Source organism: Copidosoma floridanum, unplaced genomic scaffold (assembly GCF_036245765.1).
Source record: "Copidosoma floridanum isolate Cflo_tuat_1 unplaced genomic scaffold, Cflo_Japanese_pri ptg000026l, whole genome shotgun sequence".
NCBI classification, from domain to species: Eukaryota; Metazoa; Arthropoda; class Insecta; order Hymenoptera; family Encyrtidae; genus Copidosoma; species Copidosoma floridanum.
This window is the reverse complement of record NW_028321903.1, coordinates 7,024,939-7,097,027: the sequence shown is the minus strand read 5'-3', so window position 1 is coordinate 7,097,027 and position 72,089 is coordinate 7,024,939.

The window sequence follows — 72,089 nt, the reverse complement described above, 5'->3', positions numbered from 1 at the left end:
AGGATGAAAAATTTACAAAAATTTACCATCGTGAGAGAGAATATTTATTCAAAAACGAATACGCCCAAAAAGCTCCCGAAATATTAAGAAATATTCATAGCTACCATACTTTGCAGTACAAAAATAAATGAACCAGGAAAAATTTGGTTAGTTTTTGACGTGGCTGTTAAAACTAAAAATACTTGTTTTAACGACTTTTTGATAACAGTACCAGACTTCTTTTAATTATTACCGGGAGTTTTAATGTGATTTTACCAGTCCAGTTACTTTATTAAAGCAGACCTAAAAGATATATTCCTGAAGATCAAAATTCACGAGAAAGCTCAAGATGCGCAACAATTCCTTTGGAAAGGAAAGAAAAGATTATAAATCATAGAGTATTAAATGTATTTTTAGTTTTAAAAGCCACGTCAAAGACTAACCAAATTTTCCCTGGTTTATTTATGTTTTATAGTGCAAAGTGTGACAGCTACGAATATTTTATAACGTTTCAGTAGCTTTTTCGTCGTATCTGTTTTTGAGTAAGCACTCCATCTTGTGATAGTACATTACTGTAAATTTTTCATCCTGATCAATTCTTTTCTCTGAAAGATAGAGTCTTCGTTTGGTGGCTGAATGACCTCTATGCTTTTTGGCACGAAATCTTAACCATGCATGGCCTTACATATCAAAAATAAAAATGCAAGCTTATTTTCATCAAGTTACCCATACGCACAAATAGTATTACCAAAAACAGTTACATGATTGACTACTTAGACAGCTGTAGGACAATAGAAAAAGCTAAAAGACAAGCAACTTGGCTAAAGGAAATTAATACACATGCAAATTGGGACATGCATGGTTAAGCAAATAATTTTAGTTGAATTTTAGGAGAAATAGACACTCAAATATCTTAGCCAATGATGTTTTAGATGAAGATCAAGAAATAGAGAAGACTTTTGGGCTAAACTAGTTAAATAAATCTGATAAACTAGCACTCAGAATTTCTAAAAATAAAATCTCTCCTGACGTCTTCAATCGATCGACAATAATATATTTACTAAACAACAATTTTTGAGCATTATACTGTTACTAGTTGATCTCTTAGGTTTTCTGTCGCCCTTTTCCTTAAATTGGAAAATTCTTATGCAGGAAAGATGAAAAAGAAGACAAAGTGGGATAAAAGATTACATCAAAAATAGTAAAAGCTTCAAAAACGATAGTTACTAGAATTAAGGGATATAAAATCAATTCCTATTAGTCGTTACTATCAATTTAAATAATTATAACCAAACAGTGATTAGTTGCATGCATTCTAGGACTTAAGCTAAAAAGCCTATGTATCTGTTGCTTATTGGTGTTTCTTGCTACAAAATAACTCTTATAATGTATCTTTCATAATTTCTAGAAAATGTGTAGCTCCAACCATAACTCAGAAGATTCTTTGGGTTCTTCATTGAATAAAAAAAGATAGATGTATTTTTAAGATTTGTGTATTGAATCACTTTGGCGTCATTCGTAGAAATATCACGATTTTTGAGTGACATTGGATAATATCAAAGGGAAACTTGGCTGACCCCCCCCCCTTCTTTCTTTTGCAGAAAAAGATATTATTAAAAGTATCAACACACAAACTCATGAAAGTAATTATGAACAATTCTCCAAGTATATTTTATGTGTGCATGCATTATAATGTACGTATAATAATTATAATTTCATTAGGAAGCAGCTGACTTCACTGCACATAAATAGAGCCTTTTAGTTTAGCGTTGTATTATTATATAAGGAACTTGTGTCCATCTACAGCATATCTTATTACATCCAAGGTGTATAATATATTATCGATGAATATGATAACTCGGTGAGAAAAAAAAAAATGTGAGCTACTCCGCATATACAAGAGTACGAGTATACATAGAAGTCGTGGCAGACGAGATGAATACAGTAAGGCTCTCCACCAAAAAGAGGCTGTATCAAGAGGAAAAGAGAGGGAGAAGGAGGTGGGCGGTGGTGTCAGAGGATTACTGAGCGTGCTGATAACTAGTGGCTCAGCAGATGTCAGTCGTGATAAAAACTTGCTTTGACAGAGAGAGAGAGAAGGTCCATACTTCTGTCCCGAGTCTGCCTCAGCCGTCTCTTTCTGTCCTATCATTGAGTCAAGTTGATTGTGTGGGTACGTGTACCTGTACTCACCTCTGTCAATCGACTCTCCTTTTCTCTTTCTTTTGTCAATCGTTTTTCTTATTCACCTCAGGAAGATCTATCACGTTCCATCCTTCTCTTTGTCTTCTTCGTTTTTTTTTTTTTTAAATTCTTCGGTTGATCGAAAAGTACTTCATCTACGTTAAGATGGAAGCCAAAAAAAATTAAATAAAGATTTTACTCTCCGAGTGCTCTGCATATGGGTAGTGCTTGGAAATGCCTACTTCGATCGGTAAAAATAACATTAAGTTTTATTTTCAAAGAGCAGTCTCTAAAAAAGAAAATACTTGTTACTGTGTTGGCCAATGCAGGACACTGTTTGGATTCGCGTCAACTTCTACACGTATCTGTAAATCAGCTTGATTTAAGGGCACTTACACCTTATATTTTTTTCTATCAGCAATTTGTCAGGTAAAATAAGATTCGGCCAATACAAAAACCTATCATTATGTGCATGAAAACATTGGCGCATGGCTCAGAAATTTTCTGACTGGTTATAGCATGGGTGGTTACGTGAGTATGTGTCAACGTTGGTTTCCCAAAAAAGATAGTTCCGAAAATAAAGTCCCTTGAAAGAAGGTAACACTGTTTTCATACTTGATACTAATTAAGAGCAAAATCAATGGAGAAAGAGGGTAATAACTTGTTTACTGCCTAGCACTGATGGTCAACTGCGAGTAGCAGACGTGCAAACTGCGAGTGAAAATTTCCTCAATCTACGAAAAAAATTGTATGTTTTATAGAAGTACAACACTGAGAATATCGTACGGTAAGGAGAATATTTTTTGATTGTTAATTAATGTAATGTACTCGTTTTCTAATTAATAATATACGTCAAATACTCCTTATCTTATTAAGACATCTCAATATAGTAAATAGTATACCTATGGTAATACAGATGTTCGTATACTTAACAGTTGAAAGACGAGGTACCTTCAGGGCTAAGTATTGGCTCAATGCACGACTTTGATGCCAAAAGTACGGAGCAAAAAAAAGGCAGTAGAAGGTTCTTTCCTCTTATGAACATAATCGAGAAGCATTTACACCAAAGAAAATTCTATCAATTATGGGGCAAGGGAAGAAAAAATGTTAATTAATATTCATTTATTTTCGCTAATACTAAAAACATAATGATTTAAAAAAAAATATTAGCATTATCCTTAACAATAAGTTGTTTACTTTTTAAAGAACCCTCAAAAATAATGAAGGACGAGAATACAAGTAAGAGTTCAGACGAGTCTGAGATTTTGTGCAAAATATACATATATAATATTACCAGTCTTGACAGTGTTGAATAAAAATTTATTGGCTGATTTATCTTCGTCTTAGTGTACTTTCTTTACCACGGAGACAATTTGATTTTGAGCTCATTTTTCCTGTATATTAAATAAGCTAAACTCCAAGCAATGCTATGTTACTATGCACATCTAAATAATATCGTCATTAGCATAGTAAAAACCGTCTTAGAATTAATTGTGATATTGATTACCAGAAAACATCAAAGATTACTTACGCTGTAAGGAGAACCATAACTTTACATGGATCTCAAGCCTACTGTTTTGTTGTCAATGCAATCTGACAGCACATCACTTATTGGTTGACTTAATTTAACCAAAGGCCGTTTTTACTCGCTCTGACGCTATAAAAACTTACCGTCAAGAATAAAAATCGCTCTTTTTACACATGTCACCTGTCCTCTAAGTCTTTAGTCTACTTTTGACTACTTCTGTGACTCGCGAGTATCTTGTACACTTAAGGCATAACGTGTTGGCTGAGGCAACTTGGGTGCAGTTCGAGAGTATAAATAATATCAAACTACGCTAAGGAGCGAGGTACAACGAAAGAGGCCCGCCAAAAGCGGTTTCGGCAATAGCAAAGTAAGCAAAAACCGCAACCCTTTACAGGCCACAAACTTATTCATGTAGTTTAGGGAACGACTGGAAATGACTTCACGAAGCATTAGAGAACTCCGAAGCAGCAGTAAGAACAGTCAGTGATAAATGTTATTTTCTCATCAGTAATATAGTTAATATCAAAATCTGTGAAGTAATCTTAATCGACTATATCTTAGAAAATACCTGTTTTTAATTGTTTTAATAAATCAATTTAGAATTTAACATTGATTGAAGTTATCCATATTATTTAAATAATTATTTTTACGCGACTAAAAAAAAACAAATAAAGTTAACAAGCTGAATCCTAAGAGACCCACAAATAACTTTAAAGCAAATTGGTTATGACCTATACTTTAAACAAGTCTGGTCATAACAAAAGCTAAACGGAATTCATAAATTTTGGATGTTTCTGTCAATTGTAACGTTCAATATGCACAATATTTAATTAATAAAACTTTTTTATTTATCTATTTTTTATTTATTTATTTATCTTTTTAACTATTCCTGTATGACCTTCGAATAAGCTAGTATGACATTAAACTAATTTTGCCTTTTTGTCTTCTAGGGATAGATAAGAACATACACCTAAACAAATTTTAACTGTAACGTAAAGGTAATGAAAATTTGTAGTGATTTCAGTTTTTCGTAGTGATAACGTCTCTTAATTTTGGTTGAACATCTAATAATTCTTCTTTTGATAAAGCTTGTACATCTGATAGTAGTATATTGTGTAATGATTTTTAATCTACGGTTTCACAAATAAAATGGATGTAATTATCTTTGGTGTGAATGAAACTTTTGCAAATACTTGAAAATAGTAATTTATTTGCTCGAGTTGATTAGTTATGAGTTAATTTAGATAGATTCTCCATAAGGCTTATATTTCTTGTTACCTTTTCACTACGAGCTGAGTTCCAATTTTTCTGTTTGGGTTTTAATGCTGCAGTATGGCTTACTAGCAGCAAAACATTTTGAGTGGAAGTTTTCTTGATTTCATAATCAGTTTTATTCTCAGTGTTCTCCGATTGAGAATGGTTTTCATCTCTTTCTTTACTACTATTTTGTTCTATAGGTGAAAAAGTTTTTTTGTATAGTTTATCATTAGAGTTTTCTAATTTATTTTTGGTAGGACCATTTCTGTGTGATTTAATTAGAGATTTCGCTCTAGTAGGATTTCAGTTTGCAATAAATTCGTTCATTGTTTCATTGATCTATTCATCTACTACAGTAGGAGAGATTGAATTTCGAGGTGACGATGAGAGTGAATTTATTTGTTCTTGATTCAAGTAACTGCTTTCATGACGCTCAGAAGGGGATGTAAATGAAGATTGCATTTCTTTTAAGAACGCTGTTACTTGGTTTTATAATTTTTCTGATTGTAACTATCTCACCATAATGAGTTTTGATTCTATTCTTCAATAGATCTTTCTTTATTGTAATTTTTATTACTGTAAGTATTATTTTTTTAATCCGATAGCTAGTTTTCATTTTTATTTTTATAGTTTACCTGATCTTGTACAGAGCATCAAAAAGTAAATTAAAATTGTTTTTTTATTGAAGTGAAATTTAAAGTTCCTTCATCATAAGAAGTAGAGTCTTCATCTTGTTAACATATTACAGACTTTTTATTAACGTCATTGGCTTAGGATGTAGAGGGTTTGATTGGAATATTAGTTGTCTTAGTAAATAAATCTACATTTAAAAAAAATATTTTTTCAATTTCACTGATTCCCAAATTTTCGTCACTTGAGTTTCCCATTATATTCTGAGGGGTCTCTTCTGAAAGTGCATTTATTAGGCTTGGAGTAAATGATCCTCTTAGTAATGGTATTAGTACGTCAGATTGTGGGTCACTAAACTGTAAAATAGATGCGGTGTCCGGTTCAGATGACGAGTCTTTTATTTGAGCTCTTGGTGTTTTTTTTTTTCGTCTCGCTCTTAACCTTTTCGCTATTGCGGGTGCATTTAATTCACCGTGTCCGTCTTCCATACTCCAAGGTACTTTTAGTAGTGTATCTCTAGGTATATTTTTTCTTACTCTAGGTGCTGATTGTATGCTTTCAATGGTATTGGAATGAGATTGATTGGTTTTTGTCGTATTTTAGCGAACTAACAAAGATTTAGTTTGCTTAGGTTTTATAGGTGGCAATTGAGCTTTTAATGATATTTCTTTGTTTGAAAAAATATCTTTATCACTTTTGTCTTTATTCCTTTCTATTGGATTTCTTGATAAGGTGTCCACGTCTGTATTGAGTGTACCAGGTTTGTTCTTATAAGTATAGCTATATTCTCGAAGTCTTGCTCTCCATTTATTTAGCCTACTCAAAGGATCTTTGATAGACTTAATCTAAGATAGTGGTTCAGGATCTTCGTAAACCGTGAATTTTCTGCCGTATGAGTAATGTTGAAAATATTAGACTGCTACGACTACTGCTCAGCACTCTTTTCTTGTTGTAAAATAATTTCTTTCAGCTTTATTTAGAGATTTTACATATACGCAATTGGGCGGTCTTTTCCTGGTTCTTCTTAGCATAACACTGCCTCAATAGCTGAATCAAATACGTCTGTTGTTAATATAAACGGCTTATTCAAATCGATGCCAGCTAATAAAGATGCTTTCCATAATATTTTCCTTAAGTCTTCAAAGCTTTTTTGCTAAGTTTCTGTCCACTCAGATTATTTTTCTTTTCTTAACAAGGACGTTAAAGGCTCTGCTATTTTTGCAAAATTTTTGACAAAACGACGGTAATAGTTCACTTATCCTAAAAATTGTCTAACAGATGTTTGATTTTTTGTTTTCGGAAATTGTTCAATAGCTTCTAATTTTTTTAAAATCTGGTTTAACTCTATAACTTCCTATTTTATGTCCTAAATAAAATAATTTGGGCACTAACGATCCACATTTGTCAAGTTGTCATTTCAGCTTTGATTTTGAAAGTTTTTTAAATAGATGAATAATTTTTGTCTTATAATCCATTCAAGTTTTTGAGCATACAATTATGTCATGAAGAAATATAAATAACTCCTTGCAATCCTGATAAAATTACGTCTATTAATTGCTGAAATGTTGCAGATACATTGCATAGTCCAAACGGCGTTTCTACATATTCATAATGACCGTTACGTGTGCTAAAAGCAAATTTGTGTCTATCTGCAGGGTCACCTTCTATGTGATGGAATCCCCTGGCTAAATCTAAAACGGAGAAATTATTTGAGCCTCCAATTTTCTCTAATATTTTATTAATGTTTGGTAGTGTATGATCATGAGGGATGATTTTTTGTTTATTTTCCAGTAATCTATTACTAACCTGTATCTTTTTGTTTCATCAGGTCCTTGTTTCTTGGGTACCATCCAGAAAGGACTACTGTGAGTGCTGTTTGTTTTTATGATTGTACTGTCTGCTAATAACTTTTCTATTTGAGTTTTCATTTCTTAGTGTGACAATAAAGGGTAGCGGTATTGTTTGGCTTATACAGAACGGTCATCTGTCGTAGGTATTTTATATGTCATAATAGAAGTACGAGGAGCCAGGTTGCCTGGAATGTAAAATAAGTGAGTGTAATTTTCTACAATCTTTCTTTTTTCTAAGAAACTAATTTTTAAGTGGTGAGGTCTTTTTAGCTTATCCGTTATAAATTCAATTCGAACTTTTATATGGTTTAAATCATTCTCTTTAAAGTCAGTGTCGAAAAAGTCTTCAGATTCTATGACATCAAAATGCTCAAGTTCTTATGCAAGTATTTTTTTCGTCAGCTCATCTCTTCTGTTTATAGCTATTGTATAACAGTGACCTTTTTTTAAATCTACTACCGCCTCGCCTTTATACACTCCGGGTACGTTAGTTATTCTACAAAGATAGGCATGTCCGGTGATTTTGTTTCTAGTCAGTTATTTATGAGCTACTTTTGTTCTGGCTGATAAATTATAACTCATGTTTTCATTTTCTTCAAATCCTTGAGAATTATAATAAATGGTATCGCGTGTGGGTATGGTTATTTTATCTGTATTGTGAAATGAAAAAATAAGTTTTTTAAAAGTTGATTCGAAAATTTGTTTATTTTTCAGCCTTAAGGGTTTTTCTTGTTTCTTCATTTAAATAATTAAATAAAGCATAGTTTACCAGATATTGAATTAATTTTATAGCTTTGATTTTATTATCTTGGTATAAAAAAGGTATAGATTCAATTTGTCTGCTTCCTACTATCAATGCATACAATCCATAAACGATTTTAGCGTTTTTTTGTGTGAAGAACAGATTTTCCAAATCCATACATTATTCATTGGCAATTCTGGACTCATAGCGGGAAATTCGTAATCTGTATCAAAAAAATTTACCGTGACGGTACCTAGAGTGTATATTTACTGTGGAGCTATCTCTTCCAATTCAATTGTTTGATCACAACTTATTTCTGTGCCGTTCTGTAATGCGTTAAAACTGATGATATTTACTTCAGCACCTGAATCTTACATGAAAATTTCCGAATCTTTCCAGAATGTCTCGCAACGTAACTTAACTGCTGATAAATTGTCTATTGTTCTTGCTCGAAAGGCTCTGTATATTTTATTGCCATTATTAATTTCAGACGCGTGATCGGATTCAAACTCGCAGTCGCGTCTAACCGGCGAGTCTCGTTATCGTTTTTTAGAGAGTTAGGGTGAGAGTCTCGGAATCGTTCTTGATTATTATTTTGATATTGTTTTTTGTTGTCGTACGGACATGGAGCTTGTTGATTGTAAGTACAGCCTTGAGTATAAGGATAGGGATAATACATTTGTGGGTAGTAAGAGGGATAAAGGGGTAGTGGTGGAGAATATGGAAATTCTAGAAAATTACGAGGGTAAAAATAGTGATTAGGTTGATTATTTTAAGGTGGTAGTGGTGTATGGCTTGGTGGTGGAGTACTTGATCATCGTTGAGGTGCGTAGCTAAGTGTGGGATGTTTAATTTTTCCATCATATTCGTCGAATTTGGGTTAAGTCATTTTGACATTACTTTTATCGTAAGCATGCAAGAAAGAATGTCTATTGTGGATTGATAGGTCATCAAAACTGACGTATTTTTTTTGGTAGTTGAACTAAGTAGAGACATAAACAGTAATTTCAGTAACGTTCGGTACCAAAGATTCAGGAGTTGTTGAAGTAGAGGTCGTGGTATGGCCTTGTAAACATACTTGACCTGATTGAATACGGGTGGGTAAGTGCGTTCAGTAAGTAAATCAGCTTCTAAAGCTTCGTGGATATCTTTAGGTTTTAAAAGTGCTACAGTTAGCTTCCTACGAGTCAGGTGAACCATTATTAAACGTTTGTAATGCTTATTTTTTAAGTTGTGGTTTTTGTTTTGTCTTGAGTTTGTCATCATTCAGTTCAGTCAAAAGGGCTGTTAAGGTAGTTTCTATAAAAGATATTATCCTATGATAAAAATCTCATACTATTTCGTTTTGTTTTGTTGTAGTATTTAATAGTTCTGCCATGTATTCATGGTACGATTTGGTTGGTGAAAATTCTTGTTTCAAATAATTTCTAAGCTGATCAATTGATGCAAAACTAGAACCTACTAAACTTTCTCGAGCTTTGCCTTTGAGTCTAGAAATAACTGTGCGAAGGTACGTAGGTTTTTGAGTGGCTGTTATAAGAGTTTGTCCATTTTCCTCATCTTGTAAAAAGTCTTTTAAGGGAGTCTAGTATCTGTCATAAGAATGTATGTTATGAGATACTTGATTTATGCACATTAATGAGTTAGTCGTACTTAATCCTTGTGAAACATTTAAAAACTGTTGTATAAGAGAGTCGTCCACTGACGAGTCTTCTCTACTATTTTCAGGTACTTCCTTTTTTTCTTATATATTTAAACATAATTTATTTAATTAACGTAAATATCTTTTTTTTTTTTTTAAACTGAGATTTGAAAAGGGATGCCAATTTATTATGACTGGACTTGTTTAAAGCATAGTCTTAACCAATGATTTTAATCAATGTTTAATATTTAATTCTTTTAATAAAACAATGCGAAACGTGTATTCTCTTAGATACAGTCCATTCAGATTACTTCATGGATTTTGGTATTACTTATATTACTGGTGAAAAACTAACATCTATCACTAATTGTTGTTACTGCTGCTTCGGAGTTTCCTCATGCTTCCTGCAGCAATTCCCAGTAATTACTTAAATTACACGAATGAGTTCGTGGTCTGTAAGGGGTGGCAGTTTTTGCCTTCTCTGTTATTGCCGGAACCACTTTCAGCGGGCCTCTTTCGTTGTACCTCGCTCCTTAGCGTATTCTGATGTTATTGATACTCTCTATCGGCACTCGAGTTGCCTCAGCCAACACGTTATGCCTTACGTGTATAAGGTACTTGCTAGTCGTGGGAGTAGTCAAAAGTTGACTAAAATTTTAAATGATAGGTGACAGATGTAAAAAGAGCGATTTTTCCTCTTGATGGTAAGTTTTTATATCGTCAGAGCGAGTAAAAGAGGCCTTTGATTAAATTAGGTCAACCAATGAGCGATACTTTTGCACATTGCGTTGACAGCAAAACAGTAGGCTTGCACGATGATGTTACGTGTTATGATTTTATATATTAGGAAATACCAATACAACAGTACTAATCGTATTTTTATGACGAGAACAATTAAGTTTTTGGGGTCAGTGATGTTAAAAGCTCGTATTAGCAATAGAAGTCCGCCAAATACAAGTTTAAGTGTGACAGTAAGTTAACAAATTTTGAAATTAATCGTTTTTGGAATTTTACAATCAATTTCGAATAAAATGAAATGTGTTGATTATAAATTTTAAAATCAGTATACGCTATTAAAAGTGGACAATTAATTTACAAGCAAATTGTTTATTCATATATATAACGTACAATTTTAATACATAAGTGCATTCTGACGAAGAGGCTGTCTGAATTATGGGTCAGCATGATATTAAACATGCACCTCAAAGCTATTACACACACGCATATAAGTGATGTATAAGCTCCTTTTGTCAATTAAGCTTGCTTTATATTGACAGTACATTTTATCTGAATTTGATGGGTAGATAGCTTTTTGTTATAATATAATTCATCTGTATCAACTCGGGATGTAACAGTCTAACACATCTTTTAAGATATGTAATCATTAACTGATAAAATAGCTAGAGTAGTCAGAGAGGCTGCCCAATTAAACAATAAAATAAACAGCTAGAAGAGGAAAAAGAATACAAAACTCTGAAAGAAGAAGAGATGACCAATCAGATTTAAATCCAAGACCTATTTTTTTAATGTTCTAAAAAGTCCCCAGGTTGAGAAAAAAATTTTTTTAAGTAGTTGATTCAAATCTAGCTGCAATAGAAGGTTACAGTGAATTTGAGACTTTGTCAAATAAAAAAGTAAAATCAAGTATGAGCCGAATTATAACGAACTATGAAAGCTTACATCATCATTAAATTTCTTAAATTTATACAACTTCATAAATAAAAGATAAATTTAATAAGTTTAAAGAAAAGTTAGAACAATACTCTACCAGAGATATCATAAAATAAGAAAATAAAAAGAATTTAAAAAAGTTAGGAGAAGCTGTAAATACATTAATTGAAAATACCAACACTACAAACAAGAATTTTTTGAGATTCAGTGTCAGGTTAATAAAAAAAAAAAAAAGATAGAAAATAAAAGAAACGAGAAACATGGCGAATAAAAACAAATTTTAACATACAAAAATGCCAGTTGGAAAAAAATCTCTTAATGTTAATACCGTTAGTGAAGAGATGCTCACATGAACGATTAAAGGACAAGGTTAGAGTAAGAGATATAATTATTAATTGAATGGATCTTGTTTATCGTTCAAATGGATTACGTATTCAGGACCCTAAACAACTAATTAGTAGAATTAAAGAATTTAAGGATGATAAAGAAAAAACATTGTTAGCCAGACTAAGAAGAAAAATTTACAATCCTAGATACTGCCCCCATAAAAAACCAGCTATAACATTATGGGATGAGTTTAATAAAAAAAGTCATCCCTACGGTAATATCCCAGAAATTCATAACTTTTTACTGTAAACGTAAGGGACGCATTTTTTTCAGCCGTACTTATAAATTAAGCAATCATCAAAAGTATACAGTTTTTATATAAAAAATCGACGACTGTATAACAAATATGTTAATATCCTACCGATGAATATATGAGGAGCACATTGCTCTTAACTGCCCATACTCAGAAGCTTATCTAGAAGAAATAAATGATAAAAAAATAATAACAATAAGCTCAATCATAATTTTGAGAAGTTTAAGTACATAAGACAAATTTAAAAGAATGTTATTAATTTGATTTTCTCATTAGTAATGGTATCAAAATAAACATTATATTATTTTGCCTTTTATCTAAACTAGTACTTAATTTTTAAGTAAAAAAAAATAATCATTTAAATTTGGTACTATATCGCATTATAATTTAGTGTTACAGTAACTTTGAAGTTATTTCAATCATTTTACTATTAAAACAAAAACTGTACTGTATTTAATACAAAAAAATTTTTAGCCAACTTTGGCAAAAAATAAATAAGTTATTATTTAAGTTCCTATGAACAGAAAATCTAAGATCTTTTTTTTATATAGTTGCACAATTAGAAATTTCTGAAGGTTTGTCCTAACATCAAGAAATATAATTAGAATTTCTTTAAGTAAGGCATCATTATACATCAAACCTGCATCTAACCTTTGCTTCTGCTAATGTGCTGCATGGCATTTAGTAATCTGAGAAGGAGACGTTTTTTGAGACTTAGCCCCAGATTAATGTAAGAAAAAGACAGAAAGTATAAAAGATAAAAAACAAAGTAAATAAAAACAAATCTTATGATAAACAAATGCCATTTAGAAAAAAAACCCTAATATTAATACCGTTAGTGAAGAGAAGCTTACTTAAACGATCAACGAAGAATTAGTAAAGATTCATTTATGCGAAATCATATTTAAAAATTAAATATATATTAACAGGTCAAATCACAATGTTGCCAGGAGACGTAATCATTAATGAACTAAAAAATTAAATAACGATTTTTTCGTTCATTATTTAAATTACAAACTAATAATTACATATCTGATCGTGCTTAGCAGCAATGCGTTCACACACGTCGTCTCCTCAACTTTCTTGTCCTGTTAAGGGGCAGTGTGTTTTTGCACGTTGTCTTTTTGTCGTTCTAGTTCTGCTAAGTGGCAGCGCGTTCACGTACGCCATAACGCTGGCATTCTGGTCCTGTTAAGTGTCAGTAAATTCGTGCAGGCTATCTCCTTGTTTACTCTCTGCTTCTTCTAAATAATAATGCATTTTCGTATGCTGTCTCCTCAATTTCCTGATCCTGTTAAGTGGCAGTGCATTTACGTCCACCAAATGCTCATCGTCGATCTCCTTATTTTTCTGATTTTTCTGAGTAACTGTGTATTTATGTATGCTGCGTTCTCCAACTGCAAGTCATATACCTGCAGCTGTATTTAGGTCGTATACACAACGTTATTTGTCTTCATTCTGCAAAAGTATCATAGTAGGATAAGTGCGCAAGTTTTATTCTTGCCCGTTTATGTGAAGGTGTAATGTATTTAATTGGATCTCCTACGTTATTTAGTTACATACCAGTCACATAATTACTTTTATTTATGCAACTTTTAGAAAAATGTTTTTGTTACTGTTAAGGTTTTAAATATTTTAAATAGAATTAAGGTATTGTACATATTGTAATCTTGAGTGGAAGCATTTAATTTAATCTCACATGGCGGGAAATGCTGGGCCAGTCAGTGGTCACGTGATACAGGAAACTAGATTCACAACGGCAGGGAAGTGCACCCCAAGCAGTAAAGGACCCGGAAATCTTCTCTAGGATCGACCCAGATCATAACAGCAGAGATGCGCTTCTTGAGCAGTGGAGGTCTGAGAGTGCTGGCAAGACATAGCTTATCGTAAGGGAAGTAGAGATTTCCTTAGTGGCAAGCCGTATTAGTTGACCTCATGTGAGCAAAGTTTTCTCTTGTAGGTTCAGTACAGCAATTATTATTATTATCTAGGACCTCAAAATTGCTTGTTATTTAATTCACTGTTTCTCGTTGTCGAATTATTGTTTGTTGTGATAAAATATTCATAGTGTGACAAAGAGTGTCTGAGAGTAGTCAAAAACATATCCCTTGTGAGATCTAAAAGCATGGGGTAACAACCGTAGAGGCTTGTGGCGGGCCGTCAGCTGTAAAACGATCATCTCTGCATATTTTAAGTTGTTGAATGTGAGACTGCATCTTCAAAAGTCAATTTATTTTCTACGAATTAAATAGATTCACTTATGAAATGTAGACTTTGTGATTTTTCATGGTTATAAGTTTAAATTATTTGACTCTATAAAGCTACTTATACCCCTACTACAATTTTAATTTTTTTTCATATGGTACAAACCCAAAGTTTGTGTGGGGGAAGGATATTCTGGATCAATAGAGCATATATTTTTAAGTAAAATGTATCAAAGTTTTTCTGTCTTGTATGCGTAGTAGGAAAAAAAAGATGCGTTTAAACGTAAACGACGAGCGTTGTCATGTTAAAAAGATGTTGTTGATTCTGGTTAAAAAAGACGCTTAGTTTGGAACTTATTTCGATGACAAAGAGTTACACTTTTTTTGTCAGCAATGAATTTTTCTTTATTTGATATTCGTTCAAACATGTTTTTTTATTTGCGTAAAGCTGATTTTGTCAGCTGAAAAAGTTATTGACAAGTATTAGTAGCCTGTGATATAAGATAATTTGTAATTAGTTAACTTGAAACTTCTAGATTTAGTAGGTATTAAGATTTTTCAAAACATAGAAACAAACTCTCGCACTTTAAATGCTCTAGCCTCTCTTCATATTCCTTACTATTACGGTTTGAAACTGCATTGATTTTATCTCATATTATTTTGCAGGTACAAACAAAAGTAGAAGACATAATTGCTACTTAAATTTACACTCGACATGCTAGTATTTTAATGTCATTTGGTTACTTATCGCTTACAAGATATAAATACAAGAAGTTTTGAACGCCATTTTGACAATATTTTAAAAGCTCTTCATTGTATAACTATTTTAATAGATATGTATGAGTTAGGTTACGTATAACATAAAAACAATATCTAGAATGAGAATTCTGACGTTTGAAAGATTTGCTACTTATTTAAGTTATCCTCTGTATATAAGGACTAAATGTATAATTGTTATTACTATATAGATAAGATTTCATTGCAAATACATGCACAAAAATAATTTTTCCTAATAAATATTTATTTTAAGTAGCACCCAGGACAAAGATAAATGATCGAAACATTTCTGTTTGAGAATATCAGCTGCTTTGCGATGGCAATGCATCAGCAAAGAATGCTGATCTTACATACATTTTTTTCCGATCTCCTTTTCTTTGAGTTGAACCCTAGTGAGTTGGCAGTAGTCAAAAAATGGGTGACAATTTTATCTGTTTCAGAAAAATTCTAAGATTAGAAGCCAACACACAATTGATATCAAAGATTATTTACGTTATCTGCGCTATCTCTCTGTGCACAATTGATTCTACATATTTCCTGATAATCCTTGCGCATATCTTATCTAGCTTTCTGCACATAATTGACAGCGCGCATTATGTGCTTTGTGCCAACGGTCAAAATTTTAATTTTGTGAATTTAAATTATTTTTATTAATTATTTAATAAAGAGATAAAAAAACTAAGATTTTATAAATCGGAAAGGAAAAGGGATCTTTAAACAACTAAATCAAAATATAACCAATTACAAACTAGGTAAAAACTGATAAAAATTTACCCTTTTTAGAGGGGGGGGGGGCAAGTGGTAGCTAAAAATCGAATGAACGATAGTCAAAAAGGGTTGTGCGAAATGATATTCGAAAGTTACCATATCATTAATCTATACGTATACCTTCCTATATTATATAGTCGTTCCCACTTTACCCTAAGATTTATTTCCCCACCCTTCCTTACGCTGCTCTTACCTTCCTTACGCTTCCCCACCCTTTTTCTTTCTTCCTTACGATGTATGTTTTTCTTTTTTTGTTAATTTTGAGCTCAATGTGACTGTAGAAAAATTTCTCACACTGCCCCACCCCTTTTCTACATTGCCCCATACTTTGTTCCTTGCCTCCCTTCTGCACTTCTTCTTTATCCGATACATTACACACGCATTCAAAATAATAGTACTTGTAACACGTTATAAGTTCTTTTTTCTCTTAAGATAATATTTTTAAATAATTATTTATAAATTCTTCTGAATAATATTATCTTAAAATATAACAGCATAAAAACCAATGAGTTTTTAAATAAAACATGTACATCTATATTTCAAAACAGCTTGATGAATTTATTTAGAAGCAATTATTTAATTGTCAACGTATTTTGTAAGGAAATTACGTATTTAACTTTTTATAAGACTAAGTGTATTTGTAGAGCAACTTCAACTAATAATTATCTTTCAAATAATGGGCACGTGATTTCGTTGATGACTTTTTCGTGTGTAAAGTAGTAATTTATTTTATGATAAACATTTTTATAACTGTTGATGCAGATGTCACAATTCTGGATTTTTAAAAATTTGAGCTCCTTTAATTCTTACGTTAGATTTTGTTTGTGTTTGATTATTTTTCGAAAAAGTGACATGTAGAACTTTTTTTTGTATTAGTTTTTTCACGTTCTTTTACGTAAGAGTAATCATTTAATCTTAAAATTTGATAATTATATTTAAAATCTTAATACTTAAAAATAGAAAAGCTTTTATTATTTTTAAGCTATAATACAATTTAAAAAAAAATTCTTATGTAAATAATACTTTTTTTAGGACATTGGTATTTGAAACGAAGATATGATAACAATGTCAGATTTTACAAAAATTTATGAGTAATAAAAAATTTTTTACAATAAAAGTTTTACTTAATACAATAAACGCAAATTAAGTAAAGTGCATAACATACCTCTGAGTCTCACAAAAGAGATGTAAAACCGTATTGTAGTCAGAGTTTTAAATTTAGTTGATTTTATACCTTGCGCATACACAAGTGACATAGTATACTCACGTAATACATTACACAATAAAATACAACGAAATATGAATCGGATGTAGTTCCTTGTGAGAGGCTTATGAACAGTTCATGTTTTCCTAATATTAAAAATGAAAATGGTCCTCAAATCATGTACATCAAGTAAGACTCCTTTTTTAACTGACTTAAACCAGAAACTCATAACAATTTTTGAATTCCTCTGTATCTTGTTGTCTATTAACATTAGTATTAAAGTAATGTATATTTAACACTTTAAAAAAAGGCGCTTTTTGTAATTTTGTTCTGTGTCTAAAATTTTTATTTTATAAAAATTAAAGTTATGTGTAAATTTAATGCTATGTTGTAATAGAACGGACGTATTCTTTCTTTTCTCTATGTCTTTTTTGTGTTCTGCCATTCCTAATTTTACAGCTCTCGATGTTTGACCGATATAACAGCAGTTGTAATTCGCACATGTTATGTGGTGAACGACATTATTTTTATGGAGTGGCTTGGTTACATCTTTTCCAAGTGACAAGATCGGATTCAATTTATTGTTTAAGCTATATTCAAGACCAATGTGAAGCTTCTTATAATAATATTTAATAAGACCGTGCAAGTGGAAAATATATGGTAATGATAACATTAGTCAATAATTATTATTATTTCTATAGTGACTGTCAATTATATTCATATTATTTAAGGTATTTAGTCTTTTGTTAAAAAATTTATCAATAAATCATTGAGAAAAGTTGTTAGCCAGTAAAAATTTATTCATTAATTTTAAATTGTCATTATTGAATTGAGTATCTGCTAATTTAATGAAAAAGTCTACTAATGTACTACGACTTCCCTTTCTTTGAGTACAACCCCGGTTAATTGGTGGTGGTTACAATCGGCTAAGAATATTATCTGCACCGAGGAAACTCTAAGATTAGGAACCAAGACACAAACAATGTTAGTGTTTATATGTCGGAGAGCGGGTTCATTGCCCTGTGTAAAAGAGCGAAGTTGCTCAGATTTCCGATTATATAAAATATTTAAAAATAATTATTATCAAGTTTCAAAATTTATCTATTCAATAATCAAATAATTTCTGCACAATATACAGCAATTATTTTTTCATTATTATTACTTTATTTCATTCTCATCGCTCCCTGAATATTCCCTTAAGTTAATTAATTTTATGTCTTTTTCTTAACTAATCCAATATCTTTCTAAATCTAATATCTTTTTTAATTCATTCCGGCCCTTTTTTGGGTACAGACAATATTCTCAGTTCATATAAACGATTTCATAAATATCTTAACAGCTATTATTCTAGTTTTTATCTTAAACTGTAAAAAAAAGAACTCGCAATCATACGTGGAGGGTAAGGTTAACTTAAATAAGTACAATCAATTTATTTTTAATGATCTTATATTTATTCAATCATATAATTCTAAGGAAATCGTATCTTTAATTTCTACATGTATTAATTATTTTTGAGTAATCGCGATTATTTACGTTACTAATGAAAAAAGAGAATATATAATATACTCGATAATTTAGAATTTACTTAAAATTTATCCACCTTTGTTTAATAGAAAATTTTACATAAACGACAATTGAAATTTTCCTTCCTCAATATCTCCGCTTAGAAACGTTATGTTAGACTAGCACGATTTTTTAGTAAAACCACGAAAGGTTAATGTTAGGTAACTACCTATCTTACCAAGTCACCTAGGGTTAGGTCGTTCTCAGGGCCCTTGGGTGTCTTGACCACTGCTCAAGTCGTCGACCCAGGAACTTCGCCTGAGAACGTGGTCGCTAACCCTAGTGCCTTGACTACTTGGGGATGCATCGTCTCCACGCTTAAAGCGGTCAAGCACCGAAAGTCCAAGTAGGAACTGGTTAGTGAAAGTGTTACCTGTAGGTGGTGTACAAACTTACTTTTTAGCTCTCGGCCTTCGTACTTGGTCTCTTTCTTTCCCTTTGTGCTCGTCGCGGCAATGTACCGGTGCACGGGAAAATTCCAGGTCTGGGTGAGCAGCGGATTTTCTGCGTCCCAGGCTCGCTGGAGAAGGACTCCTTTGCATTGCACGCCAGCGCCTTTTATGCCTGCATTGTTTCTTTTTTAGTAGCAGGTCTTCCCTTCTTTAGGTGAACGCGCTCTAGCGTTTTCTTAACGTACTAGACGCACATTCCTCACGCGTGGCGTTCAAATTTGAATTTTCGTGTTTGAAATAGGAATTTTTTTATAAAATAAAATATATGTATGTATAAAAAAAAATGTGTACCCTTGAATCGTCTATTGGATGGACTTCTTATTACAAGAAAATATAATAAATAGAAGAATATAAATATAAATGTAAGGCGTATATTATAAAATTTAGGGGATAGAAGTGCCCCCTTGCAGTACAAATGATAATTTCCAAATTAAAAAAACTGATTCTGTTGGTATTACATGTTTTAACAGTGAATTCTGATTTTGGACAACAGCGATTAAAAAAGTTTTTAGTATAATTGATATATTTAGTAAGCACACAAATAAAGATATTATCCCCATACCGTACATACAGAGGAACATCCAAATATAACTTCTGTAAGCATGAAATTTTAAGCAAACCCATTACAAGATCACACAGCACCAGATTACAGGGACTGCCCATTGGAGAGCCAAGAACTTGCTTATACAATTTTTTGTTGAAATGAAAAACAGTCAAATTCGAAGTTAAAGATACGTCTGCGTAAAATTTATTAAGAGAAAAATTAATTTTACCATTCAAGAATTTCTAAAAATGTTTTATTGCATTTATAATTACGGCTTTACTAGTATTAATTCATATACTTACTACATCTAGACTAATGAGAGTGTAACCAGGTGAAATGACAATATCTTTTCATTAATTTTTTAATTAATATCTATTTTTTATGTATGATTTTGGCAGTAGAATAATCTTGATAAAAAAATTATAAAGAAATTTAGAAAAACTATCAGTAGATGAATTCAGTATCAAGATAATGATATGGACAGGAAAGTCTTTTTGGAGTATTTTTATTAGTCCGTAGCATTCAAGTAAGTTTTTTTTATGAATATCTATATCGAACTTATTAAATTCATCAAAAATACCGTATTAATCCCACTTGCTTACAAAATTTTTTGTACCTTCAATTAATTGTGTTAAAGGATTATTTTCTAGCTGTCAATAACATTTATTATTACTTAATTATCCTTTTACTTTATTATTGTAAGCTTCTTTGTCAATGACAACAGTGACATTACTTTTGTCTGCCTTAGTCACAAAAATGTGTTTATTATTTGTAAGAAAGACTCGTGCTCGCTTTCAATAGTCTTAGAGAGTTCTATCATTTAAAAAAAATGAGTAGATACATTTTGTCTATTGTTACTTATCGTGTTAACTAGTCCTTTCCTAACAGTCTCAAATTCTCCAGAATATTTTAATGAATGTTCAATATTCTTAAAAAGTTTAAAATAATCACATTTATTGACATTCGAAACAAAATTAAATTTATCGCCCATTTCTAATATGCTTGAGACACAATCCGGTAGTGGTGTGTTAGAAAGATTACATAGCCAGTTTTTTTTTATTTCACTTATGCTTTCATGAATAACAAATTTAGTGCACCAAGCCGAGCCATGGTCACTTACACTTGTAGCTGGAAGTGTATCGTATACACCTTTACGCTTGGACTCGAAACGTCGTTTTGTTTCTTAATAAATACAAAATTTGACAGTACCAACATTGGACGTTGTTTTAATTACTCCAGAGTATTAAAAGTAATTTTCAGTACAAACATATTTGTCCTTTGTTTTCACATATAATATTTTTAGAGTTAATATTATACTAGAGTAATTTTGATATGCATCATTGAGTCTCACTAGGTAGTTTAAATATTATTCTTTAATTTCTCAATAACAATACTACTACATTCAATTTAAATTTTGTCTCATGAAGTCGTAAGCCCCCATGAATCACATTGAAAACCTTAACGTAAAAAATTAACTTTATATTTCTGTCGGATTAATCTGTTCCTTGTGCTGTTGCATTCTTTGTCTTATCAATACCGTAGTAAAATGAAGCAGATCCGTTTGTACTATCAAGGATTTTATTGTTTGATAATTAAGTGTTTGATAATTCATGTGATGTTAGACATAAGTTCTTCTTTTCTTTTTTATATGGTATTGTAAGCGAATCAGTTACCATCCCTTATATCTAATAAAACTAAAAAAATGTATGTCACTAACAGAGCTTTTATTGTTTTTAATTTAAAATTATTAAAGTGTTTTTATGCAAAAGAGTACGCATTATTTTTTCTATTCTAGCTGATTTGATGATATTTTTCAGAACTGGTAATAGTTGTAACACATCTTTGACTTATAATATTATTTTTCCTTAAAAATGTAAGTTATTATCACACAAGACTTTTAACGTGTAGTCCACTATTTCTAAAGCTTTCTTTGAACTATCAACACTTTATTCCTTATTAAAATAGCTACTTCTCTTAATTTTTTTGTCGGATTCACGTTCCAAAAACGCTGCGTCAATGTTATTCTAATCTAAAGGTAGTCAAAAAATTCTTGGACTTGTCATACCTCTTGGTAACAAAACAAAAGTAAATTAATACTGACCTCCACAGTTCTTAGAAAAACTTTGTAGGCCCCAACCAACCACCGCAACTTTCCAAAAAACCTACACGCCCCCCTGCCTTGCACAACTTTTAGAAAAACCCATTCACAGGGCCCTATTGACCCCCTACATAATTAAATAATTCTTTTCCTCGTTATAATAAGGTCATAATTTTTAAAAACCTTTCAATGTCTGACACAATAGTTAGAATTTTTTGTTAAAAATTTGTCACATTTTCTTCTTATCTCAAATAAAATGATTATGTAGAACTTAAATTAATATAACGTTTAGCAAATTTCCACACCATCCGTGGGGTCTTGCTAATGGCCTGCTGGTGGCTTTTTATAAGATTTTTAATTAGTATATTAATCATATTATTAAGAAAGTATAACTCTACTACATTATATGATTATACTAATACAATATGCAAGTAATAAGCCATTTAAATACGTGAGACTACTGTATTTATGCATGACGTACTCATGAAGTTAAACCATCGTAAGTACTGAACTCAATTTTTTTTATTTTTTTTAATTCATTTTTCAAGGTTTTGTTTTAGTGAACTAGATGAATGCAGTACTAATTTTCATAGAGCTTTGTTCTTCCTATGGGTCCCGCTACCCCCTTGTTACCTGAGAAATTGTGTATCCTTATACTCCTCTCATGTCTAAAGAACCTCGTTCTTAGCGTGGGTCCCATAACCCATTTATACCCCCTGGTTTGTTTCTTTCATTTTCTGTTCTTTTTTTCATTACTTCTTTTATTTTATTTCATATTTCATACCAATATTTTCTCATATTTCATTTGATAACTTTTTTCTTCATTTTTTGTATTTCCTTTATTTCATTTCTTTTCTTATTTTTCTATTTAATCTTTTTTTTTTCATTTCTTTTTTAATTTCAATTTTTCTTATTCCATGGTATTTTTTTAATGTTTTCTTTAATTTCACTCCATTATTTTTTCATATTTCATTTCATTATTAATTTTCCTTCAATTTTTTTTTAATGCTTTTCGTTTTTTTCATTCTTTAAAATTTTATTTCCTGTACTGTTATTTTATTTACTTTCTTATTTTTTTTTATTTTTTTATTATTTTTTAATGTCTGTTCTGATTTTGTTTTTTTGATTTTATTTTTCAGTTATTTTTCATATTATTGATTTAATAAATTACTTTATTAACATAATTATGTAACATTGCAACATTATTTTTCTGCCGAGTTCAAAATAAGCGCCCTTAAAAACCATTGGTTTGTTCTCCAACTCTTTTGTGAATGTTGATTTTAATAAATTATTTAATTATTAAATAATTAATTTATAACAGTAATTGTTAGCATTATTTTAATGCCAAAAAAACATTAGGCTTAAAAAAGTCGGTTGGTACTTTATGCATTAAATGCATAAAATACAAATATTTAATGTGTAATAACGCGCCTTATTTGATTTAATCTACAGAACCATATTCATGCTAATTAAATTTTTTGTTTTTTTAAATTTATTATTTAGAAAAAAAATTTTTTTTAAGAGGAAATGACTTCTAGTAAATGACTTCCGTTTCATAAGAATCCGTCGTTTTTCAAATTCCAGCCTCCCAAGCACGCGACATACAGAACTTCGTTTTAATAAATAATTAAATGAATAATTTATCATTAATTAATTTTATTATCAGTGAAAGCATATAAAAATGAAAAACAAGTTACGAGCCGCACAATAAGTACAAGAAACCGAAATTGTATAGTCAGCAGAGCTCGTAGCAGAGTGGGTAAGAAACTCGACTCGTATACCGGAGGTCGAGGGTTCAAATCTCTTTATTGGAAAGTGTAGGGGACTGATGGTGAGGGAGACGGGGTAAGGGGGGGTACTTGGGAGGAAGAGACTTTCAGTAAGCGACTTCCGTTTTATACAATCTGTCGTTTTGAAAATTCCAGCTCCCCCAGTACGCGACATAAGGAACTTCGTTCTAAAAAATTTGTTACAAATTACAAAATTACGAGTTTAAAGTTTTTACTTTAAAAAAAATATTTTTTATCTTACATCTCAATGATAATTTGTAACGGGGTGCGTGGGAAGAAAATAACACCGGAAACAGGACGGGACCTTATTACCTGCCAAGTGATATCTCGATCGGGTGGCTAGGCCCAAAAACCCTCGTCGTCACTCATCGTTCATCCCGCAGGTCAATTTACCTGCTTTCACGCTTCTGTTACCATGGAGGTGTAGTCGAGTACCTCGGCATTACGGCAACGATCCCGCAGAGCAGGCACACCAAGGACTAGAGACAATACTGAAAATTTAATTACGCGCAGAGGTACGGGGACACGGGACTCTTGGGTTAGGTACAATACACACATATACGGAACTAATAATGAAATGTATCCTTTCAACCTTTAATATGTGCTATTTTTTTTACTTTAACTAAGAATATTCGAGTATTAAATTATTAGTTCCGTATATGTGTGTATTATACGCAACCCAAGAATCCCGTGTCCCGTACTTCTGCGTGTAATTTAATTTTTAGTGTTGTCTCTAATCCTTGGTGTGTCTGCTCTGCGGGATCATTGCTGTAATCCCGAGGTACTTGACTACAGCTACATGGTGATAGAGGCATGAAAGCAGGTAAATTGACCTGTCGGATGAACGAGGAGTGATGACGAGGGTTTTGGGGCCTAGCCACCCTATCTAGATACAACTTAGCAGGTCATGAGGTCACGTCCTGTTTCCAGTGTTATTTTCTTCCCACGCACCCCGTTGCAAATCATGATATATATATATGTGTATACTATATACACACACACATATATATCTTTACGGGTATATAGCTGATCTACAAGACCGCTGTCTCTCTCGCACAAGTTGATCCCTACACGAGGGGCAGACCTTGTGAATCGAAGCAAAAAGGCACGCTCGAAAACTCCGTCCTCAACTGACTTGCTTTAACGCAGGCGCTGAAGGTGACGGATTATATTTAGGATCCCTTGGGATTATATAAGCCATCATTCTTGTATTTCTCATTAGTATTACGATCGCTTTCATTTTACAATTTAGCTAACAATGTGGCAAACTATCACGAATATTATTTGAAATTTTAACTTAAAAATTAATGTAAATATCATTGTTAGACTTATCAACCCAATTATAAGTTTCATGATCTATACAAAAGTTCATATTACTTTTGTCTGGTAAATGATTTAGAATTTAGTTCTTTAAACTAGGCGTACTTATTATAGGAAGTGAGAGTAACATTATGTGTCGAACAATTTATATTTTTCACGATAATTGTCAAGCATACATTGTATCTTTTCTATGTTTTGTAAATTTTTAATGATTTCATTTATCTTTCGTCGATTTTTAACAATAATTATTGAAATTCTAAGTTACAACAGCAAATATCATTACCTTATTCCATAGTATGAAAATATGACGAAAAATAAGTTGATTTAAGACTTATAGATATACAGGCACAATTATTAGATGAAGCTTATCATTAAATAGCAATTTAACTTTAGAAAATCTTACCCTGTTAGCGCACTGCAGTTGACACTTCTTATGTTAAGTACCGTCAGAAATTGAAACGATCAGAACTAAACAATATAAATCCTGTAAGTGTCAAGAAAAGTAATGAGGTTATGTTACTTGGTCAGTTAAAGTAAAAATTGCAAATACTAAGGTAGCTGTACCTATGTATTTAACGCTTAACGTTTAAAAGTGTACGATAGTAATAGCTTGTGTAAGTAGGATTCACTGTCGATATTAAGCAACATTGACGAGTTGATAACTGAAAGCTAGTTAAGTTATATTACAGATATCCAAATAACTTTTGAAGAAGTAAAGAGTAGGATGATTTAATATTAATTCATTCTAAAAAAATTTCTGCTTTTACATGCAGCCAAAAGTTACTTTTATTGTTAATTAGTATAGTTACAACACAATTTATACAGTATAAAGGTCAATACTTTTTTGGCTATAATAATACAATGAAAAATGCAGCATCTTCATCCAGGCTGGATCCATTTTTTACCAACTTAACTTAATACACTGGATTCAAAGCTACAGTAGATAGATTAAGACTGGATCCAGGCTCTATGTTAATTTTTTTTTTGGAAAGTAATTTCAATTACCTTATTAAAAAAGGTAGGGTGGTTACAAACAATGGTCATTTCTATCGCATAAAAATAACAGAAAAACCTATCAAATTTGCTTATTTTTAGGCAGGGTGGCAGTTAAAACAAAACGGAAGAAAGTGTAGATAGCCTATCTTAGCAACTATGTAATATAACTAGAAATATCTCTGGATTACATAGTTATTTCCTCGGAGCATTTTACAAAAGCATCCTTTTCGTGGCACTGACAAATCGCTTCTAAGGCTCTACCTTTTCAGCACAAAATAAGAAAAAATTAAAGTATTTGTTCTAAAACGTAATAAAATTAAACCAAAATTCACTTATCCTTAGCAATCCACCACTGTTCCACACTTAATTCTTACTGCCCCACCATTATTCTCCCACACGATTTTTCTACCTCTTCTACAAGCACTTGCTGCCTTTAACATACTCCCATTAATTAATGTCTTTGTTGATTGCTTATGAAAAACATGTTTGAAATTTAAGTCATACATAGTAAGAGAAATCATAAGAATTTCTTATTATTTCTTATTTTCAAGCATTTTAGTTGTTTAGTTTAAGATTTCTTATTAGTATGTACTAAATTCTCAATACGTTAATCTTCTTGTTTCCTTATATTATTATACAACTGTGGAAAACAAATTTTACATAGTAATAAAATAACAGTAACAATAATAGTTTCATCCTATTAATATGAGTCATGTCCATGCACCGTCGTATAAGGCCTTCATAAACTACAACGGGACAGTGTTCCTTCTTTACGTAATTAACTTTCTTTTTTTATTGATATGAATATCCCATCTTGATTTTTGCATCCTAAAAACGCTACATGTAGCTGACAATGAGATAATAAATGTCTTAAAATAAAAACTAATTGTACAGCTTTAATTCATACTAACACACCTAAAGATATAAGCGATCACTAAGTTTAGCATTTGTTACTAATTACAATTGACAACAAGTATCGTAAACAAGTGTGACAGTAACTTGTACCATGTATAAGATCTGAGGGATCAACAATTTTAACCATCAATCTTTGTATACTTATTGCACTACGATTATGCTTTTGTCAGTCAAGTGTTATAAAGTTAAGTTCTGATTGGTCGTCTGAATTTTCAACCTGCCATCTCCTCCGTAAATGCAAAAGCATAAAAACACCTTGCACTTATTAATATTAGCCTTTTCTCTTTTATCAAGTGCTCTAAAGTAACTATAATGGTTGGAAAATGAGTTTGGCTTTGTCTTTGAAACAAATGTAACACTTACTTTAGTAATTAAGCTGTGAATTTGAATTTATCATTTCAAACAAATGTAAGACTTAGTTTACTGATTAAGCTATGTTCAAAAAGCTCGAGAAAAATAGGTCACTGTAAATATGAAATAAAGAAAATCCAGAAAAAAAAGTCAACTTAGATTTTGACGCTGAAAGCAGTAGCCTAACTATTATTATCACAAGTACTCCCGTGTAGGAAGAGAACTATTATTGTGGTCAACCGTATCTTTATAGAGATAAGATATTTTAATTCTGTGCATGCAAACAGTGGCTAACTTAAGATCATGAAAGTACTTTATATTTAGAATTGTAAATACTTGTAAAAAAACTGTAAATGTAAACTTAAAAATTCATAGTTAATATTCTTATACAGTTCAATTTTTTTCGCTTTTACTACATTTATCAAATTATGAAATGTGACGTTACTTGGTCGTTGAATTAATTTTTCTTTTCTAGGTTCAAATTTTTCTTGGTTACAAACTTCAATTAATAAAACAAAATATTAGCTTTTATTAATTAATTAAATGCAAAGTAAGAATACATCGAGTAACATATCACAAGACATTCACAAGGAAGTAAGATCGAAAATAAATGAAATACTTTACTACTGTATGCAATCAGACGGAAATTCATGAAATAGGTCAATGTCAGTTATATAAAAGGTCCCAGTCATATAACACAACAACACCACTCCATGCATATCACTTGGTAAAACCTAACATGACAACGCCAAGTTAACGATTGAAAAGAAAAGCATACTATACAAAAGAGCAAATAAGTAAAGCCATCAGGTTGACAAACAGTGAAATGAGATTATTAAAAAAGAAACAAAAATTTTATTTTGAGCGAGTTTTACAGAATCGTTAAGATTATTTGGCTAACCTTGATTCTGACATGATTTCCTTAAAGATAGGATACCGACTTCTTTAAAAAAGATTTATGACATCACGTGATTATTGTGTGATTATGTTAAGAAGAAGGAAGTCATATTTTGTAAATTTAATCTCCCACCCAGAATCAGTAACCCAAAAAATTACAAAAACGGTACGTAACTTCATAAATATTTAAAATTTGTGGTAGTTCTAAGTAACCCTTAGCAAATAAACCATTAAGGGGGTATCGTTTTATAATTTTGACCTCACATCAGAAATCAGTGACCCAAATAATAAAAATGACACGTATTTCATTCTTATATTAAAGTTGCGTAAATTATTGCTTAGGAGTGACAAATTATTAATGAAGGAAGTTACATTCTGTGATTTTGACCTCATATTTGGAATCAGTGATCCGAAAAATTATGAAAATGACATGTAACTCCATCACGTAAAAGTTACGTTAATTTTCTTTTGAGGTGACCAATAAGGAATAAAGGGGATCACAATTTGTAATTTTGATGTTGTATTCCAAACCAGTAATTCTAAAAATAATAACAGTGGCTGTCAAATTGCTTTCATCGTGAAACAATTATCTATACCAGTTATGCATTTGTTGATGGTAATGGCTAACGCTTCAATGAATTGAATGTGAGTTTCCCTTTTTTTAACTTATTTTATCTTTAACAGTTATTTGACATTTTATTTATGCATAAATAATTTCGTTATTTGTAATTGTGTACCATTACGCAAGCCATCTAATATAGTTCAGTTTCTTATCAATATTTGTTTGATATAGAGTGCTGATAATGATGCATTTCTTGGTGCCAGATCAGATAAATTCGAGCATGCAAACACTTATAAATAATAAAATAATTATATGGTAATAAACTTTAATTACGAATAAAAAAATAAAATCACAAAGAGTCTTGATATAAAGAAACAATATTTCCACTGAGTTACTGAACAAAATGATAATGTAACAAATAATATTTAAACCTAAATGAAACGATAAGAGTAAATAAACTTGAAGTTAATAAAAGATCTATTGCCACCGAGTATCACTATTAAGTTTATAAGCACTGAATATGTCTACGTGTATCTTATTCTCACTCACTACAGCATCAGATTTACTGCTGCCTAGCACGGATTTTTTGGTACCAGCAGCGAAAAAAACACTTCTAATATTGGTATGGAATAATTCGGTAGTACAAGAAGAGGCTTAAACATATCAAATCAGTTCCACCTGTGGTATCCTATTTTAAGTCACCGTAGCATGAGCTTTGCCTATACCTCGCACGGATTTTTCCCGTATGATTAGCCAAACTAGTAATTCGAATATAAGTATAAAATATTTTATAACCCCTGATAATGTTTTTCAGATGTCTGCATACATAGCAGGCGGCCTTGCATATAGTACGACAGATCTATCATAAGACCGGTTTTACTTTTCTCTGGGACCATAATTTCTTTGGAAAATGTAAAAAAAAAATAGTGTAAGGCACATTAATATACTGATTGTATATTCAAATAACGGATAAATTTTAGAACACTTTTATACTTATTCTTTGATAGCAGTTATAATAAGTGCACTTCTGTGAAACTTAGTAAAGAGACAAATACATTTTTTTTGCTCGTCATAAAAAATTACAAGCTATATCTACTTATAATCCGCAAGGGGATAATTTTATTACCTAAAAATTTTTTAATATACGCCTTTTATTTGTATTCATATTTCTTTATTTATTATATTCTTTCTTCTTGACAATTAATAAAATACACGGAATCCGTCAAAAAAACGATTCAAAGAATCGGTGCGAAGGACATAATCCGCGCTCTCGACTGCGCGCAGAAAACTAGATTAGATATGCACAGGAATTATCAGCGCATAATACAAAGAATTGATTGTGTGCCGAGAGATAACGAAGGTTGCGACGGCGAATCATCTCAAAGTCAGCTATAAAAGGCGCCGACGTGCAAGGAAAATTGTTCTCTTCTAGCAAACCTGCGACGTGGAGATCCGCTGCCTACCCAGATCTGGAACTCTTCCGTGCACCGGTACTAATCGCGACGAGCACAAGCCGAAAGAAAGAGAGAGACCACGTAGTTGAGATACTAAGGATAGTGCCGGCGCTTCTTAAGTGAAATACTATGATAGATTAAAAGAGCTTTGCTCAAGGTTTTCAAGGCCCCGAGGATGACCGAACCTTCCATGACTCTTTCAGGGTAAGCATAGAGCCCAGTACTAACACTCTACTTCTAGAGGCTGTACTATTCTCGGTGGGACCTCCAACGTGAAAGAGAATTTTTGCGGGAAAATTTAAAAATCTTTAAAAAATATTTTGAAAAAAATTAAAGTTTAAAATATAATCCAGTTTGAATTCAAGCACGAATTTAACTTATCTTGAAATGATTTACAGCCTTTGGAATAAACTAGAAACTTTTTAGTTGTTAATTTACAAATTTTGATAGTTATTAAAATAAATATAAGTTAAAAACCTAGCGATTGAAAACAGACTTTCCTTACATAAATAAACGTAAATAAATTTAAGAAAAAGAACAATTAATTGTATTTATTAATTTTAACCTACCCCTCAATAGGTGATTGCAAGTCCTAATATTACTTAAAGTTTATTTGAGAATTTAATTACAAGTGATCTTGTTATTTTGTTTACAATCTTATTAATTGGGGATTTTGATTGTTTCATCTATTGTCAAGTTAACGAGTAGAAAGGGAATGGATTTATATAAAATAAAAATAAGTTTTAACGTATAACAACTAAATCGGTACCCAAAGAGGTATAAATAAATTTAATTGGAATGATAATGAATTACCAAAGTAAAAATCGATAGAGCAAAAATTAAAAATAATCGCTGTTTATATTTCAGGAATTTATATATTTATCGACACTTCATTTAAACTTAAGATAAAAGCTATTTTAAGATGTTTTTTGTTATGGAATTGGCAACCCGAGAGATTTTGCTCTTTTACACTGGGCAACGAACCCGCCCTCCAATATACGATTACCGATATTGATTGTGTGTTAGTTCTTGATCTTAGAGTCTTCCTAGTACAAATACAATTCTTAGTGATTCCTTAACTACCGCCAACTAGTCGGGGTTACACTCAAAGAAAGAGAGGTCGCACATGTAATCTACATTTTTATTTTTTTTTATTAATAAACAGGGTATTTTTAATGGATTATCTTCTTATACAACAATTTTTTGAGTAGCATAAGATATAACGCTGAGGCCAAAAAAATGACAGTTAAATCCTATTTACTGAAGTGGTGTGTACATCAAGTATATACTGGTGACTCCGCTGTAACTAGCTCAAATCGTGTCCAGAGCTTGTACGACGTTTTGAAACTAAAATTAATTATGCTTGCAGTGCTAAGATATGTGAAATGTTATGAATTCTTGATAAATTACAGATGTGACCGATTTCTTGTCCCTCTCGCGAAGAAAATTTCAAAAATCACCTAAAATTGTCAGTTCCAACCCCTATCTGAAACTCAATTTTTTAAACAAAAGACTCTAGCTTACCAAAATAAAGCTTTTTTCTGGAATTTTTGCACCTGCACTATAAGCTTTAGTTATCATAGATCATATTTAAACTGAAATTACTCATACTTTTAGCAAATAAGTAGGAAAGTGTAATGCATTATTTTTGTCCCTCGATTTATGTAAATATTATGATCAGCATAGAAATAGCTTTGAAAAACGCTTAATTTAAATTTGCAACGCCCCTTTACGGTCATTTTCGAATTACCTTCTGGCACTAAAAAATTTTACTGGTCAATGCCACTAAAAATTGTAATCGCCGGAACTGACAAGAGAATAATTTCTCGTTTTTTTTGTGTACAAATACTTTGGTCATTTCCAACCCTCCCCTAAAACACCCACTAGGTTTAATTAAACAGGTACGTAAACTGTACTTTTTTATACTATTTGGCGATGACAGATACTGTATAAGTGGAAAAGTCAGTGTGTCTCGTTCGCAAACAATCTGAGAGCTTTAAGGGTCAAAATGTCAGTTCCGACCCTGTCAGTTCCAACCCCCTGAAATTGATTGTCAATTGTAGTTAAGTTTCTATACATTTTTAGGTCTTGAGTCATTGAAAGTTTAACTTCTCATCATTTAATAATTATTCTTTACATAGTTTTGAGACTTTCTTTGTAAGTGGCTCGGTAACAGGGTTCAAAGAAGAACCAACAAATCAGGATAATGATACATTGGAAGATTTCAAATAAATAGTCAGTGATTTAAATGCATTAAATTAGAGTTTGAGTAGCAGAGTATTCAAAGCCACTAAAAACAAAGCTACCTATATTTTTTGTGTTAATAAGTCTTTTGCACCAAATATCTTAGCAAACTTTTTTTATTAAGTCAAATGACTATAATTTAGTAAGAAACAAATTAATAGTTAATAAGAAACAATGTCTTCAAATGTTAAAATACTTATTACATTTATATAAAATGTAAGCTATTCCTCAAATAAATAGTAAAAAATAGTTTTTTTATAAGTAATTGTAAAAAAAAAATTTACATTTGTGATAATAAATATTAAATATTTCTTATGTAATTACAATCTTTATATTTTAATTTGAAACCTTAAAATATTAAGTTTTAATTGTAAAAAAGCTAAGAAACTATTTAAAAATTATTTAATCAGTATTAACATGTGAAAATGTATCCGTACAATTTTTCTCGAGACTTTTACAATTAAAAAACGAATTGTAAATAATTTTTACAAAGAGGTCAGTTTCGACCACAAACTAAAATTATAAAAACTGTATGATTTTTGATACTAATAGTCTGCAGCAAATTCATTATAGATAATTGTTTTTTTAATGCATTGAAAAGCAATTTTCAGCAATAAAATTTCTATGAAGTTTCATTAAAAAAACCAAAAATTTTAAACTGAATCTGCGACAGTTACGGCAGAATTATCCGTATGCTTTCTTTTACACTAAGAATCTTATCTATTTTTCTGAAAACTGGTCCCTTTTGATTAAGATTTACAACACTTATCATTCTAGACTAATAAGTAACATTATTTATTAATATATTGGATGGTACTATAATGTCTTTCCTGATATTGTAGAAGAAAATTATACATTTTGTCAATCATCAAAAAATTCCTTTTTACTCCTGACATCTGAGTCTTCATATTTTAAAAATGCATAATTCATTAAATTCAATTGATATTTCATTCCAATGCTTTTAAATATATTTTTATTTGAAGAAGATGTTTGTGAAATTGATTTAATCTCTCTGTGCAACTTTCATAACAGGTCAATTTTGAAAAATAATGTGTTTATAATGTAGTAAATTATGGAATCTCGCTTTAAAGTTACCAAACAATTTTATGTACAGTTCATGATGTTCTTCAATTAATATTTTTACTTTAATTTGATCACATCGAAATATATATGGAGCCGTTAATTTACAAATCATTTCTCGTAGTTGTATGTTTAAAAGCCAAGTTTCATTGCCATGTGAAACATATTCCTCTACCAAAATACCAAAGTATCGCACAAAAAATAAAGATTCCGAAGCAGACATTTTTTAACGACTATTATTTTTTACATATTCTAGCGTTATACTCATGGAAACATTCGAAGATTCGTATGAAGAATCTATTACTTTAAGCAAATAATTTAACTATTGTAGGGAGATAAATTTATTTTGAAATAACTTCTGTAAAATTTTTTTCATAACAAGATTTGCAACCCCTTCAGCCACATCATGCATGGCATCGAGATGTGTGTTTTCTATTATATTCAATCCTTGTATTTTATCAAAGACGCATCTTTCTTTGATACCTTTTTTTTACAGTTCATTGTGACAATACCTTTTCCATATTTTTCGTTCATTTTTCATAAAGTGGCATTCTCTTTTGTTAGTTGTTTAATTTCTTCGGTTCCAGCATAACAAAATAGACAACAATTTTATTGCTTCCTAAGTTGTCACCGAGAATGAGAGAAGTTATTAAGTAAACTCTAATAGCTTTATTTCTTATAATAATATTAATTCCTTTATTTCGTAGGTCACTTAGCTCTTCAATCAGTTTATCAAAAAATACTTAATTGCCCACTCTTTTTCTATCTTCCGTATACATAATGCCAGGTGAAACAATGCTTTTAAGTTTAGACGAAAAATTAGGTGGAAAGCATGGAGTACTAGCCCACTTCATTTTTTCCTGAATAAGATTCCATGGCATTTTTGGTCTCTGAGTAATCATAATAAATGAGTAACGGTAACACAAGACTATTTTTATTAAAATCTTCAATTTGCTTTTCCACAACGAATCTTGTATAAAATTTTCCATGTATTGAGTGTTAGATGAAACAGTACCCATAAGCTTAATGGTCACATCAAATAAGCCATCTAACTGTAAAAGCAACTTCAAAGAATGTTTTAATGGTAAGTGAACGCTGTATGACTCTTTACTTGTTAAAAAAACATCATTTTCTGTAAATTTTGGCACGCATTTGTTCCTGAAGATATGTACCTTCGGCTCCCTGTATAAACCTAGTTTTTTATATAAATTTAATCGCTCATCTTCAGTGCAAAATTTGTTGAATGGATTTTGATACATTTTAAAAATATTTTCTATTGAGCCAATTATTTCTTCGGTGACTGAGTTTTATAAGTTATTCTTAATTTGGTTAAGTAAAAATAAATTATAAATTTTTTTAATAAAAGCAGGCATGATGTCTACAACACTTTGAATATCCGTTCTACTTAATTTAAGTTTAGCATACAGATTACAAGTTATTTTCAGCACCTCACTTTCTCATTTCATAGTGGCGTTTATAAACACACGACAGTAAAGGTATGTTAGTATGAAATTCTCTAGACAGACAGCTTATCCTGTAGATCACACTTTAAGAGTAAGACCTGTTAAAAATTATAGAAATAAATTTAAATAGATGATATATTAGTGAATCACCAAAATAAAATTATAAAAATAGATATACTGGTAAGAAGGTGCCAAAATTATAAGAACGCTTAAAGAATTTAATAATTCAGACAATTATTTTATTCATTTTATTATTTAACTCAAGGATACTTTTTTAGCTACAACGTTTTTGACCCCTTCGATTAGATACGTGCATTTATAAAAAAAATACCATATATGTGCTGAGCCAATAGAAAAACCATCATGCAATGCAAAAAAGGATTTATAGCACAGATCTACGGCTTCTAGTGGCGTTGCGTAAACATACTTCTAATAATCCATCACTGCATAAGTTGTTTTAGTACAAGAAAATGTTCCAATCATGAGTACGTATGGCTGGAAGATTGAAAAGCCAAGTTTCAAATGAACTTGTCGCCTTTCCTAAATAAAACTATTAATTTGTTCCGTGGTAATATTTTCGTCCTATTATATGATGTAAACAAAATAACGTTAAACAAATTTTTCATGAAACCAGATACCTCCTAGTACCCTGTAAAGTTTAAGTTTGTGTCTTTTGAGTATTCATAGCTTTTTTTACTGTTCATCATCGCCCGTAGGCTCAGGTATGGCTTTTCTAAACAAGAAGTGTTTTTCAGTCATCGGTGCCCCTGAGTAATGACCAGATGTTTATACGTATATAAACATCTGGACCAACTTATAGTCACACCTATGATCACAATGTCGAAGCGAAAGAGAAAGAGTTAATTGACCCCCGAGAATCAAGAGTACAGGCGAAACGGCGTATCAGAAACAGTTAATCACGCCAAATGCAGCTTAACCTCGGAGATTGACGGAGCTACAACTCTACCGTTGTGCCACCGCGACCACAAAATAATATTAACCATTAATTGCGTATTTGAGTAAAGTAAATGTCCCTTTTATGAACACAAATTTCATTACACTTACATCTTTAATTTTTTTTTTTAACTGTGAGCTTTAAGAGTAAAAATTTTGGTATTAGCTGGTGCGCTAAACATTTATCATTACTATTCTAATTTTTAAATATGGTTCTTAGTTGTTAAAATACTTTATTTTATAAAAAGATTATGAGACTAAAATGTACATAACTATAAAACTATGTACCTATTGTTTCATAGTATGTCCCTATTTATGAAACTTTTTAAAAAACTTAAACTGATTATCATATTTTAATACAATTAAGGCTTTTTCGCTTGCATAACACTATTTTATTTAACAAAAATAATTATATGGTTAACTTGTTTACTAGAAATATAAAAATTCCTTGTTGAAGTTTGGTGCCATAATACGTACAGTTCAAAAGATAGGTTATGTACAACTTCATCCCTATTTATGGAATTATCTTTAAAATTGGTCATTTATTGTATGTAAAATGAGATTTTTCTTGTGAATTCATAAAGATACAAAAAATATACAACTACCACAATTTTTTTATCAAGTTAGTTGTATAACAAAAACATGAATTCTTATGTTCCATGAATAGGGACACGTTCCACAAACAGGGACATTAACCTTAGAGTTAGTACACAAATACTTCGTAATTTTTAATTATATACCTAAAATTTATAGAGAAATCAAAGCGTCTCTAAATTTTTTTCATGGTAAGGAGGATTAAGTAAGGAATTTTAATATTTCTATTTTTTAATTTACACTTCTAACCTAGAGTTAAACGATGTACGCTTTAAAATTTTCATATTGTTTTTCTATCTTTTTATGAACATTATATCCTAAGAGTCGAGGCAGAAAAAGCAATACAATGGTAAGTGCTCGATCTATGCACAATTCATGCAAAAAAAAATTATGAAACGATTTTAATAATTCAGTAAATTGAAAAAAATATATATTCTTTCACTTTAAGCATTTTTGAAAGGCTAGTGTGCCCTTGGTAGGAAAAATAAGATTCGCCTCATAAGCACCATCACACCGCAGCTACCTCACGTCCCTCGAGCACTGCTTTGCAGGTCGCTCTAGCCACAAAATAGCCCCAAAGACTATGGCACTTATCTAGCAAGAACTACCATTTTAACTCTAGTCAAATGACATTGAAGGAATCATTTTATTGCACTCACCAAGATTTGTGGGGTCAAAATTTGTACTTAGCATACTTGTGATGTATTCAGTTGCATGTGATGAAATTGTGTGGCTTGTACTTTTAACGAGCTCTTAAGTAGTTATAAGACGTGTTGCATGTTTAATTAATTTTTGAGAAAGAACAGACCAAGGATACAATAAACGATTAGGTATCAAAATGTTTTTTAGCTTAGCATCGAGTGGATACTTATATTTTTTTAATCCAAACTCAAAATCGATTTTCAGCAAAAAACTCGTAAATACAGTTACTATGCTGTATGTACAATAACTATTGTACGTCACAAAAAAACATGCACGTAAGAAGAATTTTAAATACCAGCTTTGCACTCGAAGGACTGCGAAGAATTGCAAACTTTACAATTATTTCAGTACTACTCACATTTTTGTACAAATTTTTATGTCTCCTATAGTAAGACGATTGCCATATCAGACTAACATCTTTTTCATTGTTGCACACATCTTGATATAAAAGGTTTAAGTCCAGTTCAATCGGAACACTGTCATGTGCATAAGTGTATGACTGTAGTGTTGTATTATTGTGGAGTAAGGTATATTTAAAATAACATTTTTTTATTTTATAACGTATTTGGTATCGTGTTAAAATTAACAGGCATGAGTACCTGATTTATCAGGCTGGGGTTTTAAAATAATGTCAAGAACTCCAGCTTTTTCTGCTTTCTTTATAAATAATACGTAGGTTGAGTACAAATAGACAGAACTGTTTATCTTTCTTCTTTTACTACCATTTTGTCTATCCACATCGTAGCCAGACGTGTAATACAGATCTTTTTGCGTTTTAGTTTCAAATAAATTTAAAATTTGGTTTGCCAGTTCTGAAAGCATCTCACAATCTAATCTGAAAATTAAAAGAAACAATCGTTGCTTATCAATGTATACGAAATAACGTATACTGCAAGGGGGCACTTCTATCATCTAGAATTTATAATACGCACTTTACATTTATATTTATATTCTTCTATTTATTATATTTTCTTGTAATAAAAAATCCGTCTCATAGACAATTCAACAGTACACATTTTTTTTAAATATATTTCATTTTTATTTGAAACACGAAAATTCAAATCTGAACGCCGCGCGCGGGGAATGTGCGTCTAGTACGTTAAGAAAACGCTAGAGCGCGTTCACCCAAAGAAGGGAAAACGTGCTACTCAAAAGCAAATAACGTTAGCATAAAAGGCACCAGTGCGCAATGCAAAAATGAGTTCCTCCTTCAGCGAGCCTGGGACGCGGTATATCCGTTGCTCACCCAGACCTGGAACTTTCCCGTGCACCGGTACAATACCGCGACGAGCACGAAGGGAGAGAAAGAGACGAAGTACGAAGGCCGATAGCTGAAAAGTGAGTGTGTACACCACCAACATGGTAACACTTTCACTAACCGGTACCTACTTGGACTTTCGGTGCTCGACCGCTTTAAGCGTGGAGACGATGCATCCCCAAGTAGTCGAGGCACTAGGGTTAGCGACCACGTTCTTAGGCGAAGTTCCTGGGTTGACGACTTGAGCAGTGCTCAAGACACCCAAGGGCCCTGAGAACTACCTAACCTTACGTGACTTGGTCGGATAGGTAGTTACCTAACACTAACTTTCCGCGGTTGTAATAAAAATTCGCATTAGTCTAACCTAACGTGTTTAAGCAGAGATATTAAGGAGGGAAAATTCAAATTGTCATTTATGAAAAATTCTCTATTAAAAGGGCGGATAAATTTTAAGTAAATTATCGAGTATATTATATATTTTTTTATTATTAACGTAAATAATTGCGATTACTTAAATACAATTAATACATGTAAAAATTGAAGATATAAATTCCTTAGAATCATATGATTGCATACATATAAGATAATTAAAAATAAATTGATTGTACTTATTCAAGCAAACCTTCCCCTCCACGTAAGATTGCGAGTTCCTTTTTATAGTTTAAGATAAAAACTAGAAAATTAGCTGTTAAGATTTGAAATCGTTTATATAAACTGAGAATATTATCTGGACCCCAAAAAGGGACAGGAATGAAATTAAAAAAAAAAGATATTAGATTAGAAAAATATTGAGTAAGTTAAAAAAGATATTAAATTATTAAATTAATTAAATTAAGGAAATATTCAGGAGAATTCAATAAAGTAGTAATAAATAAACAATTGCTGTATATGGTGCAGGAATTAATTGATTATTCAACAGATAAATTTTGAAACTTAATAATAATTATTTTTTAAGTATTGTATATAATCGGCAATCTGAGCAATTTTGCTCTTTTACACAGGGCAACGAACCCGCCCTCCAACATATAAGCACAATCATTGTTTGTGTGTTGGTTCATAATCTTAGAGTTTCCTCGGTACAGATAATATTCTTAGCCGATTGTTACCACTACGAATTAACTGGGGTTATACTCAAAGAAAAGGAAGTCGTAATACTTGGTTAAAATTTTTTTAGTACATTTATGTAAGTCACACTCGTATACGTACAAAAGTTCAGCGTTGAAGAGTTAATTTAGTCCATGTACGAATTTGCTTTTCATTGAAAAAGAAAGAGTAGAAATTTTTAACATACAGTTTTTAAAATTTCCAGTTATGAAAGTTATTTAAAAAAATACTTTTCGACAAAGGATACTCAACCTTAAAATTTATTAAATTACCTCATCCCCACGTACACTCAGCAATATACATTTTATAGAAAAGTACAGATTACAATTCGTAAAAAAACGCGGATGTGTGAACTAACATAATAAAATTTTTAGAGTGTACGACCGAGCTGATGGTAAACAATACTGTGCATATTGACAGCTTCATAATATTACGAAAGTAATTATAAAATATTGCTTACGAAAAAGGCCTTTCTGTCTCTATTAATTCACTTATAGCGTTATTAATGATTATTTTACTCAGCTCTCTTCTCATCAAACTTCTATTATAAAAATACTTGTATCATATTACCTTGCTTTTTGACAATTGAGGTAAGAGTTTAAATAAAGGCATGCCTTGTTCAACTGAAAATGCATGAATAACTAAAAATCAGAAAAAAAATGCAAAAGCAATTAATTTTTGTATAGAAGGTTACTATTACTCTGAAAATATGATTGTCCAATATCTTTCAATTTTTCTACTGTTGTCGCATAGGGCAGCACTTTGACTTTAAAGCTAATTATATCTTAAAATAATTTTGAGCTACTAGTTTCGTTATTTGCTTCGTTAGCATCTATTAATACTTCTTTATTAATACTGACGTCTTCTCTTTCAAGTGTAGCATCATTTGAGGGTACGTTATCTTCATTAACGGATACTTCAGCATGACGATTTACAAGGTACATGGTGTGTTTATGAACGAAACTGCTTTTCTCTTTGCATTTAATAGGAAACATTGCATTAATTTGTTCTTAAGATAATTTAATGAATACAGATTCATCAATGTTGTGAACTGAAAATATACGTTTATACAATAATTCAACACATACTTTGGTTTTTTTCTTATTATTTACTTTTAGTATATATATATATATATATATATATATATATATATATATAATATATAGGTGAAACGAAGAGAGCTTCAAAAAAGGGAAAACGAGAACACCAAAACAACTACAAACTGGAATCGGTAGTTACTTAACACCAAATTTCTAATAACCATAATTTTGAGTGGGACAATATAAAAATATTAGACAAAGAGCCGAATTATGGTAAACGTTTGATCTCTGACATGTCACACATTACCTCCAACATTCATAATATAAATAAGAAAGAAGATGTTTATAATTTAAGTCACACTTATCGAAGTTTCTTTAATTCTGTCCGTTTTTAAAGACTACTTATGTACGTTTTTAGAATTGTATACTGATAATGTGATATGTGCACTGAGGGCTTGGGTCATCGTACTGCGAAACCTGTATATGTTTGTGTGTGTGTGTTTGTTATAAAAGCGGGGTACATGGCGGTGTTGGGGCCTTCGCCAGTTTGACTTGCGTGTGAGCTATTTGCTCGATACGTTAAATAAATTGTCTTTCACGGTTTAAATTAAGGTAATTTATTTGTCAGTTCTACATTATATGTATCTGTCATTTATATTAGTCATTGTAATAATTTATTATTGTTAATAAAGCCTGAAGAGGTCAACACACCAGTCGACGAAGCGTTGCTTAAACTTATTGTTTTCATTTGCCCAGAAGATCAACGAAATGAACTTATATAATGAAAAGTTTTGTTGAATTATTTTTGAGCAAATATCTTTTATTCTTCAATTGTCTAAGACAATATAAAATTATATATTCTCTTATTTTCAGTGTTTACCCGTTAATTATAAAAAGTGTCTGATATTACAGCAAATGTTAACATTATATGTAAAATTACGAATGTAAGTCTAAAAAAATGATTATTTAATGATTTTTTTATGATGATGCTCGTCTTTCATCCCCAAGAAGAAAAGTATTTGACAAAATTATTCTCCTTGCATAAATTATTTGTTTTTAAATAAAACTTTCGTAATACATACATAATGTAACGTCCTATCTATTATTTCAAAAGTTTTTTCAAAATTGTAGAGGCTATAAGAAAATTTTCCTATTATTTAAATTTAAAGGTAGATAAAAAGTTCTGTAGCTTGTTACATTTTCTCAAGGTAAACTTTACAATGTTAGTCTTAACCATCGATAAAATCTCTTTTCCATAAAAAATGAAATGATTTATTAATTCTTGATGAATATAATTCTGTTGAATACAAGAACCATCCACGAGAAAAATTTTGTTTTTTTGTCCTCTCGTGATTTTAGAAATATTTTTAGACACTTTTTCATTAAATAAATGTATAATAACCTTTTTATACGATATAGTGAGAGCGTTATTCTATGGCTATAAAGAATTTCCATTTGGCGTTGGTACATAAAATAAGTAACAAGATTTATTTTTCAAATCAATAACTTTTTTTTCAAGTAAAAGTATTGAAACTTCTCATTCCAAATTCTTTTAATAAACGGTTGTGGTAAATTACTTACATTTTAATACTCTTAATAGTTTTTGAGAGTCAAAATCAAGTAAAGGTTTATCTTAATAAAAAAAGGAGCGCAATAGTACTAGTCACGGTAAGTAAAAAAAAATAACAGTTTCGGAATCATTTTTAACTAAAGTAACTGTTATAATAGCTTTTTTCAATGTGTCATAATTAGTATTTGTTAAAAGAAAAACGTAATTTTTTTATAAGAAGCTATATTTAACCTTTCTGTAGCAAAATCTGTTGCACACTCTTTTTTTCCTAAATTGTAAGTTTATTTGTAAAAAAAATTATTTTTAAGTATATTCACGTACTTCTATTGATTTTGTAAAAGTATCATTTCGGGTATATAAACGTTCAAAATCATGTTTCTAAATAAAAAAAAATTCCAATAACTCAATGTATTATGTCAAGTCAGAAACAGTAGAAAATTAACTATTATTTTACCTATAAAATTATAATTTTTACTAGTTTACAAAAAGAAAGTATATCTTTGTTTGTTTGGGAAAACTACATAAACTATTAAATAAATAGAGTCTTAATATCGAACGATGGTTAAATACAAACTTATGGACAAAAATAAGCGATCCTTTTTCTAAAGAAGGTTTTTGTTATTTCAAAAACATACTGCATACAGCTTTGCAAGGGGAATTTGCCTGTTGACTGCTAGATGGCGAGTGATTATGGTTTTTAGTAGTTATTTTACGTCAAGTTAGCCACATTCGCAATGAATTTTATCATGTTATGATCATAAGTTAGAATTGGTGGACTGCTTTATGGAATGTGATATATATATATATATATATATATATATATATATATATATATCAGTATCGGTAGAATGTATGGTAATGCTGTACCTTAACAATTAATGACGATTTTTCCTGAACAAAGCTACTACTGGAATAAGCCTTAAGGAAGCTTCTAATTTTACTATAATACAATAAGAACAAGTTCGTTTGTACATTTGCGAATATTTTCAAGAATAACCATTCCATTTTTTTTTAATTTTGGCAGAAAATTAAAGAAGAGTATTTTTACCGTCTGACAGCGATAGTGTGCATATATTGCATATATAAAGAAGTCTTTTTAAATTGTTATCAGAAATTCTAAAAAATTTAATGATTTAGTCATTACTAAGTTTGATAAAAGATTTAATAAGGGTATCTATTTTATTGAACAACGACAGTGTAAGAAAGAGAGCTTTAGTTCAAAAGCTTCGAGCATTTTTCGTGAAAACTATACGTTTGTTAGTAAGAGAAATCACTGATTTGCAAATTTGTCAAAAAAACAGTACATTAATGAGGCAACTTTACCACTGGGAGCAAATTACCGAGTGACGTGAAGTGTAATGTATACTATTTTTCTTACTGCTTTGCACGAAAACTCGTGTTTCGTTAGCAATCAAAGAACAATTAGCTTCAGTGGTAATAGGTTATGTCTAAGAAAAAAGTAAAGGGCTTCTTTCATCCACAAACATTTACAACCTGAGCAAAGTGAGTATTATTGGTTGTAGAAGATAGTTACTTTATTTTATGTTTAAATTAACTACCTTTTTTTAATAACTTAACGTATGCGCAAAATAGCTTAGTTAAGTCGTTCTTGCGGTGCCGCCAAAAAAAACTATACTTAGAGACAAAAATTCGTTTTGTCTAGTCTAGTTGCAAACTAATTATCTCTGTGTAATAAACTAAATAAGTCATTATTGAATATAGTACAACTTGTAAGTCTGTAAAACTAGTAAGCAAAAGCCGCCTGAAAGCTGTCTGAGTACTGAAAGCGTGTATTAAAAGATATGTAGGTTATGAGCAAATAAGCGTGTATAATTTTGAGGTTAGCTTTGACCATGCGTCTTTTAATAAAGTTTCTTAATAACATTTCTAAAAACGAATTTCAAATGCCTGCCACGATAGCGTCTAAAAAAAGTTGTATTTTGTATTTTGTGTTTCAGTTGCTGTTCAATTACCACTAAGTATATTTAGGTGACTAAGTATCATTTCATGTGTAAAAAAACTGTTTTTTATATAGTAAACAAGTGATACCAATATCATTTATTATAACAGTCCTCACAAACATTCACTGCTTTTCCTTAGCTGTCTAAAAACTTTATCACTGGTTAGTGGATGTTGAGAACAACTTAACTTTATGAAAATTGCTTGAAATTTTATTAAGTATTAAATAACATCTTACAGATTTCATTATCTACTGAATATTTCTGCATACCAACCCCATTTAAATATTTGTAGGCTAATATAATTATTTCTTGGACTTCTAGGCATCGGTTGCTGAAAAAGTCACATGTTTAAATTTTATAAGATTTTCTAACTATCGATTGATCATTGTTCCTGTATTAAGATTGAGGTCAGTAATCAACTACGGTGCGTATAACGAGAAGAAAACAACATGCATATTACGATAAATTCATAGTCATAATAGAGTTAGCCATGTGGTCCATAAAGAATTTTTCTCACAGTTCAGAAAATAATAAAGAAACAAAGCGTAAGTTAGTATTTTACACTTATGCACTGCTGCTAATTTCTCTCATTCCGGGTCACCCAAAAGCGGCATCCTAACTAGTGCGAAATTACAATTAGCTACGTGGAGCACTACGCAAAACGTTAATAAATCAACAGCAACCGCACATATTAAATTAATGAATATACCCAAAGCTTTTAAACCCAATAACCCAACCCACTTATCAGCAGTCTCTAGACTTAGTGGTTGCTTCATATATAATAAAACAAATAAGATAAAGCAAGCACCAGTCATCACACAACCCAAGCGTTTACTAGTCACTTAATTTATTAATTTGATAAAAAAATAACGTAAGTGCCAATCACCACACAACTCGAGGCACCCTCGGGTCACTTGATAGATTAATTGAATCAATCAAATCAAGACACAAACGCTTGTCACCACAAAACATAGGGCGCTTACTATTTATTCATAGGGTAAATAAAATAACGCAAGTGCCAAACACCACATAACCCAGGGCGCTCACTGGTCACATTATTTGTTATTAAAATTAACAATAAGGGCAATCACCGATCACTACACAACTTGTAACGCTTACTGCTCGATAAGTGGATTGATTAAATTAATTTAGTAATGACATAATCGCCAATCACTGCACAACCTAAGGCGCTTACTTGTCAGTTTGTTTTGTTTATCAATACATCAAATTAAACAGCGCAAGCGTCAATCACCACACTAACCGTAGTTCTTACTGGTCACTTGGTAGATTAATTGAATCAACTTAATAATGACACTAACGCCAATTGCCCTACAATTCAGGGTGGTACTGGTCGCTTTTATAATTGAATATAAAGCGTCAAAAAATATCACAAACGCCAATTACCACATAACTCGGAGCGATTACTCGTTGCTTTGTTGCTTCATTTAATTAATAAAATAATTACTAATCACACAAGGGCCAATTACCACACAACCTAAGGTGCTCATTTGTTACCTTGTTTATCAATAAAATAAAATAAAAAATGCAAGCGCCAATCACTACACCAACAGCGTTGCTTACTGATCGCTCGGTAAATTCGTTCAATTAATTAAATAATAACACAAAAGCCAATTACCACACAACCTGGGGCGCTAGCTAGTTGCTTTGATGATTCTTTTTATAAATAAAATAATGACACATTTGCCCATAGCCACACAACTCAGGGTGCTTACTTGTCACTTTATTTATTAGAAAAGTAAACAAAATAACGCACTCGCCAGTCACAATAGAACCGAATGCATTTACTGGTCACTTTAATTGTTAATAGAAGCATAAAATAATATAACAAGTACTTATTATTACACAACCTAAAGCGATAATTGGTCACTTTGTTAATTATGGAAAAAATTATGTTATAATACAAGCGCCAGTTACCACACAACCTAATGGGCTAACTACTTGATTGGTAAATGAATTAAATAAATAAATTAATAAACCGAGCTACAATCACCATACAATCCAGGGCAGTAACTAGTCACATTAACAATTAATAAATAGCATCAAATAATATTTCAAGCACCAATTGCAACACGACCCGAGGCCCACACTGGTCACTTTTTTTATTCAATAGAATGAATAAAATTAAGCAATTTGCTATGTGCAGTAATATGAATCAGCGCCACCTGCACGGCAAGAAGGAGGCGATTTTGGATAACACAATTACATAGCCTGTTATGGGCTGCAAACTTTGTAAATTGTTTTTTGTAGTTTTAATGCACTTTTGATACTTAAAGTAAAGATTTCCAGTGTTAAGAATTTGTATTAAACAGAAAATAATTTTTTTTTACATTACTTTTTTTTTTTTTTTTTTAACTGTAAAATAATAGTTGTTATCTGTTTCAAACAAATTCTTGACACTGAAAATCGATGCCTTAAGTGTCAAAGATTTATTAAAACTATAAAAAATAATTAACAAAGTTTACAACCCATCACAGGCTATTTAATCGTGTTATCCAGAATCGCCTCCTTCTTGCCGTGCAGGTGGCACTGTTTCAGATTACTGCACACAGTGAATAGCCGTTTATCGCTTAACCAAGGGAACTGGCTGCTCACTTTATTTATAGATAGAATAAATAAAATAATGCAAGCACCAATCATCATTCGAGCCGTTGCACTGACCAGTCACTTGGTACGTTGATTAAATAAATTACATAATGACATGAGCGCTAAACACCAAACCACCATAAGCACTAACTTATTACTTTGAAGATTAATAGAATAAAGTAAATAATGATATAAGTGCTAATCACCTCACAACTCAAGGGCTTGTTGATCACTTTGTTTAGTGTTAGCAGTATGGGTTTGGGCAGGTAACTTGGCGAATAATAATACAACACTCGAAATATAGAATTAAACTTGGACACGTTCATTTACACTATCTTTAGGTTTAACTATCTTAACACTTTAGTATCTAAAGTACGGTAGCTACGCGAACAGAAAAGGTAGGATAAACTGTAAGTAAGATGCGAAGACAGAGTATGCGTGTGTTAACAGACTGGCTGACAGCACGAGAGTGAACAAAAACGTAGTTAGTTGACGCTGACGTGCAGCGTCACTGCGTCTCGTCTTCTTGCTGTTGCACATGCGTAATAATTTAGTTACGAGCGCCAACAATACATCCAACACTCTCTCCGGAATTTGGTATCTGAATTTATTAAAATGAAAAGAAAAGATGTATTCGAACATTAACACTGAATATGAATGAATTTTAATGAGCCAATGATGTAGAGCACGTGGGCTTCTGGGTCACTCATTGTGGTTGATTCCGACAAGCTAAAACATACACAGAAAATATATTAATCAGCATGTCTACCACCATCATTATCTATCTATTATCAATTTACTGATTTTGCTATCTCAAGTTCAAATTTAATTATCATGCTTTTAACGCTAATTAACATTCAAAATTTCTTTCGTTAGTCTTTTATGCAGTTTAAACGGCAGGGGTTTTGTAAGGATATCTGCTTGTTGTTCCTAGGATAGAATCCATTTAACAATTATTTTTTCTCTGGATACACATTCCTTAACGTAGTGAGCCTTTATCTTGGTCATGTGTCTCAGTCTTTTGCCACCATCTATCTTAGCACTTGCTCCGGCAGCTTTGTTGTCACACCATAGATCCGCGGGCAATAAAGTGCGAGACAATATAATACTTATAGAGTGGTCTAGTCCAATCAATTCTTGATTTGCGTCACACATTGCCACATATTCTGCTTCGCAGGTTGAAATAGCAATATAATTCTGCTTTCTTGTTTTCCAGGCAACTGTATCCCCATACAGCCTTGGGAGATATCCACCTGTTGTTAGTAAGCCTTAACAGTCTGCCAAACGAGCATCTGAATAGGCTTCTTATCCATCTTAACAGCCACTGTAAGTTAATCCTAGGGTTCTTGTGTGTTGTGAATATCGAAATACCCGTTTGATTATTTTCCAATTATCTTCGGTTGGGCTGATTTAATGTCTACTCAGTGCATTCACCGAGTATGAAATGTCTGGTCTAATTGTGTTGGCCAAATACAGCAGGCTACCGACTGCTTCTCTGTAAGGCAAATTTTCTCTCGTTATCGTTGTGCCTAACTCTCCAGCATCTTCAGATTCTTCTGTATCTTTTCTTTTTCAATTCAAAACTAGATTTGTCACCATTGATGTTCTTTGGGGTTTTGACTCGTTAAATCTAAATTTCTCTAACATTTTATCTATGTATGGTGCTTGTGTTCGTGAAATTGTATGAAGTTTTCTATCTCTTTCCACTTTGATGCCTAAAAATGTGCCAACTTCGCCAAGATCTGACATCTCAAACTCAGATTGCAGACCAGTCTTAATTTCATTAATTTTTCCTACACAATTGCTGGCTATCATCATATCATCCACGTGTAGAATCAGGACTAGAAAGTTATCTGCTTCTCTCCATGTATAGAGACAGGGCTCGCTCGTATGTAACCGTAGTCCCAATTTAGATGCAGTCTCGCGAAACCGCTCATTTCATCTTTTTGGGCTGATCTTAAGTCCATAAAGGGCTTTTTCCAGTTTACAAACCTAAGCTTTCTTAAAACTGTCACCATCAAGCAGGCCAACAGGAACCTCCATGTATATCTCTTCTTTGATAGATAGATTTGAGAAAGCTGTCTTGACATTAAGTTGGCAAGTCTCCAGATTGTATCTATTTAATATTGATAATACTGATCTTACCAGGGCTAGCCCATACACCGGGGCATAGGTTTCTTGCAGATCGTACTTGTTTCTATCTTCGAAACCATAAATCACCAACCTCGCTTTGAACTTCGTGTTTCCATCTTTATCTATTTTTCTCTTTAAAACCCACCTAGAAACGATGATGCTGGGCTTGCCACCTTCAACGCTTACAGTTGGTCTTTCTACAAGCTTCCACACTTGGTTTTTCCGCATTGATTTCAGTTCTTCATCAATTGCTCTAAGCCATTTATCGCGATCCGGAGATGCGACAGCGTCTTTGTAGTTTGCGGGATTTTTGTTCAGTCCAGCAATCACGGCATATGACATTTTATCTTCGACTTCAGCGATCAAACAGTCAATATCGCCCTTTAATTAAAGCAGTTTATTCAACTTGTTTGTATCAATGGCTCCTGCAAAGCTCGTGTCATTTATTCTAATGGGTTGCTTAGGGCTTTCTTGACCAAGATCTTCAACTTTCTTGGGCCGACCGCGCTTTCTCTTGACTACTGGTTCTCCCTCCGTTTCAAATGACTCTTTAGGGCTAGTCTTATCGAACTTAACAACCAATGCATCTTCTTTTAATATCTGTCTTGTTGTTTCCCCAGTTTGCTATTTTGTCTTTTCCCCAAACATCTCTGAATACGAGTCTTTCTTGGAATTTTACGTCTCAACTCTTATGAAATTTTCCATCTTTAGGTCTTAAGAAAGAAAAGCCAGTGGGGGTATAGCCAACCTGCACGACTCGTATCCCTTGTTGACCGAACTTAGTTCCAGTGTTCCTTTGTATCTTGATAAAAGCGACGCAGCCAAATCTTCTAATTTGAGTAATGTCTATCTTCAGATTGGGTGCAAACTTTTCTAAAGGGGCTATCACATCGTTAGAGCGGTGAGGTGTCTGATTGTAGGCATATACTGCACTGCCTAGTGCTAAGTCCCACATGTTCTCGCTGAGCCCGGAGTCGTACATGTAGGCTCGCACCTTGTTTTGCAAGGTACGATTAAACCGTTCTGAGACTCCATTGTGCTGAGGGGTGTCTGGACAGGCCAACTGAAGTTCTGCTCCCAACCTCTGGAGAACTTCTACCGTTTGGCCTCATGTAAACCCCGTGCCTTGATCAGTTCGAAGATAGCATTTCTTTGCATTAAAACCCACCAGGTTTCATGCGATTGTCACAAAATTGTCCAAACAACGTCCTGCTTCACATTTTGTCTTCACTGGGTATGCCATAGTCAATCTTAAGTAGTCATCCGTGTAGACGATTTTAAATTTATATCCCTTAGGATAAGTAGCTAGGCTGATCAGTCCCATTGTATCAGCATGAACTATCTTGAGTGGTTTGGTTGCCCTATCTCTTTTAGTACTAAAAGGCAATCTCTTGATTTTAGCAACTTGGCACACCTCGCATGTTGTAATAAAGCTGTCAAAGACGGTTTTATTCAAATCTTTATTTTTCGGATATTTTCTTTGCAGCACCTTCAGATATTCTGCTGTGGCATGTCCGAATCTTACATGCCAGAGCATGGTCTATTATTTCTTTTAAATTTTCCGTACTTTTCTGTAAACGGGCTTTGAGCTTCTGAAATCTCACCAATCATAAGGTCATCACCATTATTAATTTTTCTATCTTTAACTGTTTTCTTAAACTCACTTTGATGAGAGCTGTGTAGACAAGCTCTTCCCGATTTATTATTTGAGATTCCAGGGCAGCTCCTATTATTAGTGCTGACTTGCTGAACCTTCTCAGTCTTTGCTTTCGGGGGATTTTCTACCATTAAGCAGTCTATAATTTCTTTGCACTTCTCATTATTACTTGTGCTTTGGCCATCTTGCAGTAGTTCTACTATTCAGTAAGGGCTGTTGTAGATACCAGAAATCATAGTCTCATTAGAACGCGGATCAAATATATCTAGCTTTGTGTTATCGAGGTATACACTCACGACCCTTTCAGCAAAACGGCGAAGCGACAGCAAGTTTCCAGCGAGTGCCTTAGCGCATGCAGTTTTATCTAGGACTATCTTGTTTTGGTTATTTTTACCCAAAACGCACCCTTCTCCCTCTGCTCTTAAGTCCGCAGAGGAATCTTTGTTCATGCATTTAATCAATTTATTTTTACAGTCATTAAAATTTTTGAAATAGAGTTTAGAATTAGCAAAGTGTTCTGTGGCACCTGAATCTGCTATGAACTCAACTTTTTTGCAGCCGCTTTTTCGTGTTTCCTCCATGCACGTAAAGAGCAAAGTTTCGGGGTTAACAGCAAACAAACCACTGCATGCATTAGACCTAGGTATTTCTACATTATTTTTACCCTTTTTACCTTGTTTCTTGTTATCGACCTTGGCTTTCTTGTTGTTATGATTTGTATGCTGTTTTTCAGGTTTCCGTTTATTACTTTTTTTAAAATTATTTTTATTGTTACCACCACTTGTGTTGCGTTTAAAATTCCAATCGCTACTTTTGTGAGAATTACCTCTGCACCTCCATATGTGCTTTCGCAGGTTCCTCACGAACCGTTGGCAGGTGTAGCACCACCTAAGGTTCTGTATTTTTTTTGGGCACTCCCTCAAATAGTACCCGTTATCATTGCACTTGTAGCATAGAGTGCTGGTGGTGGCCGCGTTAGCAGCAGTTACGTTGGTGGCTGGTCAAGAGCCTGCCGCACCTTGGCTTGGCCCAGCACTGGTCATACCTCGACTCGGTTCAGCGTTCGCCCCACCTTGGCTTATTTCAGCACCAGTAATTGGTCGTAGAAATGACCCTTCTGCCCACTAATTCAGGACATATTGTCTTAAGTACTTAAAAGATAAGCCATCCCGCTTTCAAACAGCCTGTTAAAATCGGCTATTTTTACGTCCGGTACTCCATCGAGAATCGCATGATAGAAACTATCTCTTTTCTTATCTTTGGGGAGACTGTTAGTTTTACTAATTAATTTAAAATCTCTTACCAGTCCATCAAAAAAATTACAAAATTCAGTAGCACTTTGCTTTTTGGAGTCAAATCTAACGGATTGTATTTTGTTACGTATTTGATATGCACTCATTTTTATGTCACCCCTTTTTATATTTTTTATTTTTTGTATTATTATTGATGGATCAGTAATGTGATATACTTGTTTTGGTCATCTTGGAACAACCAACCTAGTATTATGTTTAGAGCCTGTTCTTTATCTTCTTACATTTTTTCTTGAGTAATGTTTATATTGGCTTCCAATTCTGAATCAATTGTGTGAAGCAATGTCATACTTTTTAGTTCTGACCGTAATTGTTTTAAGAACTCTAGTTTGGTTGCATTTGTAAGGGAATAAGTAAAGTACCCTAGGCTATCTTTATTGACAACTTCTATCTTTAGACTATCATAAGGCACAGCGCGTTCAAACATCAGCGAATTATCAATGGAGTCAGAGTTTAGATAAATCAGTCGTTTACATAATTTAGGTCCCAGAGTAGATGTAGTCAATTCATTTACCTCTTGTATTCGACTCCTGGCCAGTTCTTGCTCAAAAGCCTTCATATTTCTTTGTTGAGTAACTAGACGCTGCTCAAACTCAGCTCGAATCGTCTCTTGAGCCCTCCTATTTTCTTCTCTTTTCTTGTCCAGAGCCTTCTTATGTTGTAGGGCAACAACCTCGAATCTCATTGACATCCAGGAGCTCTGCTGATGCCTCTTCTGTTCTATCAGCTTCCTGATCTCCTTTATGTCTTTCTTTGAGGCTTCTGAAATTTTGTTTCGTGAGCTTATCATTTCTTTCAGTTTGATATTTTGACCGGTTTTTTTCATTAGTTCTTTCTTAATTTCATGATATGCATGTGCCATTTGTTTATGTAAGCTATTTAACTCTTTCTTTAGGTTATCTTTCCTGTTTTTCAAATCTTTAAATTGGCTATTAATCGAATCTAAATTTTTGCTTTTCAAATCTTCAACCTTGTCGTGAATTGAGGTATCAGTAAAATTTTTCTTCCTATCCCTCAAATCTTTATTTTTATCTTTAGATAAGATATTACTCAAATTTATTTTTCTATCTCTCGAATCTTTATTCTTATCTTTAGATGAGGTATCAATTAAATTTATTTTTCTATCTTTAGGGCCTTTTTTTTGGATGCGCTATTTAGGGACAAGTCAAATTTGCCCATCACACTTTTCCATCAAATTAAATAGGTCTAACATATCTTGATTGTGGTGTGCATCTCCTCCCATGTATGCAACTGTTTCATTATTTATGAAAAATATGGCCTGGTTGTTTTTACGAGTTACGACCACCTCGTCTAGTTCCCCTAGATTGTCTCCAATCTTTTTGTATGCATTATTTATCATGTAAATGGCATTTCGACCTAAAATTAACGGGGAATAAATAGGCAAAAGTATTCTATATTATGTTTGCGTGCACGTTAGGCTATCAGTTTACTTGTGGAAGTGACACGGAGATCAGGCGTAAGCAAATGCGAAGGAAAATGGCGCTAGCATCATGTGTGACATGCATAGAGAGAGAGAGAGAACTAAAATGGCCGATGAACAGCATTTACTACGACGCACGCCACCAGCCGTAGCGTGAGAGGACGCGCACACTCAGCTCGGCCGAACGCCAGCCATAACTAAGGCACGCATCCCCTCCTCGCCTCGAGGCGTCCCCCTTGGCGATGACTGGCAGGTTTATCGAGAAATGCGCTTTCTTTGTCACAATGTGGGCCCCTCCCTCACATAAAAAAACGCGTGCCGGCTCTCTCGAGTTTCACGAATCTCCGTGAAAACAAAGGAAAGCTTTCCATTCAAGGGAATCTCAATCATGCAATCTTAAGTGAGCTGTCTTGCTCCATCTTAAGGCAAGACACAAATATTTTAAGGGAAACTGTAAACGAACGTGAGTTAACGACAACAGTACTTCACGTAATTACCAAGTCTTCAAAACAATACATATTTCCAGTACTTACTGCTGCTCACTCTCTTCCTAATGTCAACCTTTCTAATTGCTCCACCCGAAGCCTTGAGAGTAGGGCCGACGTCCGCATCTCGAGGTAATTCAGCTGCTGTACCTCCATCCTGACTCTACTCTGCTGCCTCCTGGGGCTGTCCCTCTGCCACCTTGGTGGTAGTCAGGGTGAGAGGACTGACAGGCTCTTCCGTCTCACAGTGCTCGTTACCCAACACAGAGCTCCCGGTGGCTTCCGCCATTACGTTTACACGTAAAAAAAACAAGAGTAAAGCACACAGGGAACGCGCGATAAACTCAAGCGCGGAGCGGAGAGAAGAAGAAAGAGAGAAAAACAAGACGTGATCAAGCAAATTTCACACCCACACTACCATTTAGGGCCCATAACCTGTTAGCAGTATGGGTTTGGGCAGGTGACTTGGCGAATAAAAATACAACACTCGAAATATAGAATTAAATTTGGACACGTTTATTGACACTATCTTTAGGTTTAACTATCTCAACACTTCAGAATCTTAAGTACGGTAGCTACGCGAACAGAAAAGGTAGGATAAACTGTAAGTAAGATGTGAAGACAGAGTATGCGTGTGTTAACAGACTGGCTGACAGCGCGAGAGGGAACAAAAATGTAGTTGCTTGACGCTGAAGTGCAGTGTCACTGCGTCTCGTCTTCTTACTGTTGCGCATGCGTAATAATTCAGTTACGAGCGCCAACAATACATCTAACATTTAGTAATTAAATGAATAAAATAGCTTGAGCATTAATCACCACAACAACCGTGGTGCTTACTAGTCTCTGGATAAATTGATTAAATTACTTTAATAATGAGACAAGCGCTAAACACAACACAACATTAGGCACTAACTTATTGCCTCGTAGATTAATAACATAAAGTGAATAATAACACTAGTGCCAATTGCCATACAATCCAGAGTGGTAACAGGTCACTTAAATTATTAATAAAAACCATCTCATCATATTACAACCCGGAGCACTTACTGGTCACTTTCTACATTAGTTAAATTAATTATATCATAAAACAAGCACTCATAACCACAAAACCCTGAGTAGTTACTGGCTGCTTTTATAATTAATAAAAAGCATCAATTGATATCACAATTGACAATATGTACACAACCTGCAGCTCACACAGCTCATTTCATTCATTAATAAAATAAATAAAATAACGCAATAGTCAATCACTCTACAATCTAGGGCACTCACTGGTCACTTTATTTATCGTAAGAATAAACAAAATAACGCAAAACTTAATCATCAAAAAATCCGTGACGTTTACTGCTTGCTTGGTAAATCAATTAAATTAATCAAATGATAACAGAAGCGCCTATCACCACACAAGTCTGGGCTGTTACTAGTCACATTAAAAATAAATAAAAACCATTAAATAAAATCACAAGTGCCAAGCATTACAAAACCTAGGGCACTTACTGGTCACTTTGTAGATTGATTTAATTATTTAAGTGATGACACGAGCTCCAATTACCACACAACCCAAGGCACTTAAGGTGGCTCCAGTGGCCTCAATGTTAAAATTATAAATAACCCAACCGAGGTTATTAAAATTGAATTATATTCTTTGAATTCCCATCTTTCTATTCGTATAAAAAAAAATTAAGGTTAACGATGAAAATTGTAAGGAATCATGCTTACAAAATCGTAGATTTGAGACAGGTTAGATAGGAAATGCAAGCTTATGCGATGTACAACCTACTGCTGCACTTATGTAAATAAACCGTAAGGTGTAAAAAATATACTATCTTGTATATATTATTACGCAGTTTTCGATGACATGAGAAAAGTGTCTTGTTATCGAACAAAATCTTTAAATAATCGGAGACTTAGTAAACAGTTGCGAGTACAAGTCAGCTCTCAGCTGTCTGCATTCTGCAGAGTACATATATATAGGTAAGGGAGACTGGGGTAGTCTGGCCACCCAATAACTTTATCACGTTATTATGAACGACTACTTGATTGTAGAATAATTTAAAAAACACAAATAAAAGGGGCCGGATGTGTAGAAATAGTATCCAATTTGTTGAGTTATCTATTTATAGTACATGTAGTTTAAATATGAAAAAGTGAATGCGTCTCAAACTGGCCATTTTACCCAGGGCCGGGGTAGAGGTGGCCATACCCCGGGGTACAGTGGCCATCGACTTAAAATGTTATTTTAAATGTTGCTACTAAGCTTACGTCTGAAAATTGAAAATTTATGTAAATTAATAATTACTTACATAACAGATCGATAAATAAATATGTATAATGACATAAATATTTTTCTGTCAGTATACACATAGAATAAATAGAAATGTATATTTTTTGGTATGTCGTTGTAGAAATTGAATGAAAAATAATTACGATGTTTTTTAATCTTTCTTATTAATTTATTGCACCTTTAATACCGAATTGACTTAAAATATGACTAATTACTTAAGTACTACATAACTTTGACCTGACACTGTTTGTTTTGTTTTGGCTATAAGTACGATTAAAAAGTTTAGGTTAGGATTCACAGATTAGCAGACTGACTCAGTATTGACGTAAACAACAAACTCGATGGCCTCTGTACCGCGGAGAGATGGCCACCACACCCCAAAATAGGACTATTTTAAATTACTTATAATTATATTTCTAAATAATATTTGGTAAAATAAAAAAAGCAGATTGTAGATTGAGGTTCAAACTTTCAATTTGTGTCAATTTTATATCGATTTGATGTATTTTCCGCTTCAGGCAAGTTTAATAATGTAGCTGTTTCTCCGAATTTTTTAACTATCAAATTTAATTATTTAAAAATTTAACAAAAAAACATTCTATGGTTTTATTTTATTGACGGCATGTAAGTAGAGATATATTTCAATAAAAAAAAAATATATTACATTTTTATCTCAATTGAATGGTTAAATATATCCAGTGGCCTGTTTACCCAGGTGGCCACGATTACCCCGGTCTCCCTTATAACTACTCTTGAACTTAGGAGCGTACCGTAACAGTTCATCAATTAGGGCACCATAAAACTATTTTGTTTTTTTATATTAACTCACTAAAGTAACAGATAAAATGTAGAATATGGCTTAAAACAGTCTCTACGATAATTTTATACCATATTTTTAAGAAAATAATGATTAATTTTTAGTCTCCCCATTTTGATACGGCACTAGGCGCTGGAGCCACCTTGATTGTCAGTTTGTTTATTAATAGAATGAGAAGAACGACGCAAGCGCCAATTATCACACCATCCATGGTGCTTTCTAAGCGCTTGAAAATTTTAACAAATTTCTTAAATGATGACACAACTGCCAGTTACTACACAACCTAAGGTGCTCACTAGATGATTTGTAGATAAATAGGACTAATTAAAAAATGACACAAGTGCCAATCACCGCACAACCCAGGGTGCCTAATAGTCTCTTTATTTATAACTAGAGTAAATAAAATAACGCAATATCCAATCAATATACCACCCACAGTGAAAACAGGTCACTTCAATAATTGATAAAGAGCATCAAATTATGTTACAAGTGCTCATTACAAAACAACCCAAACCACTTACTGGTCACTTTCTAGATTGATAAAATTGAATAATTAATAACACAAGCATCAGTCACCACACAACTTGGGGTAGTTACTGGTTGATTAAAAATTAATATGAAGCATTAAATAATATGACGAGCGTCAATTTCCATATAATCTAAGCCCACACTGTTAACTTTATTAATTATTAGAATGAATAAAATAACGCAATAAGCAATCACCACACAACCCGGGGTGCTTACTAATTAAGTTATTGATCAATAAAATAAACAAAATGACGCAAGAGCCATATACCACACAATCCATAACGCTAACTGCTTGCTTGGTAGATAAATCAAATTAAGTAAATGGTAACATAAGCGCTACTCAACATAATACTTAAAGCAAATAGTGGTCGCTTCAATAATAAATAAAAAGCATCAATTTATAGCACAATTGATAATTACAACATAATCCGAAGCACACACGGGTCACTTTATTTATTAATAGAATAAACATAGTAACGCAGTAGCCAATCACCTCAAAACTTAGGGCGATTACTGGTCACTTGATTTATTGATAGAATAAATAAAATAACGCAAGCACCAATCATTACACAACTCGTGACGCTTACTGTTCGTTTACTAGATTGATTAAATTTATTTAATAATAACATAAGTGCTGATCTTTATACAACCCAGAACTTTTACCGGTCACTTAAGAAATTAATTGAAAGCACTTCAGCTTGTTTATCTATAAAATGGATCAAATAACGCAAGTGACGATGACCACACAAACCAAGTGCTAACTAGTCGCTTGGGTAATTTATGGAATTATTTAAAAAATGACACAAGCACCAACCACCACACAACCATAGGCACTTTCTAATTGTTTTGGAGATTAATGAAATAAAGTAAATATTGATACAAGTGCCAATCACCACACAACCCAGAGCCCTTAGTGAATTGATTAAATTAATTAAACGATAACACTAGCCCCAAAAAAACACAACTCAGGGCAATTACTAGTGGCTCTCATAATAATTAAAGAGCAGCAAATAATATCACAAACGTTAATTACCAAACAACCTGAGGTGATCACTGGTCAATTTGTTAATCGATTGAATTAATTATATGATAACATAAGTGCCAATTACCGCACAACACAGGGCATTGACTGATTGTTTGGTGGATTAATTAACTTGATTAATTAATAACACACAATCGCCTATCACTACACAACCCAGAAAAGTTACTGGTCCCTTTAATAATAATTAGAAAGCGTCTAATAATATGACAATCGCTAACCACAACACGACCAGGAGCCCTTACTGGTAACTTTTTAAATTAATTTTATTAATTACACAATAACACAAGTGCCAATCACCACATGACATGGGGTAGTACCATATGTTTATTTTTAAATTAATAAGAAGCATTAAATAATATTACAAACGCTCATCACCACACAAATCAAAGCCCTTACTAGTCACTTTTTTATTTACAAAACAAATAAAATAACGCAATAACCAATCATCACACAACTTAGGGAGCTTACCGGTCACTTTTTAGACTAAAGAAATGAATTTAATTATGACACAAGCACCAATCACTACACAAACTAAGGCGCTTACTGGTAAGTATATTTATCAATAAATTTACCAAAATAACGCAATCGATAATCTTTACACAACCCATGACGATTACTGCTCACTTGGTAGATTAATCAAATTAATGAAGTAATAACACAAATGCCAATCACCACACAACCTCAGGCACTTTCTGGTCTCTTTGTAGATTAATAAAATTACTCAAATATTGACATAAGTACCGATAACCACACCACTCAAGGCACTAACTGGTCTTTTTACTTATTAACAGAATAAAGAATATAACGCAAGCGCTATTCACTTACCAATTCTTAGCGCTTCCTGGTCACTTAGTTAATTGATTAAATTAATTAAATAATGACACAAGCGCCAATCACCGTTAATCCTAAGGCAGTTACTGGTCGCATTTAAAGATAGTGAAAAGAATCAAGTAGTACCATAACCGCTGATCACAACGCAACCTGAAGCCCGTACTTGTAACTTTATTTATTATGATAATAAATAAATCAACGCAGTATCTTATTAAAACACAAGCCTGATTGAATAGTGACACAAGCACTCATCATAATGGTAAATGGACTTCTGGTCACTGTAACAATGAATAAAAGGCATCAAATAATATTATAAGCGCTTATCACAACACAACTTAAGGCACTCACTAGTCGCTTTGTAGATTGATTAAATTAATTAAATTATGACAAAAGTGCCAAAAATCACACAACCTGGGGCGCTTACTGGTTACTTGGAAGATTAATCGAATCAATTTAGTAATGACCCAAACGCTAATCGCCATACAAGTTAGAACAGTTACTGGTTGCTTTTATACCTAATAGAAAGCACCAAATAATATAACAAGCGCTAATCACCAAAAAACTAGGGTGCTCACTAGTTATTTTTAAGAATTATATTATAAATATAATAACGCAAGAGCCAATCACTACACCATCTATGGCACTTACTTGTTGCTTTGTTAATTTAATAATCCAATATAATGTCTTAGAGCCTCAATCACTACAATCTTCTATTAGTTTCATTGGAAAATTAAGTGATCAGTAACAGCCCTGAGTTGTGTGGTAATCAGTGCTTGTATCTCTATGTAATTAAATAATTCTATTAACAAAATGACCAGTAATTTTTCCAAGATGTGTAGTGATGGCGCTGGCGTCATTTATTTATTCTATTAATAAAGAATCTGACACGTAAGTACCCCAGGTTCTGAGGTGGTTAGCGCTTGTGTCATTTCATAATTAATTAAATCATTTTTTTAAATGAGCAGTAAGCACCCCAAATTGTGTGGTGGTTGAAGCTTTTGTTATTTTATTTATTTTCTCAATAAATAAACTGACCAGTTAGTGCCCTAGGTTGTGTGGAAATTGGTGCTTGTGTAACTATGAAATTAATTTAATTAATGCAAAAAGCTATCAGTCAGTGCTCTGAATTGTGTGGTGGTTGGCGCTTGTGCTTCTATTTAATGTTTCTTAATTATTCTTGAAGTAACCAGTAACCACCATCGGTTGTGTTAAGATTGGTGATTGCATTATTTTATTTATTTTATTCATAAATAAAGTGACCTATGTGTGATTCCAGTTAAGATGTATCCAGCGCTTGCAATAATGTTTGATGTTTTTTATAATTAGTTACAGTGACCTTTAACCCCATCAGATTGTGTGGTAAAGAGCGTTTGTGTCATTTTTTAATTAAACTACTAAATCTACAAGGTGACCAGTAAAAGCCCTGGGTTGTGTGGTGACTTGTGTTTGCCTTTTTTTTATTTTAATAATAAATACACTGCACAATAAGCGTCACAGGTTGTGTAGTGACCGGCACTTGCTTTTTTTGTTTAATTTATTTATTAATAAAGAAACCAGTTAAATTTTTAAGACTGCTGATCAAGGCGTTGTTAATTAAATCAATTAATTAACTAATGACACAAGCGCAATTCACATTAGATCCTGGGGCGATCACTTACACTTTATTATTTTATTAAAAGCATCAAATGATTTCACAAGCGCCAATCACCACACAATCTGGAGTGCTTACTGATCGGGTTGTTAATTGATCAAATTTATGAAATAATAATACAATCGAGAATCACCACATAACCTCGGGTGGTTAATGGTCGCTTTATTTATTTTTAAAAACCATCAAATGATATCACAACCGGCAATCACGATACTACACAAAGCGTATACAGGTCACTTTATTTTTAAATAAAATGATTGAAATAATGCAAGCGCTAATCACTACACTACTCTAAGTGCTTACCAATCGATTTCTACATTGATTAAATTATTTAAACAATGACACAAGCGCAAACCACTATATAACCCGGGACACTTACTGGTCTCTTTAATAGTTATTAAAAATCATCAAATAATATCACAAGCGCCAATCATCACACAAAGTGAGGCCTACTCGTGAATTCAGTAATTAATAGAATAAATAAAATAAAGCAAAAGCCAATTACACAACCCAGAGCACTTACTTGTCACTGTGGAAATTGATGAATATAACTAAATAGTAACACAAACGCCAATTACCGGAAAACCTGAGGCGCTTACCGGTATCTCGGTAGGATAATTAAATAAATTTAAAAATATCACAAGCGCTTACCGATATACAACCCAGGGTGATTACTTTTGGCTTTACTAACTTATAAACAGTAACAAGTAATATAATACGCTTTAAGCACTACACAACTCAGGGTGCTTACTTATCAGCGTATTTATTGATAGAACAAATTTAATGATGCAAGCGGTTGTACCACACAATTTGGGGTGCTTTCTAGGGGTTTTATAAATAAAATGAATCAATTTAACGATTACACAAGCGCTAATCACCAAACAACCCAGGGCGGTTACTGGTCACTTTATATATTATTAAAAAGCCTTAAATAATTTCACAAGCCCCAATCACGGCACAACTCAAAACGCTTAGTAGTTACTTTTTTAAATAATTGAATTTATTAAATAATGACATAAGTATCAATAACCATGATACCCGAGACGGTTACTAGTCACTTTAATGATTAATTAAAAACATTAAATATTAGAAGCGCTAATCACCACACAACCCAAGGTGCTAACTGATCAAATTATTTATTCGTAGAATGAGAAAAATAACGCAAGTGCTAATCACCACACAACTCGTGACACTTGTAAGATGATTAGATGGATTAAATAATAACCAAAGCACTAATCATCATATAAGTCAGGGCAGTAACTAATCGCTTTCAGTATTTGTAAAAAGCAACAAATATTATCACAAGCTCTAACTACCACACTACGTGGAGCGCTTACTGGTCGCTTTATAGATTGGTTGAATTGATTAAATAATCTCACAAGCGTCAATCACCACGCACCTTGCAGTGTTAACTCGTCGGCTTGTATATTGATCGAGTTTATTTAATAATGACACAAGTGCCAATTACCACTTGATTCAGGTCTGTTACTGGTCACCTTAGTTATCAATAAAAAGCATCAAATAGTATCGCAAGCGCTGATCACCACTTAACTCATGGCGCACACTTGTTATTTTAATAATAAATAGAATAAATAAAATAACGTAAGTGCTGATTATCACACTACCCGAGGCACTTACAAGTTACTTCGTTGATTGATTTAATTAATTAAATAAGTACACAAGTGCATATTACTTTTATATTTTATTCAGTTTATTTATAACTTGAGCGACCTGTAACCACCCTGGATCGTGTATTAATAGGTCCTTGTATCACCATTTGATTAATTTATTTTATCTATAAAGCAACCAGTAAGCATCCCTAGTTGCAGGATGATGGCACTTGCGTTATTTTATTTTTCCTAATCATATACTAACTGACAAGTAAGCGCCCTACGTTGTGTGGTGTCTGGCGGTTGTGTCATTATTTAACTGTTATTTCTATTCTACAAACTGACTAACAAGCGCCCTAGGTTGTGTGGTCGTTGGTACCAGTGTCATTTCTTAATTAATTTTATACATCTACAAAGCGATCTGTGATCGCCCTGGCTTGTTTGGTGATTGGTGCTTGTGATATCGAATAATGCTCTTTATGAATTATTAAAGCAATCAGTAAGCACTTCATGTAGTTTGGTGATTGGCTGTTTACTTATTTTATTTACTGTATTAATAAATAAAGTGACTAATAATCGTCCTGGGTTGTGTTGTTATTGGCACTTGTTTTATTATTAAATTGTTTAATCATTTAACAAAATGAGCAGTAATTGTTTTGGTGTTTCTAGTGTTTGGTGCTTGTAATATTATTTGATACTTTTTTCAATTAATAAAGTGACTAGTAACCGCGTCGGGTTGTTTGGTGACTATCGCTTGTGTCATTATTCAATTCATTTAATTAATCTACAAATTGACCAGTAAGTGCTCTGGTTTGTGTGGTGATTGGTGCTTGCTTTTTTTTATTTATTTCATTAATAAACAAAGTATCCAGTTAGTTTTTTAAATTGCTGACGGCTTGTTGTATTATTATGGTTTAAATAGCTTGAGGTTTATTTATTCGTTCAGTATGTATGAATGGTGTTGAGTTATTAGGATTTCACGTATTGCTCCTTATAAGAAATCGAATTTCACGGAATTTTTGGTGCTATTTTCAGGTATAAAGGGTGAAGTGCAGTCTGGCAGATAAACTGCCATGCTCAGGAATTTCGTTAAATACTGTATATCTATGCTTATAACTAATACAACTTATTTTTATTAATGTTTGTCACTCACACTTATGAAGCTCACAGACGTGAGTTTCTGAGCCAGTGATTGCCTAATTAGGATTGTGTGCGTGTTGGTCCTGATATGGCAGAGCCAATCAGGAGAAGCTGTAGCAAAAATCGTGCATATCAATAAAAAAAATGTAAATAGTTTAACATGCACTGCAGCAAACAGTAGGCGACAACAAGTCATATTTTTTAAATAGTAGCAGAAAAGACAGTTAAAACGTCAAAACACTGGATTCCTACAAGGTTGAGGATTAAAAAATAATAGTTTCAGTTAAAACTAACCTGCATATTCTCGATTTGTTACATAAAACATAGAAAAATTGTACGCATTGAGTCTTCTGTCGTCTTTGATAGATCAATAGTACACTATGAGATCTTCTTATCAGCTTTATGCATCTACAACTTACGGTAACAGTGACAAAATCTGTATTTTTACTTAACAACTATACTTAGTTCTACTACTACTTCGCTGCTTGTTTCACAACCATGAAAATAGGTTAAGGCAGATGGTAATACAGCAACTACGAATACTGAATTAGTAAGATACGCTATGTGTTACCTTTTCTAAGTAATGAGGTTTGAGATAGACGCTTGTAAGATCGATACGTGTAAAAATATTAGTTAAACACACCTTATAAAAAATCAATTAGCTAGATCTTATGAAAAATCAATAAACTTTTAGTAAGAATTTAAGTGCATACAATAATTTTCGATTTTAAAAGCCATCACCAATCGTTGAGTGCTTCAATGCTTATTATTTTTTGGACTTTTTTTGTAGCTACACCAGTTCAAATTAAGTGGTCCTTAAAGACTCGATGAAAAATATTTTTTATTGCAGTAGCCATTCCTAGACGTCACTGATATTTCATGTTTCACAATAATTAAAACATTGTGTAAATTATTCTATTGAGTATGCATAAAATTCTTTTTGTTCCTTTTAAATTTTATACAAATAATTTGTAATGCCTTTGCTTATGCGATTTTTATCAGAGTGATTAATTACTTTATGATCGCTGCTCGCACGGACAACAGATATTGAACAGCTATTGCTATCTTTAATCATTATTCCTGTCTAAACGTTACACTCCTTAAAAATTCCATAGATATTCCACAGTTTAGCAGCAGTTGCAGGTTCTATTGCCTGAGGTGAACCTACAAAATTTAATCAGCAGTTGTGATTTTTTGGATCATTTTTAAGATTACACATGCAACACTTGCGATTTTTTGATTTGTAAGCAACAATTAAAAAAAAAAAAATACTGTAAGTGTACCTGCACCAGATATGCTATCATATTGTCAATCTGTTCCTCTCATCGTCCATCCTATGTCATAAAAAACAACAGTTATTCGCTTTGAGCGCAATTCCCAAATCGAGCTTCCACTGGACACTTTGAGAACGATTGGTCGTGATTAGAAAAGGACAGTACTATGAATTGATTTCCACATGCTTGTAGAAAAGCGACATTTTAGGGCTGGCCACCTGGTGAATGGAGCCGGAAGCTCGATTTTATAATAATTACCTTTTCTTATGACGACCAATCGCTCTCAAAGTCTCCAGTGGGGGCGCGATTTCGGAATTGCGCTCAAAGCGAATAACTTTGTTACCAGGTAAAACTTTTGTAACATTCGAATGGTCTTGGTTATGAATAATTTGAAACATACAATTATTCCTTAAGTGGTTAGGTCTGTAAGATAAAAAATAGGATATTGTAATTGTAGAATATTGTATTTGGAAAAATTAAAGTACACGAGTTTTGCTATTGATTAAATGGTTCTACTTATGTATATCTAATAAAAAGGTCTCTTAACTTTTAATTGAAAGTAGATAGACGTACATACGAAAATATATCTTATTTTCAAAGTGACATCTAGTTGAATAAGGGTAATGTTAATAAATAATATAAAAATAAATGCCTAAATTATCTTGTAAATAACGTAACATATAAAACTTTTTTTTAATAAAAAAAAAATTGTATAGTTAGAATAAGTCACAAGTTACTATAATAAGTTTATCTAATTAAAATAATAGAATATAATAAAATTGCCTCACTAAAAATTTAAAAAATTAATGATGAGGATGTATCGAAATATGTGTATGTTTCTCGTATAAAACATTAAAGAACGTTAGTAAATACTAATTTTAAAAATATTTTTTATCGTTTAACAGCGTAACATTAAATGAGAATTCAACGTAACACTCGTAATACTTACGAAAGCTTTTTTACTTCTTGTACATTTTTAGTTGTAAATTTTTGTTCTATAAGAGTTGCTTGCATACAGCTATCTAAAGCCTTTTTTTTGCTAGAGTTCCTATTTTTTTATGCAACCTGCATGCATAACAATATAACATTGGTAAATCTACTAAAGTTAACACTTTTTCAGATGATTACAGCCCAGGCCAGCGTTAAGACTTTCAAAAGTTAATTATCTTAGTAAATATTCGAATACAATGGCGTAAACTAGGTACACTCAACATATTCAATAAAACATATTCGTATGTATATGTAAGACCAATGATAATTTACCAATTGCTGCTGAAGTATTCACATCATAGTGTTTTATTTTCTTTCCTCCTTTAAAACTTGTCAAGAAATTGTGAGTTTTAGCAATAGCAACCTGTGTTGTACTTAAATGGGCCAATCATTACATTCAACTTTTAATACATACGCTTATCTAAATCACACTTCATCTACAATATTCTTTAAAGAAAGCATGAGATTATACTTCTTGCTAATCAGTTGCTTTCCTAATGTTTTGGTGTAAACAACTTTTTGTCCTTCCACGTTGTATTTTTGTTCGGTATCACTCTTTTTATGATTAACGTTAGACTGCTCTGACTTTGTACTGGTACTATAACTATGAACATTTCTAAAAATTTTTTTCGCATCTTTTTGGCGTTGCTTTCAATAATATTTTTTCTTCCGATACATGCTATATAATAATAAATAGTTTATTTTAAGTCTAATAGAAGATGGTATGTTATGTTTTATACTTAGTATTTTTAAATCAAGATGTATGTACAGAAGGCTAATTTTTTTTAATAGTCCGAAAAATTAACACTGTAAGTGTCTATTAATATACAAAAAAAGTTGTTTATTGTTGTGAAAGTGTCATGTTCTTCTTAAGAGATACAAATGCATAAGTACAACATTTTAAGTGGCTATTACATAAATAACGGTTGTGAAATCTAATGAGAAAAATTTTTTAATGAAGAAGCTTATCGCTATTGATAGAACAGTTGACAAGCAAACAAATTAAAATTTTTGTTCAAGTGAGCCGTGGAAAATCCATAACTTAATTTGGTTTTGGTGGTTGGTACCGTACTTAGGGTTGGGTGCCATAAGGGCCCATAAAAAATCAGCACTTTTTGACGGTAAATTTTTCAAGAAAAATAGTGATTCCGATAAAACCAAAGTACCAGATCAAGAAATTTCTATTAAAATACCGTGAAATTATAAGTAACTGTAAGAATTAAAAAATGTTGCAAGGCAAGCTAGATTGATATTCCATATTTTTCTTCTGATTTTCTTTCAAGTTAAGTCGTTAATCCTATATTTTTAAGAATTTAATAAATTCTTTGTATGAAAATACACAAAAACTATTTAAAATTTTTGAGGTTAATCAAAGTTTTCCGAAGATATAGTCAATTTTGTGACCACTGTCCATAAAAGTAGGTGTTAAATTGGTGAATTTATAGTAGCGATTTGCGAAAAAATTAAGTCGTTGAACAAGGTATATTCTAATTGCAAATAAATTAGATATCTTATTTACATAATTCCAGAATTTTAGAGGTCTTAATCAAGCCGATAAAAATCCAAAGCCACCTTAATGCTAATTGGAAAAAAAGCTTTATTACTAAGAAATACCATAAGAAAATGCTACCTTCTTAATACTACCAATAAAAAAGTAAAAAAGGCAGTTCTATCTCAAGAATTTTATACACTGAACTTTTTGTATACTTACAAGGGAGATTTAAAATACATTACATTTACGTATGCAAAATGTATAATTTGTAGATCGTATACTTTTTTATTGAGAAAGAAAAGGACTTTTAATTTTCTTCCACTAGCTGTACGCATATAATATTGTTATCCTCTACAACTTACTAAGCACCACAATTAAACTTTATATTTTTTTTTTTTTCAGGCCATGCAAAATGAGCATGGTGACGTGTGTCTAGTTTTGTCTCACTTTCAAGCTCTTTGATTGATTCTACACACTTAATTAATAATTTGCAAAGTCCGTATATTACGTAATGTAATCAATGACTTTGACAATATATAAGGTTTGTCATTAAAATATTATCCTTTACTTACTTTATAAAAGATGAGTTTGAATAAAACATCACAGTACACCACGCACTATGAGTCATTGGAGTAAACTTATAATATTAGGCATGGGTTAAAAAAGGGTAGTATTTAATTTTTTTATCGGTAGAGATTTACTTGGACCTTGCATATGCTGATCCTCTGAGTAGAGAGGGAGACTTTTGCTTTAAAAACCCATACATCTTTACACTTGTTATTCCTTACAGAAAGATTTCGGTATGGGACAAAATGTAAATACGTATGCGTCCATTCGTTTAAGAGTCACCAGTTGAATCGAGACACTTCCTGAACCGTAAAATGTACTTAAAATAAGCTAAAGAAAGCTCAAGGTTCTTTACATGGATATACAAAAACTTGCAGTTATGCTAATAGTAAAGACTGTTAGAAAATTAAATTATTTGGTCTGAGCAAAGGCTATTTCAGTCCTAAATATAATATACAAAAAGTGAAAAAAGGCCAATCACCTTGTGATCTTATTACCTTGAAGAAGATAAAATGAATTCCTAATATTGAGAAGAGCCTGTGTGTCAGAGCCAGAGTCCAGATGCTAGGAGATAATGCTACTTGTTTTATCAGCTCCTTGACTCTTGGGACAGGCTTTTCTTCATTGTTGCTTAAATAGTGACACTTATTGAGCCCACGTATTATTCGTAGCTAAAAAAAAAAGAATAACGATATTGACGACACTACGGTGATAAAACTCAACGGCAAAGCAAATACTTTTTCAAAAAGGTTAACATGTTGCTTGGCCTCACACTACCGAACAGAGCCGAGCAAAGCCGAGCCAATAATTGAAAGTAGTATCCAAGCTGTACGATACTATGAAATCTTACCTATATATATATACAGTCACATTGAGAACAGAAGGAAAAAGTATTTTCGGTTAGTTGCTCTTTTAGTTTGGGCGTCAGGTAATGTCCTGTGGACTTTTCAATATGAAATGGCCCACTAAGGTTTTTTAGATGTATATTTTTCTGCGTTATACGATTTTTGATGGTAGATCACGATCCAGATGGTCCATTTGAGCGATTAACGAATTTCATAAGCCATAACAAAAAAAAAACTTTTTAAGAAGAAATTTCTTTTTTTTTATACATCAACTAATTTAAAAAAAATGTTTTTTGTAAGCCATATTAGTAAGCCTAATACTTTTTTCGTGAAAAATCAAGAAGTTATAAAAGATGCGATCTTACCATTTTTGAAGGCTTATTATACAAAGCTGGGCTGATTAATTCCGACTTAAAACCTCTTAAACTGTATGCTTAACAGAGTATTTTAAAAATACTTAATGAGTAATCCATTTTATACGGTTGTTTTTATGCATCAAGATTGACTCTCTAGGCATTTTGAATACGACTGTCTTTTATGGAATGCAGTACATTCTGACATCTAATTTCTTTTGTCTGGACCAACCCGAAAAAAAATTTTCCATGACAATTTTTCCTAATAAATATAGTTCTCCATAATAACTTATTATTTACGACGTCATTTATTAAGTATTAAAAAGCTTAAGAACAAATTAGAAATCTGAAGTTTTACCTCCAAAAAACTTTTTTCCGATTTTTTAGCTTATTATATACAAAAAGTTTCATGCAAACCGTAAATATTTAGCACAAGTATTTTTTGTAAAACAATACTTAAGAATAGAAAATGCGATTTTTGTTTTTAAGCAACTAACATGAGAATATTCTAAATGTTTAAATAATTTTATTACAACTTTTTACTTGAAATTGGTAATTTGCTAGTTTGTATGGTAACTTCAAAGATTTAAAATAATATGTCCCTGATCACGTTTAGTTGAGTTTAACCAGTAATCTAAGCTCTTTTGTTTATATCTATGTGTATGAAATGGAAATTAAAAGAAAAACTTGCTTAATGCCTACGAAACATCACTACGTAATAATGTCTAAACTTATTAGCTAGAATACATTATTTTTGTGCACAATACAATGGATGTTTTAAAATGTGATTTATTTATTTATTTTAAACGTCACAACATACTTTCTTTAAAAAATGTTTCTAGAGCGACGCAGGCGGAAACTGCTACTTCCTTATTTGCTTACAAGCTTTTAGAATTATCACAGTAATCAAAATTTTAGCTGATTAGACAGCTAGTAAACTATCTTATTTATGACGTAAATTGTCAGCTGATTTTTTTTAATTAAAAATTTTTTTTTCCCATTTATAAGTTTTAATATCATATAAAACACTCATATAACTCAAAATTAATGATTTAATGATTCACTAGTGGAACTGGATAACAAAAAAAAATTTAAGGTACCCCATAAATTATGATTGGTGAGAGTAAACAAAATACAAGTTGCAAGTGAAAAAAATGATAATTTTCGTCATAAAAAACATGTGAGTAAGAACATTTACAGTAAACTAAGACAACGGTAAAACATGATTTGTATCATACCCCTACTAAAAGTACGGCTTTCTTCCCTGTTTTCAGAAAGCAAATTATAAAGTTACCGTTACTTACAGGAAAAAACGTTATTACATATATCACATATAACATCAACATATACTGCTCATAGGCATAGGATTCTTCTATTATTCCCTGCATCGTTTTTTGCCAAAAGTGTCAAAATACTTTTTCTTATAAGTAGTAAATGCCATCAAAACCTGACAGGTAATGTTGCATTTTTCCGATAAAATCATTAAAAATTACTGTACTTTTGGCGAGGGAAGAGAATAGCATATGATACATCTAGTAAGTGAGGTTAAGAATGTCACAGATTTCACGTGAATAAGCGCCCGAGGCAAAGCCAAGGGTACATAACGTGAGATCTAGGGCGTTTCTTAACCTCTGAACGTGGTGCATATACTATTTTTCTGCAAACCCTCGTCGAAAGACCTGATTATTTGTTTTGGAACAGGGCAGGTATGAAGCCCTTTTGGCGGGGGTATGCAGAAAAACATCGTATTTATACTGTGCGATTGTTTGAAAGAGTGCCATTACTGGCGATAGTCAGAGTTACTAGACCAAAGATAATACACAATAACATAGAAAACTTGTTTTTAACTATGTCTTAAAACTTATTACCTGTTGTTATTTTAAATAATTAAGTTAGGTAAGTGAAACTAAAGTATAGAAGTTTTTTTTTAAGTCCAATCTTTATTTAAAAAATATTATTAATTTACCTATATTATTGTAGGGAAAAATTAAAGCCTGCCAACACTCACAAAAATAACAATAAAAAGGATGATGGAAACTTTATTATTATTTGTAAGAACGTCCTCTATCTTCATAGATTTGTAAAATTAAATTATATTGATAAGAAATTGCCACTTACTTCTATGCATTATCTCCGGTCAAGTGACTCCGACTATGACCAGCATTGGTGCTTTTCCAAACTGTTACACAGTCTGAATGTGGGCCTCGGGAATAACTACAACATTTTCTCCTGGGTTTGTAGGACATGTACAGTTTAGAAAAAAAATCAAAAAATTTTATTTTATAAGCAATGATTACGATAAAGTTCATAAGATTCGTTCTTATAAAACTTTAAATAGTAAAACTTATGAGTTTTGCTCTGAGTAACATACCCAAGTCTCATAACAGCAAAGAAAACACAAGTCTAGACTCCAAAAAATCTAAGTTTTTTACGAACCACTTGCTTTTGTGGGCGTTGCAACTCAATCTTACTAATATATAAAGCAAAGTCGCTAAAACCGTTGTAATCGCTAACCGCGAAAACTACTGAACCGATTTTGCTGAAATTTTGCACACTGATTCATGATACTTCCTAGATGGTTTTAGTATAGTTTTTATCTTAAAAAATTTAATAACAATAGCAATAAATGAGCTCAAAGTTTTGCAAAAATACGCCAGCTTTTCACTTTAGTTCAGTAAAATCCGCTAGGTGGCGTCGACATAAAATCAAAGCTATCTGCAACATAATTAAATAAGTGTGGTTATAATAGGCTGGAGCGTATCGATAGCTGTACAGTCGAGCTTCGGCAGCTCATCAAGCTGTTCAGAGGATGCTGGTGATAGTCCTGCAGCTGGGTATCCCGGTTACGGATGACACTCTTCTCCAAGGGGGAAGGGACCTAAGTGTTCCTTCACCCTGAATCTCGACGAGTGTGATCAAAGAATAATAAATTACTTCCAACCGATGCCGTCTCTGCCAGAATACCAGGAGACATATTTAGCCAGAGCACAATCTGCACCAACTCTTCAGAGTTGTGTGGCAGTCCCACCATCCCACCTGTTGTAGTT